The sequence below is a fragment of the Lolium rigidum genome, chromosome 2, assembly GCF_022539505.1.
Source record: "Lolium rigidum isolate FL_2022 chromosome 2, APGP_CSIRO_Lrig_0.1, whole genome shotgun sequence".
Taxonomy (NCBI): domain Eukaryota; kingdom Viridiplantae; phylum Streptophyta; class Magnoliopsida; order Poales; family Poaceae; genus Lolium; species Lolium rigidum.
The window spans coordinates 147,341,428-147,413,516 of record NC_061509.1 but is presented as its reverse complement, the minus strand read 5'-3'; the positions used below and the strand labels follow the sequence as shown (position 1 = coordinate 147,413,516).

Here is a 72,089-nt window from a genome sequence, read left to right as displayed (position 1 = left end):
GGGAACCCCAAGAGGAAGGTGTGATGCGCACATCGTAAGTTTCCCTCGTAAGAAACCAAGGTTATCGAACCAGTAGGAGTCAAGGAACACGTGAAGGTTGTTGGTGGTGGAGTGTAGTGCGGCGCAACACCGGGGATTCCGGCGCCAACGTGGAACCTCGCACAACACAATCAAAGTACTTTGCCCCAACGTAACAGTGAGGTTGTCAATCTCACCGGCTTGCTGTAAACAAAGGATTAGATGTATAGTGTGGATGATGATGTTTGTTTGCGAAGAACAGTAAAGAACAATTGCAGTAGATTGTATCTCAGATGTAAAGAATTGGACCGGGGTCCACAGTTCACTAGTGGTGTCTCTCCCATAAGATAAACAGATGTTGGGTGAACAAATTACAGTTGGGCAATTGACAAATAAAGAAGGCATAACAATGCACATACATATATCATGATGAGTACTATGAGATTTAATCAGGGCATTACGATAAAGTACATAGACCGCTATCCAGCATGCATCTATGCCTAAAAAGTCCACCTTCAGGTTATCATTCGAACCCCCTCCATTATTAAGTTGCAAACAACATACAATTGCATTAAGTATGGTGCGTAATGTAATCAACACAAATATCCTTAGACAAAGCATCGATGTTTTATCCCTAGTGGCAACAGCACATCCACAACCTTAGGACTTTCCGTCATCGTCCCGCATTCAATGGAGGCATGAACCCACTATCGATCATAAATACTCCCTCTTGGAGTCACACGTATCAACTTGGCCAGAGCCTCTACTAGCAACGGAGAGCATGCAAGAACATAAACAACATATATGATAGATTGATAATAAACTTGACATAGTATTCAATATTCATCGGATCCCAACAAACACAACATGTAGCATTACAAATAGATGATCTTGATCATGATAGGCAGCTCACAAGATCTAGCATGATAGCACAATGAGGAGAAGACAACCATCTAGCTACTGCTATGGACCCATAGTCCAGGGGTGAACTACTCACACATCGATCCGGAGGCGATCATGGTGATGAAGAGACCTCCGGGAGATGATTCCCCTCTCCGACAGGGTGCTGGAGGCGATCTCCTGAATCCCCCGAGATGGGATTAGCGGCGGCGGTGTCTCTGGAAGGTTTTCCGTATCGTGGCTCTCGGTACTGGGGTATTCGCGACGAAGGATTTAAGTAGGCGGAAGGGCGGATTCGGAGGAGTCACGGGGCCCCACACGCTAGGGCCGCGCGGGCCCCCCTTAGGCCGCGCAGCCCTAGTGTGGCGGCGCCCCGTGGCCCCACTTCGTATCTCCCTCGATCTTCTGGAAGCTTCGTGGAAAAATAAGACCCTGGGCGTTGATTTCGTCCAATTCCGAGAATATTTCCTTTGTAGGATTTCTGAAACCAAAAACAGCAGAAAACGAAGAATCGGCTCTTCGGCATCTCGTCAATAGGTTAGTGCCGGAAAATGCATAATAATGACATATAATGTGTACAAAACATGTGAGTATCATCATAAAAGTAGCATGGAACATAAGAAATTATAGATACGTTTGAGACGTATCAAGCATCCCCAAGCTTAGTTCATACTCGCCCTCGAGTAGGTAAACGATAACAAAGATAATTTCTGAAGTGACATGCTATCATAATCTTGATCATACTATTAAAAAGCATATGAGATGAATGCAGCGATTCGAAGCAATGGTGAAGATAATGAGTAAACAAATGAATCATATAGCAAAGACTTTTCATGAATAATACTTTCAAGACAAGCATCAATAAGACTTGCATAAGAGTTACTCATAAAGCAATAAATTCAAAGTAGAGGCATTGAAGCAACACAAAGGAAGATATAAGTTTCAGCAGTTGCTTTCAACTTCAACATGTTTATCTCATGGATAATTGCCAAAACAAAGTAATATAACAAGTGCAATAGGTAAACATGTAAGAATCAATGCACACAGTTGATACAAGTGTTTGCTTCTAAGATAGAAAGAAGTAGGTAAACTGACTCAACAATAAAGTAAAAGAATGGCCCTTCGTAGAGGGAAGCATGGATTACTATATTTGTGCTAGAGCCTTTCATTTTGAAAACAAGAAACAATTTTGTCAACGGTAGTAATAAAGCATATGTATTATGTATAAGACATCCTATAAGTTGCAAGCCTCATGCATAGTATACCAATAGTGCTCGCACCTTGTCCTAATTAGCTTGGATTAACATGGATTATCATTGCATAGCATATGTTTCAACCAAGTGTCACAAAGGGGTACCTCTATGCCGCCTGTACAAAGGTCTAAGGAGAATGTTCGCATTGGATTTCTCGCTTTTGATTATTCTCAACTTAGACATCCATACCGGGACAACATAAACAACAGATAATGGACTCCTCTTTAATGCATAAGCATTCAACAACAGTTAATATTCTTATAAGAGATTGAGGATTAGTTGTCCAAACTGAAACTTCCACCATGGATCATGGCTTTAGTTAGCGGCCCAATGTTCTTCTCTAACAATATGCATACTCAAACCATATGATCATGAAAATCGCCCTTACTTCGTGACAAGACGAACATGCATAGCAACTCACATGATATTCAACAAAGGTAGAAGTTGATGGCGTCCCAGAAACATGGTTACCGCTCAACAAGCAACTTATTAAGAAATAAGACACATAAGTACATATTCTTCACCACAATAGTTTTTAAGGCTATTTTCCCATGAGCTATATATTGCAAAGAAAAAGAATAGAATTTTAAAGGTAGCACTCAAGTAATTTACTTTGGAATGGCAGAGAAATACCATGTAGTAGGTAGGTATGGTGGACACAAATGGCATAGTTTTTGGCTCAAGGATTTGGATGCACGAGAAGAATTCCTCTCAATACAAGGCTAGGCTAGCAAGGTTGTTTGAAGCAAACTCAAGTATAAAACGGTGCAGCAAGACTCACATATGAACATATTGTAAGCATTATAAGACTTTATATCGTCTCCTTGTTGTTCAAACACCTTAACCGTAAAATATCTAGACTCTAGAGATCAATCATGCAAACCAAATTTTAACAAGCTCTATGTAGTTCTTCATTAATGGGTGCAAGGTACATGATGCAAGAGCTTAAACAAGATCTATATGAGCACAACAATTGCCAAGTATCAAATTATTCAAGACATTACACCATTTACCACATGCGGTATTTTCCGTTTCCAACCATATAACAATGAATGAAGTAGTTCAACTTTCGCAATGAACATTAAAAGTAAAGCTAAGAACATATGTGTTCATACGAAACAGCGGAGCATGTCTCTCTCCCAAACAAGGAATGCTAGGATCCGAATTTATTCAAACAAAAACAAAAACAAAAACAAACAGATGCTCCAAGTAAAGCACATAAGATGTGACGGAATAAAAATATAGTTTCACTAGAGGTGACCTGATAAGTTGTCGATGAAGAAGGGATGCCTTGGGCATCCCAAGCTTAGATGCTTGAGTCTTCTTAAAATATGCAGGTATGAACCACGGGGGCATCTCCAAGCTTAGAATTTTCACTCTTCTTGATCATATTGTATCATCCTCCTCTCTTGACCCTTGAAAACTTCCTCCACACCAAACTCAAAACAATCTCATTAGAGGGTTAGTGCATAATTGAAAATTCATATATTCAGAGGTGACATAATCATTCTTAACACTTCTGGACATTGCACAAAGCTACCGAAAGTTAATGGAACAAAGAAATCCATCAAACATAGCAAAACAGGCAATGCGAAATAAAAAGCGAATCCGTCAAAATGGAACGGTCCGTAAAGACGAATTTTTTAGAGACACCGGACTTGCTCAGATGAAAATGCCCAAATTGAATGAAAGTTGTGTACATATCCGAGGATCACGCACGTAAATTGGAAGATTTTTATAAATTTTCTACAGCAGGGCGGCTCAATTTCGTGACAACAAGAAATCTGTTCTGCGCAGTAATCCAAATCTAGTATTGACTTTACTATCAAAGACTTTACTTGGCACAACAATGCAATAAAATAAAGATAAGGAGAGGTTGCTACAGTACTAACAACTTCCAAGACTCAAATATAAAATAAAGTGCAGAAGTAAAATAATGGGTTGTCTCCCATAAACGCTTTTCTTCAACGCCTTTCAGCTAGGCGCAGAAAGTGTGTATCAAGTATTGTCAAGAGACAAAGCATCAACAAAGGGGTTTGGAGTTTTCTCAACTATGCATTGTATCTTATCTATGTAAGTTTCAGAGGCTCCTTTTTCATTATTCTTAGGCTTGCTATCCTCATCAAACAAATTTTCAGGAACAAGCCAACCATAGTTATTTTCTAGAGCTTCATGCATTCCTAGGAGCTTACAAGGTATTGATGTCTTAATCTCCCCACCATCATTAACATTATTAGTGTACTTTATTCTATCTTTTTCCATTTTTTCAAGGGTACTAGCAAAGTTGGTATAAGAGCCAAGCATCTTATATTTAATAAAGACCTTTCTAGCCTCTCTTGCTACACCACCAAATTCTTTAAGAAGGGGTTCTAAGACAAAATCTTTCTTTTCTCCTTCCTCCATATCACAGAGTGTAAGAAACATGTGTTGGATTATAGGATTGAGATTAACAAATTTAGTTTCCAACATGTGTACTAAAGAAGCAGCAGCAATTTTATAAGTAGGAGCAAGTTCTACCAAGTGTCTATCTTCAAAATCTTCAGCTGTACTAACATGAGTGAAAAAATCTTCTATATTATCTCTTCCAATTATAGACCCTCGTCCTACCGGTATGTCCTTCAGAGTGAACTTAGGAGGAAACATGATGAAATAAACGAAAGGTAAATAAAGTAAATGCAAGTAACTAATTTTCTTGTGTTTTTAATATGGAGAACAAGACAGTAAATAAAGTAAAACTAGCAACTAATTTTTTGTGTTTTTGATATAGGAGCAAACAAAGCAGTAAACAAAGTAAAGTAAAGCAAGAAAAAACAAAGTAAAGAGATTGGATGTGGGAGACTCCCCTTGCAGCGTGTCTTGATCTCCCCGGCAACGGCGCCAGAAATTTAGCTGTTGACGTGGGAGTTGAAAATCTTTGTGGTGTAACTTTTCTTCGTTCCCCGGCAACGGCGCCAGAAATTTACTTGCTGCGTGTAGTTGACACGTCCGTTGGGAACCCCAAGAGGAAGGTGTGATGCGCACAGCAGTAAGTTTCCCTCAGTAAGAAACCAAGGTTATCGAACCAGTAGGAGTCAAGGAACACGTGAAGGTTGTTGGTGGCGGAGTGTAGTGCGGCGCAACATCAGGGATTACGGCGCCAACGTGGAACCTGCACAACACAATCAAAGTACTTTGCCCCAACGTAACAGTGAGGTTGCCAATCTCACCGGCTTCTGTCAAACAAAGGATTAGATATATAGTGTGGATGATGATGTTTGTTTGCGAAGAACAGTAAAGAACAATTGTAGTAGATTGTATTTCAGATGTAAAGAATTGGACCGGGGTCCACAGTTCACTAGTGGTGTCTCTCCCATAAGATAAACAGATGTCGGGTGAACAAATTACAGTTGGGAAATTGACAAATATAGAAGGCATAACAATGCACATACATATATCATGATGAGTACTATGAGATTTAATCAGGGCATTACGACAAAGTACATAGACCGCTATCCAGCATGCATCTATGCCTAAAAAGTCCACCTTCGGGTTATCATCCGAACCCCTCTAGTATTAAGTTGCAAACAACGGACAATTGCATTAAGTATGGTGCGTAATGTAATCAACACAAATATCCTTAGACAAAGCATCGATGTTTTATCCCTAGTGGCAACAACACATCCACAACCTTAGAACTTTCCGTCACTCGTCCCGCATTCAATGGAGGCATGAACCCACTATCGAGCATAAATACTCCCTCTTGGAGTCACAAGTATCAACTTGGCCGAGCCTCTACTAGCAACGGAGAGCATGCAAGAACATAAACAACATATATGATAGATTGATAATCAACTTGACATAGTATTCAATATTCATCGGATCCCAACAAACACAACATGTAGCATTACAAATAGATGATCTTGATCATGATAGGCAGCTCACAAGATCTAACATGATAGCACAATGAGGAGAAGACAACCATCTAGCTACTGCTATGGACCCATAGTCCAGGGGTGAACTACTCACACATCGATCCGGAGGCGATCATGGTGATGAAGAGACCTCCGAGAGATGATTCCCCTCTCCGGCAGGGTGCCGGAGGAGATCTCCTGAATCCCCCGAGATGGGATTGGAGGCGGCGGCGTCTCTGGAAGGTTTTCCGTATCGTGGCTCTCGCATCGGGGTATTCGCGACGAAGGCTTTAAGTAGGCGGAAGGGCGGAGTCGGAGGAGTCACGGGGGCCCCACACGCTAGGGCCGCGCGGGCCCCCCTTAGGCCGCGCCGCCCTAGTGTGGCGGCGCCCCGTGGCCCCACTTCGTATCTCCCTCGGTCTTCTGGAAGCTTCGTGGAAAAATAAGACCCTGGGCGTTGATTTCGTCCAATTCCGAGAATATTTCCTTTGTAGGATTTCTGAAATCAAAAACAGCGAGAAAACAAAGAATCGGCTCTTCGGCATCTCGTCAATAGGTTAGTGCCGGAAAATGCATAATAATGACATATAATGTGTACAAAACATGTGAGTATCATCATAAAAGTAGCATGGAACATAAGAAATTATAGATACGTTTGAGACGTATCAATCAGCATCGAGAGGAGTGTAGGAAGATATCAATGGAATTGAGTCTTCTTGACTAAAGAGAGTAAGGCGACGGACTTCATCTAGCAGCTCCTTTTCCGACAGTTCAGCAACATTGATCCTGGTCTCATCTTTTGGACCCGTATACAACCACATTGGACGAACTCTTGCCATGACTGGTTGGATCCGACGTTTCAGGAACAGCGCTTCTACCTCTGTACCGATCATGGTTTGACCATCGGCCTCTTTGATTCGAAGGAATTTGGCGAATAATTCGTCGGCTGCTGCCCTTTCGTCGGGAGAAAGAAGGTTCTTCCAGGAATCTTTCGGCTTAGCCTCAAGGACGTCGGCAAAGCAAGGAAGCTGGGACTCGGTTGTCAAAGAATCTTTGACATAAAACCATTTCAGTCTCCATCCTTGCACAGATTCTCTCATTGGAAAGCTGAAATAGTTAACCTCCGAGCGAGCCACAAACCCCACGCCTCCAATGACGAAGGATCCGTTGCTACTGATGTACCTCTTAACATAGAAGATCTTCTTCCACAACCCGAAATGAGGCTCAATGCCCAAAAATTCCTCGCAGAGGGTGATAAACACAGCAACGTGAAGGATCGAGTTGGGAGTGAGTTGCCATAGTTGGATTTCATAAGTCCGTAGAAGGCGAAGAAGGAACTCATGGGCAGGAAGCGAAAGACCCCGATATAGGAATGTTAGGAACACCACGGTAAAACCAGCAGGGGGATTGGGCCGAGAAATCACACCTGGAAGTATCACGTTCCCCTCGTCGGGGGAGACTAATCCAAGGCTTCGGGCCATCTTCTCATCACGTTTTGTGATGGAGGACGCTAGCCAATCTCCTAGCTTGGCTATTGGGCCTGGCGGCGCTGGCGGCGCCGGAGTTGGAGGAGGAGCGTCTGAAGAACTCTTCTTTCGAAGAGTGGAGGAAGATTTGGCGGCGGCGCCACCGGTCGTGGAGCTGCCAGCGGCAGTAAGGCTCTTCTTCTTCACCATTGTGAGATCTGGGGAAAATTGAAGAAGCGGTGGTGGCGGCGCAGTAGTTACGGAAGGAAGAAGAAGAAAGGCAAAAGCAGATGTGGGAGAAGATTAGGGATTTTTCGTCCCTTGAAGATCTTAAGAGGAGAAGAACTGCGTGGGCACGTGTCGTTTATGCCAGTTTGTCAAGTGGACCTTTTTTCGATTGATGGTTGCGGGAATCGAGGAGACGCCTTGGTAACTGTGCGAGAAGGGCGGAAATTGCTTGAAAATAGGACCAGACAGGGCCCGGCGGGTCGCGTCTTGTCAGTCAAAATCAAGACGTCGGTAAAACGTCATCAATGACGTCATGAAGAATGCTTGAAGCACTCGAAGGAATAGAAAGCTATCGGATGGTGAACTTGAGTCTATGCACAGATTGCGAAGCATCTGCGCTTAGACTCGGGGGCTACTCCCATCGGGAGCGCTGACGCGCAACCGACAGATTGAGGACTCGAAGGAAAAAGAGGACGAAGGAAAAGGTGTTTGTTCAGCCCGAGTCTGCACCCGGTTGCAAGTACCAGTGCCCAGACCCGGGGGCTACTCCCATCAGGAGCGCTGGACGCGCACCCGACAGAACTTTTTTGTACTCCAGGATCATGCCCGGGGACTTGATTCTGCGTAGGGTAACGTTGTTTTGCCATTGGTAGTTAACCAACAAAAGTTGGGCACGTTATTCATCATCCCTTGCAAGCAAAAAATATATCGGATGACTTATGAAGACCTGCAGAAAACTTCGGCAGAGAAGAATGTTCGAGTGGTACAACTTGAGTCTACGCACGGATTGCAAGCATCCGTACCTAGACTCAGGGGCTACTCCCATCGGGAGCGCTGACGCGCACCCGACAAAAGAGGACGATGCTGATTCAAGATGAACAAGGACAATCAAGGAGAGGAACATCAAAAGAAGACATGCTTCAGTCTCTACCTGAACAATGTTCGGCTAGACACTCGGGGGCTACTGACGTGGGCATTACCCTTCGGGTAACCGACATAGCCCTATCCTGTATTGACTAATTGGAGGCCCATGAAGACACTTGAAGGCAAGATGGGCCACCTGGACGGCACACTGCGAGGAATCCTTGACGGGCAAGACAAGGAAACAGCCGAACAAGGAAAGATTAGATTCGAAACTGCTTAAACCTAGTCGTACTCGGTTAGACCTCTTGAGACCTGGCCTCTTATATACAGGCCAGGAGAGGGGCTGCCGAGGGACACAATCAATCTTACCAATCTAAGCCACCAAAAGTCTAGAGCTAGGTCAACATAGCACTTAGCCTCTCGACGAGATCTCAGCCGAACTATTCGGCACCCCATTGTAACCCAATATCTTCATAATCAAGAACAGACGAGCAGGACGTAAGGGTTTTACCTCATCGAGGGCCCCGAACCTGGGTAAATCGCTCTCCCCGCTTGTCTGTGAACCGATGTCTCGTGTCAGCTTGCAGGATTCCGTCAACCCTAAGCCCCAATCGGAGGGCATTGCCGAGGAGTACCCTCGACAGCGGCGGCGCCCGCGCCCACGGCCACGACCACCAGCTTGACCGCCAGCACGGCCCTGGTAAAACGAACGGTCTTCTCGGCGTCCATCACGGCGCTCGTCGCGCCGGTTATCACGGCGGTCACCACGATCACCGCGGTCACCGCGGTTGCGCCCATAGTTGCCATCAGGAGCAGAGCGGGGACGCCACTGTCGGGAAGCGGCGTTTGCTGAGGTCTCAAATTCTGGAGCAGCCGGACCTTGGAGCATGAGCTGGCGCTGGTCATAGGAATATATGTGAGAGTACAGCTAGGCAAGGGAGATTGGCGTGGTCACCACGCCGAGAGCGGCCACAAGTGAGTTGTAATCTGCACCGAGGCCGGCCAAAATATAGGAGACCAGCTGTTTGTCGGGCAGAGGGTGGCCAGCAACGATGATCTCATCAGCAAGTCCCAGCATCTTCGACAAGAACTCAGAGGTGGTAAGCTGCAACTTCTTGGTATTGGCCAGGGCGATCAGAAGGTTGGTGACTTTAGCCTCGCTCTGGGCGGCGAACATATGATCTATGGCGCGCCAGACACCGGCGGAGGACTCGAGCCGATGCACATGAGGCAGGATTATCCGGGAGAGGGACTGGAACAGATAACCCAGGACGATCTGGTCGCGCGAGAGCCACATCGCTTAGGCGGGATTGGCCTTCATCGTGGCCGATGTGACCGCGGTCTTGTCAGCCGGGACATCGATGATCTCAGACGGAGGGGCGAGATCGGTTCCATCAAGGAGACCAATCAGTTGAGCACCGCGAATCGCGGGCAGCACCTGCGAGCGCCAGAGCGGGTAGTTGTCGCGCGTGAGGAGCTCACCCGGTGGCAGGCCGAGGTTGATCGCGGAGGAGCAGACGAAGACGACGCCATGGCCGATAGAGGGTCGACGACAGCGACGGAGGTCGACGAGCTAGACTTTATTGGCGGAAGAGCCGGCTTGATACCATGTGAAACGAGATAGATCGATACTTTTGTTGATCAGGTAGATACGGGCTACTCGGATAATCTCCGTGCCCCTTGTTCTATTCTTTATATAGGAGTACAAGGCGGTGTAGTTTACATGGTATGCAACTAGGTTTTCTAATCAAAACCTATTACAATTCTATCTCTAACAGGGACATATTGAGAAACATAAATTATAGAGGCGACACGCCTAGACATCGCAACCCGCAGATTAGAACTAGACTAGATACAATAACTCCGCCTATGATGGCCCATGTACACATATATTCATATAGTGAATTGCTAGCAGGACGTAGCGATCCTCCACCGCGGGGACGTGAACCTTGTTAAACGACAGTTCAGGTCGTGATAGGAGCGCTTCATAGCCGTGACTTGCACGCTAAGTTGTAGAGAAGAGATTCATACGAATCTAGTTCAGGTTGTTGTATCTGTTTATATTTGAACCATCGTGATGTATATCCTGTACGTACTTGAGCAGGCCGATGCATTGAAGCACGGCAAACCAATCTCATCTCGTCTCTTTTTATCAAGGTTTAAAATAGCGCGCTATTTCTCCGTTAATACCACGCAATAGCATATTTGGAGGGTCTACGTTAAATTTTAGTAATTTTACTCGCTATGGCGCTATTTGTGAAATAGCATGATATATCGTGCTAAAACTTCATAGCGTTAGCGCGCTATTTTTTCAGGCAAAGTTACTTTCACTTTTTCGTGATGATGAACTACAATATGTTGGTTCCTCTTCTAGATTAGAACTTAATATCGCTAATGCTGATGATTCTTAATAAATAATTTATACTATGTTGTCGCCTTGTGGAATACTGATGTTAGCCTTCTGAAAAATTCGAGATCTATTTGTTGTATGTGGCTATGTATGTATGATTCAGTCATTTTTTGGACTAAATATCCAAACTTTTTAGCGAAATCCTTTATTTTTAGACTATATTTGATATATTTTTCAAAACTCTATTTGAAATATAGCACGCAATTAGCACGATATAGCGTCCATAGCGTTTGAAGGAGACCGACGCTATTTCATTTAGCACGCTATTTTAAACCTTGCTTTTTATGGTATGAGAGCCTACGCTCCTAATCGACCTAAGCCATGGCTCCCAACATATCTGGAACCCTCACCACCTCCAGCGCTGCCTCATTAAGCTCCACCGCATCTGCTAGCTCCTCATCTCTGCCGCCCTTTGCTAGCTCCATTACCATCAAACTCGATCAGGAAAACTACCTTCTGTGGCGTGTCCAGTTCGTCCCTGCTCTCCACGCCCATGACCTGATGGGCTTCGTCGATGGGACGATCAAGGAACCAGCGAAGATGATCGCTGGTGCAGGAGATGATGCCGCCAAGGTACCTAACCCCGTTTATTCAACCTGGTTTCGTCTTGACCAGCAGGTCCTGAGCGCCATCCTGGCATCGCTCACGCCCGGACTTCTCGGGCATGTCCTCTTCATGGCAACTACGGAGGAGGCATGGAAGGCGCTGGAGCAGATGTTCGCCTCTCGCTCCAGGGCACGCATCGTTCAGCTGCGCGTGCAGCTCGCCACGACACGGAAGGGTGACATGTCGATGGCTGAGTACTACCACCGCATGAAGAATCTGGCTGACAACATGTCGTCGATCGGCCAGCCACTCAGCTCCGCTGAGATCGTCTCCTACATGCTCGCCGGCCTAGGCGACAACTACGACAACCTCATCACGTCGCTCACCTCCCGCACCGAGGACGTCTCCATCGGTAAGCTCTATGCTCATCTCATGAGCTACGAAGCGCGCCACCCGACGCGTGATCAGATCTTCAAGCACTCCGCCAACAACGTCATGCGCGGCGGTGGCCGCGGTGGTGGTTGTGGCTGCGGCGGCGGTGGTGGGCGCAATGGCGGTTTTGGCCGTGGCGGTGGCGGCCGTGCTCCCAGCCACGGCGGCCGCGCCGGAGGAAACAGCGGAGGCCATGGCAATGGCGGTGGCCGTGGAGACTACGGTGGGCGCGGGAATGGCAATGGCGGCCGTCCCAAATCCACGTGCCAGATATGTGGCAAATACGGCCACGATGCTCTTCGCTGCTACTCCCGCTTTGACCACGCATACCAGCCGGAGACGAAGATGGCTGGACACACAAGCACGAGCTCGGATTCCTATGGCGTTGATCCAAATTGGTACATTGATACCGGAGCAACTGACCATCTCACCAATGACGTCGAGAAGATGAACCTCCGGGAGACCTACAAGGGTAACGACCATGTCCAAGTAGCTAACGGTAATAGTCTCTCTATTTCACATGTTGGTAATTCTGTTTTATCCAGCTCGTCCCGATCATTGCATTTTAAGGATGTCTTACACGTTCCAAACATCAGTAAAAATCTTGTAGCTGCTCATAAACTTGTTGGCGATAATGATGCTTTTCTTGAAATTCACCCACATTTTTTCTCTATCAAGGATCGAGCCACGAGGGCGGTGCTGGTGGAAGGTAGATGTCATGGCGGGCTCTATCCTGTTCCACCCATCTCTCGTATTCGCCAAGTTCACTTCGCCAAGCCATCACGGGAGATTTGGCACAGGAGGCTAGGGCACCCCGCGACACCCATCGTTCAAGCCATCCTTTCTTCAAATAAGTTAGAGTCTTCATCGAATAAAATCGTGCATGTCTGTGATGCATGTCAACAGGCCAAAGTGCACCAACTTCCGTATGGTCTTTCTAGTCGTGTGTCAACCAAACCTCTCGAGCTTGTTCACTCCGATGTTTGGGGTCCTGCAATAAAATCAGTAGGAGGCTATAGTTACTATGTTAGTTTCCTAGATGATTATAGTAAGTTCACTTGGGTTTACTTGTTGAAACACAAGTCCGATGTAGAACAAGTCTTTTATCAATTCCAAAGTCGTGTTGAAAGATCTCTTGGCTCTAAAATTTTGGCAATTCAAACGGATTGGGGTGGTGAATACCACAAATTACACCGCTATTTTTCTAATGTTGGTATCACTCATCGTGTTTCTTGCCCTCATACACATCAGCAAAACGGTGCCATTGAACGAAAGCATCGTCACCTCGTAGAAACAGCTCTTGCTCTTCTTGCACAATCACATGTTCCCTTACGTTTTTGGGATGAGGCAATTCTCACTGCATGTTTCTTGATCAATCACATGCCCAGTCGAGTAATAACAAATCAAACACCTGTTACTAAGTTGTTTCACACCCCACCAGATTACAATTTTCTTCGCATTTTTGGTTGCGCATGTTGGCCAAATCTCCGACCATATAACCACCACAAACTCTCCTTTCGGTCTAAACTCTGTGTTTTCCTCGGCTACAGTCCTTTACATCGCGGGTACAAGTGTTTTGATCGAGCCACCAGTCGCATCTACATCTCACGAGATGTAGTATTTGATGAGCAATTTTTTCCGTTCTCTGACCCATCCTCTAAAAATCCTTGCCCACCCACCGAATCTTCTATTCTTCTTCCCGAGCAGGATACAGGATTATCTCATGTTGAAAATGATTTGACTAACCGTGCTACTAATTCTCTTGGTTCAGTTTTCCCTGGTTCAGGTACTGGCGTTTCCATCGAAGCTCCCGTGCAGATTCCTGGACGGTACGTCGATCACACAACGGAGACCGTTGTACATGAGCCATGCACGCCTGGCATGGACTCCAATGCGCAGACCTCCGATGGGCCTCGCTTTCCCGAGGTCAACACTGGTCCAACCGACGTCTCTCCTTCCGCGGACTCTGCTGCGCTTCATGGGCTCGACTCGCCACTTGCGCCCTCGCCCTCGACAGCGTCACCTGATATCGACTCTGCTGCTGCTTCTGGTTCGGTTGCTGCTCCTGTCGTACATCCGATGGCGACACGCCTACGCCATCACAAGGTCCAACCTCGCAAGCTGTATGATGGCATCATTCTCTAAGACCCGAAGAAGAGGGTTTTTGCTGCTACTGTCGAACCCGTGTCTCATGTTCAGGCTCTTACCTCCCCTGCTTGGAAGGAGGCCATGGATGCAGAGTACTCTGCGTTGATGAAGAATAGCACCTGGCGTCTCGTTCCGGCGCCGTCTGGTCACCATGTGGTCAGCTGCAAGTGGGTCTTCAAGCTTAAGTACAAGGCTGACGGCACCATTGATCGCCACAAGGCTCGTTTGGTAGCCCGCGGCTTCACTCAACAGTATGGTGTCGATTACACTGACACTTTCAGTCCGGTGATTAAACCCACTACTGTTCGTCTCATCCTCGCCATCGCAGTCTCCAAGGGGTGGCATCTGCGGCAGATCGACATTCAAAATGCTTTCTTGCACGGCGATATTCAGGAAGAAGTTTACATGGATCAACCTCCCGGCTATGTTGACAAAACTCATCTAACATATGTTTATCGTCTGCAGAAGTCGCTGTATGGGCTGAAACAAGCGCTACGCGTCTGGTACTCCAAGTTGAGCACAAAGCTGCAGGAACTCGGTTTTGTTCCGTCTCGAGCAGACACCTCGCTCTTCAATTTTCCAGTCTGCCATAATCACCATATACATGCTCATTTATGTGGACGACATCATCATTGTTGGCTCTCGCTCAAGTGCAGTTGATCAGCTTCTCGTACAGCTCCATGATGCATTTGCTGTCAAGGACCTTGGTCCTCTCACGTATTTTCTTGGCGTGGAAGTTCAGCCCATCAAGGATGGAATTGCTCTCACACAGCGCAAATATGCCAGCGATCTCCTTCGGCGTATTAACATGCACGGCTGCAAGTCTGTTACTACTCCAATGTCTTCCGCAGAGCGGCTCAGTAAGACGTCTGGTGTTCCCCTGGCTGGTGATGATGTTTTTCTTTATAGGAATACTCTTGGTGCCTTGCAGTATCTCTGTCTAACTCGTCCGGATATTGCCTTTGATGTCAACAAAACCTGCCAGTTTCTTCAGACACCTACTGATGTTCACTGGGCTGCTGTCAAACGGATACTTCGTTATGTTCAGGGCACCCTTGACCTGGGTCTCTCCTTGCATCGGTCATCCTCTTCCAAGCTCAGTATATTCTCCGACGCTGATTGGGCTGGCTCTCTCGACGATCGTCGGTCCACGGGGGGCTACGCTGTGTTTTTCGGTCCCAACCTCGTCTCGTGGAGCTCACGCAAGCAGCCAACAGTGAGTCGCTCTAGTACGGAGGCGGAATACAAAGCGATTGCCAACGCTACTGCTGAAGCTGTTTGGTTGCAATCAGTTCTGAAGGAGTTAGGTATTTTTCAGCATGCGCCACCGATACTCTGGTGTGATAATCTGGGCGTCACGTTCCTATGTGCTAATCCGGTGTTTCATGCACAAACAAAGCATATCGAAATAGATTTCCATTTTGTGAGGGAAAAAGGTGGCAGCAGGAACACTTCGAGTTCAGTTCATTCCTTCACGAGACCAGCTTGCTGATATTTTCACGAAAGCTCTTGGTCGAGAAGCTCTGGATCGTTTGAAGTTCGATCTCAATCTGGTGCACACCAGTTTGGATCGAGGGGGGCTGTTAAACGACAGTTCAGGTCATGATAGGAGCGCTTCATAGCCGTGACTTGCACGCTAAGTTGTAGAGAAGAGATTCATACGAATCTAGTTCAGGTTGTTGTATCTGTTTATATTTGAACCATCGTGATGTATATCCTGTACGTACTTGAGTTGTATATATATATATGACAAAGGCCGATGCATTGAATCACGTCAAACCAATCTCATCTCGTCTCTTTCTAAACCTGGGTACGTCGTGTCTTCTCTCGCTCCCGGAACCTCCATCGTCGCTTTCCGTCAAATCCTAAACCCCTCATGGTGGGCATTGCCGAGGAACCGCCTCGTCAATTGGTGCCGTCTGTGGGAAGCGCGGTAACTGAATTTTATCATTCGGACGAAATCCATTATCATCATCAACAAACTCGTATCTAAAGCCAAGCAGATTCCACGATATCTCCGTTGCCGATCGGTTAGCTGCTCCCTGGAAGCGTGCGGGTACAGAATATCCGCGTGCATTACGAAGTAGCATCGCGTGCAAGAATAGACCAACAGCCATGGTCATGCTTCGATTGATCGTGAGTTGGATTGTTTTCACAATCAACCCATCTCTCTCCTCTTAGTTATATTATTCTATTTTTTATCTACTAACGTGGATCTAATCCTCTGCATATATGATGATTGACATGTACTCATTGTTTGAGGAAAGAAACGTGAACGATCGAGTTAGTGCATCTGTTTGCCTAGTTAGGAGAGGATTCCATCTATTAAGAAAAAATAAAGTGGTTCGGCTGAAGACTACGCGTATGCATCCTGGAAACGCGCCAGGCGAGATCCCAATACGAATGGCTCAAGTACGACTTCACTATTTTCTTTATGAAGGAGACAGCCGGTGACTCGCGTAGAAAATCATCAGGTGCTATTTTTCTAGCTAATTTTTATTCGCAAAATTTACCTGGTCAAATACCTTTTTCGGCTCGTACTATTTGCGCGCAGTTTTTGGGTCGTAATATAAACTGCAGATCGGAACAAACTTCGACTACTCCGTAGCGTCTATTACTCCCAGCCAGACGTCGGACTACTACTTCATCTGCATCTACTTCATCAACTACTACTTCCATATATGGACTAAGAACTCCGCTGCCGCGCCTACATCCGTGTTTAATGCGTCGCGCGACCTCGTCCATCGGATCGGTCATCATCAACTCGTCATCGACATAAAGGATATCAGGTGCTATATTTTCAATTACGCAGAATTTATCATCCAATATTTTTCGGCTCGAGCTATTATTTGCGCCGAGCTTGCGCAATACAAATATAAACTGCAGATCGGAACAAGGTTTCGAGTACTTTGCTCGGACGACCGCGCCCGCTGTCACGCACTTGCCTTACTCAGAGGCTTGCGTGTCACAGACCTGACTTCGCGGACTCGATATATTCGGGTGCTCTCCAGTGGCAGATCGGCCATATCAACTGCGTCCTCTTCATTGGCCACGTCAGCTAGGCGCCGCGTGGCAACATCAACTATTTCTGGTCGCGCAACTATTTTGACTGCGCCCGCCACATGGACTATCTTTTGTGGCGCAACTATTTTGACTGCGCCCGCCGCATGGACTATCTTTGGTGGCGCGACTATTTCAACTACACCCGCCACATGGACTATCTTTGGCCGCGCGACTATTTGAACTGCGCTGGCCACATCAATTATTTCTGATTGCGCAATTACTTTGATTGCGTCTACCATGCGACCTGCCTCCACATTGGCCTCGTCGCAGCCGGATTAATGGCTTCATCATCTATGGTTATCAATGGATTTATCTTCTTCGACTATGGATATATCTTCTCCCGATGCACTCTCGGGTCAATGGATTCATCGTCTGGAATATTCAACGGATATCATCTTATATAATATTGACCCGATGCACTCTCATCGGGAGCGCTGGAATTACTCGGGGCTCCTGGAATATCTTCAAACTATTGCGTTTACTCCCATCAGGAGCACTGGAATTCAAGAAGACATGAAGATCTCTGACTATTTTGACTACTCCCGTCGGGAGCGCTGGTTCAGTGAAATTCAAGAAGACATGAAGATCTCCGACTATTTTGACTACTCCCGTCGGGAGCGCTGGCTCACTGAAATTCAAGAAGACATGAAGATCTCCGACTATTTTGACTACTCCCATCGGGAGCGTTGGTTCGCTGGAATTCAAGCAAACATGAAGACTTTTTATACCTGAAGTTATCATCTAAAGCCTCGGGAAAAATACGAGCGCTGCAATAGATGGTAATCAACGAGACTTACAACAATATACAATTGTGCTTTGCCGAAGCCTCAAGATTACGAGAGTGCTGCAGATAGCAAGAATAAAATAATTATACTTACAAACAAGACACATGCCGGACTTTAAACTACAGAAGTACTAAAGAGCGGCGGAGTCGAGGACATGCACAGTTTCTTCGATTCGTTCGGGGGCTGTCGCCGAAACATACTTCATATGTTGAAGCAAAGTTGCAAATACGACAGGTTCATCAAATCTGCAACGTGATCACTCAAAGAAATTGGTCTAACTTTCATACAAAAGCATCATAATACCGATGCCAAGAAGAAGATCATCAAGGTTTGCTCAACAAATATTTGTCACCGGCACCTGAAGAAAACTATAACATCGGGTTGCTCGACTTGAGTCTACACACGGTTGCAAGCATCCGTGCCTAGACTCGGGGGCTACTCCCATCGGGAGCGCTGGACGCGCACCCAGTAAAAATTATCGACTCCTCTGGGATATCATCTGAATTATCGGCTCCTCCGGGATATCATCCAAATCATCGACTCCTCCGGGACATCATCCAAATTATCGACTCCTCCAGGATATCATCTGAATCATCGACTCCTCCGGAACATCATCAAAATCATCGACTCCTCTGTGACATCAACCAGATCATCAACTCCTCTATCTATGACATCATCAAAGTCATCGACATCATCAAAAACATCCAAATGTTTTCAGAACACGAAGACATCTACGGTATTCGACTCAGCATTTTTTACACCCTATACATAACTATTTCATATTCATCTACAGGCTCAGGGGCTACTCCCATTGGGAGTGCTGGTTGCGCACCCGAGAAAAACATGGCAACCTCGCCAACAAAGAAGAATAAACCCGAAGACATCGGCATCAACATCAAGATCTTCGAGTAGTACAACTTGATTCTATGCACGACTAAAAGCACCCGCCCATAGACTCGGGGGCTACTCCCATCGGGATCGCTTCGCGCACCCGACAGAATGCAACTTCGACTCTACATCAAGCACAAGATTCAACATTCAAAAGATGATCAAGACATTCGGATGATGACAACTTTAGTCCCTGCCCGAAGCTTCACTTCGGCCAGACACTCGGGGGCTACTGATGTGGGCATAACCCTTCGGGTACTCGACATTTCCATACTCGGTGCAGACTATGAAGCTGGACCAGCACAAGGACTCAACAAGCTGGACCCATAAGGAAAATCAACTTGAATTACAAGAAAGAAGACTCCAATACGAATCCTACTAGGACTCTTGTAAACCCTAACTTGGCTGATATATAAAGCCAGCCAGGGGCACCCATTAGGGGACATATTGAGAAACATAAATCATAGAGGCGACACGCCTAGACATCGCAACCCGCATATTAGAACTAGACTAGATAGAACAACTCCGCCTATGGCGGCCCCCTGTACACATATATAGTGCATTGCTAACAGGACGTAGCGATCCTCCACCGCGGGAACATGAACCTGGGTACGTCGTGTCTTATCTCGCTCCCGGAACCTCCATTGTCGCCTTCCGTCAAACCCTAAGTCCCTCATGGTGGGCATTGCCAAGGAACCGCCTCGCCAGATACCGTCTATTTATGTGGGCTCCCCTTTATTCTTCGCCTATGATCTTCCCGCAAAACAAAAATCTTCATCTATGATCTATATTTTTTTATAAGAAATTTTTATCACAGAAAATGTTTACCTTTACATTTGGCCGCTGCATAGATAGGATGAACACATCCATTTCAGTCCACGCGATTCAATAAAGTAAAAGAAAATTGCTCTTTAGGAGTGATCATGTGATAGCCTAATGTGAAGGAGGGTCAATTCGTAGATTAGATTGTCATTCATGTGGAACAAATATTTCTCACCGCATCCTCTAAGCATGTAGACATCTCTACAAATAGGTTGGGATGCTCCATACGTTGTAGAGATGACTATAAGTGGAGCGTAGTTGTGCACCGCTAGATGATCTGCATAAGAGAAACATTTTTTATCATTAAATAATTTATCATTTCTACATAGTCATAGCGATTAAATAATGGCAATCTCTCCCACCCTAACAAGTAGCTTGGACCTAGGATCCGCATCATTCAGCGAATTGTCAAAAATATTCGCAATGATTCATGGTGGGTATAAGGTATAACCTATTTGGATGGTTAACCATATAGATCTAGCAAATTTGCAATGATAAGTGCTTTTATAGTCTCGTCATGGTGACAGAAGACACATGTTTTACTTCCGTGCCAATTACGTTTTACAAGGTTATCTATAGTAAGAATTACACCTCGACGATGATAGCATTCGAAAATTTTAGTTTTAAGTGGGATCCCATCTTCCAAATTTACTTATTATCAACAAATGGCATCTCCGATTGTATTAAACTTTTGTACATAGAATCGGCCGATAATTTTCCACTCTCATTTAGATTCCAACGAAATTCATTGAATTCATGAGTCAATTAGACCAACCAAAGCATTCCAAGATGCTAGCCTAGGACCAAATAGATATCTTCTAAACGACATATATGGTGGTGAAGTTTCCAGCACCTTAGGGTGTGTATCACTTTGTGTGCACAATGTTGTACAAGACTAAATATTATTCTCGGAGCATGTCATTACCTAGCCATTTATCCTCACATAACCTATTTCCGATCCATCTCAAATAGAGAAAGAACCAAATGGAAATAAGTATATCTTCATCTCCACTAGACCAGCCCAAAATTGTTAGTCCCACGGTTTCAAATAAACCTAAGACACATAACAAGAGCCAACATAATTTCTCCTAAGGAGGGTTTGCCCTATCCCATCTTCAGAAAGAAGTTTGAAAAGCCATTTAGAGCATCTCTAGCAGATATCCATGACTATATAGGATGCAGTTAAGTGCAACCGGTTATTTTTGCTGCGAAAAACGACGCCGCAGAACAGATACAACATACCAGTACCGTAAATTGGATTTTTTTTTGTGGCATCCCAGATGTCGTATGTTTTTAGCTGAATACATCCTGTACTCAGTGGCAGACCTAGAAAAACTAATGAGTGGGGGCAAATCAATTGAATGGGGGTCCTTGCCTAAATTTTGCAAAATTTGAAAATTTTGTCTCAAATCTGAACAAATATTATTGAAATTCAGATTTTTGAGTGGGGGCTATGCCCCCACTCGGCTCTACTTGGATCCGCCGGCCGTACTGCTATAGCGATCCGACCCGATAAGAGTTCAATCTCTGTGCTTAATAGTGCTAGTCCGTGGACCAATCGCTAGAACACATAGTTTAAAATGTAATACTAAAATATAAAGATTTTTATTATATCACATGATCCAGAAAGTACAAAATAAAATTACAAATTGACCTCAGTTGGATAGTCTGAAGGGTGTTTCGCCAGCAGCGACCGCTGCTGCTCGCGGAGGTTGGGAGGAACTTGATCATAAACGTCAGTGAACAGCTCCGCGAGCCCACGTTTCGGGATCCTCTCAGCCACCTGAACGGCTTGCAGAATCTGCACAGAAATGAGCTGACAGTTTCAGAAGGCCATCTATGAAAATGCTGATACACAGGTTCACCTTCTTGCAACAGCAACATTACCTCTTGTCTCACACTGTTCCTCAGTTCTGTCTCTTCAGCATCACACCACCAGCCGTTCCCCTGAACCCATTTTCTGTACCTGGAGACGGGATCCCTCGCTGTTCGCCAATGCTCGATCTCATCAGCCGGCCTGTACTTGGTTGAATCATCGGATGTAGAGTGATGCCCGACTCGGTAAGTCATCGCCTGAAAGTTCTTCACCTCAGTACTCTAAGCAAACATATATTCTCAAATTTTGTTGAACTATCGTGCACCTCGATCAAAATAGGCCTTCCTTCAGCTATAGCCATTTCCCGGGCGGTGTGAACTGCACTGTACACAGCAAGAGTATCGTTGCCGTCTAGGCGGATACTGCGGATTCCATAAGCCTGGCCGCGGGTAACAATTCCATCACCTGCGAGGACAGTTGGATTTAACACAACACAGCACCAGTAATTTGTAGGATGTCATGATTGAGCACAGAGGCACACTTCATACTTCTGAATTGTTCAGTAGTTGGGGTGCTGATTGCCCAGCCATTGTTGCGGCAGAAGAAGATCATTGGAGCTTCCGTGACAGCAGCAAAGTTGAGAGCAGCGTGGAAATCTCCCTGTACATTTTTGTCTGTCACAAAGGCCTGGCTACAAGTTTTAAGTAAGTGATCAGTGATTGCTTGTCTACCTCGCTCGTGCCACCATCGCCGAAATACGTGATGGCACATGCATCCTTCTTGTCCATCTTCAGAGAGTAGGCAGCTCCAACAGCTTGAGGAAGCTGCGTGCTGATCAATTTGCCAAGAATGATAAAAATCTCTCCTTCACTTGCATTGTATTTGTGAAGCTGGAGGAAGTATTTCATACTTACGCAATAGGTGATGAGATCGTGAAATAATTCAGACGGTTTGATCCGTAATGTATTGGCATCTGCCTCCCTTTACCGTAATCCATCTTATTCCCAAACAACTGGTTTGCAAATTCTTGCGGCGTGAAGCCACGCCATAGAAGAACACCAGGCTCCCTGTACTTCAATTGGCTCCACGATTTCCAGCCAAGAAAAGCACAGTAAGTAACTCTGTTATAGTATTACACATCGCAACTTTGGTTCAACTGAAATTCACCTGTGGTAGTACAATGTCGTCGGCACTAAGCGCGGCAGCAGAGGCTATGTTGATTGCTTCTTCGCCATTGGAAGTTATATAGAATGAGATTCTTCCCTGCCTCTGAGCTTCATAGAAGATTGTATCCATAATCTGGAGGGTGACCATATTACTGTACATCTTCAGAGCCAACTCCTTGCCAACCTGACAAGAGCATGAGACATGCTTCAGAACAAAATCATTGTTCCCTGATTTGTTTGCACCATCAGTATTCCTCACTACTGGAGCAATGAACGGTACTACACCTCTTGGAATCTACTGCTGTATATAATCCCGCCGTCATCGTCAAGGACGCGATAACACTTGATCCTTTCCCTTTTCGACTCTGGCACGAAATTCATTTCACCAACAAAGGAAAGCTTCCCTCCGGGGAAATCTACTACCTGCAACGGTAACAGTCAAAATTATCAAGTTGGATCAACCCAGACGGTGGCAAAAGAGTAAATAAACATTGTTGGAACTTGGAACTGAAAAGCACAGTTGAATTAGTTTTATTGACCTTGGAGGTACTGGACCGTTTTACCCGTTGACAACTATTGACCATCTTGACAATGTCAATATTTTACCAGGAGACTGCTAATCATTAGTCTCATCAGTTGACACCGACTGACATCACATGAAGTATAAAATTATCAGTCGTAAAGACACGTTTCTAAAGCCGTGTGAGCTTAACCTGGATTAAAGTTCGATTAGTCCATTGACTCAATGCCACGTCCATCCTTATCTGCTTACTTTACTACTTCTTGTCAATTCTATCCATGCACAATTGTCCTGTGCTGCTATTCTTTCCACAGTTTTGTCAGCGCTAAGATCCTGAAGGAATTATTCCAGGAAGAAAAACACAATTGCAGCAATAAAAATTCTCAAATGAAGAACTTTGCTAGTGACAAATACACCAAACAGGAATCCAGAAACAACGTTGTGCCATGTTCTTAAAAAATTGGGGACGTGATTTAGGAGCATGTCTTCTTTTTTAAGGCCCCACTGTAAGAGCAAGATCTATAACCCTTGTTTTGTGTGTTTGATAACAACGCTTGAACAATTCTAACCGTGCACAAAAGATTATCTTTGATGAAGTTGTAGGTGTACGGTGGCCTCGCTGAACATACTATGATCGGAAGACTGAAGCGTAGATCTTAGGTTTTCTGGTTTTGTGTGTGTGTCGTGAGGTAACATGGTAGGAGAGGAAAAGAGGAAAAAAGTTGTTTTAGCCATAGCGGTACTACCGGTACCAGGAGCGGTAGTACCGCTACCCCTACTGGTACCGCCTAATGTACCGCTCTAAGGATTGCACACGACTTTGTCCCACAGTACAAGTGGCGGTACCTTTGCGGTACCATGAGCGGTAGTACCGCTTACTAGCGGTAGTACCGCCCACTGTACCGCTCAAGTACCGTAACTCGTTACGGCAGTACCGCTGTGGTACTGTTATGTGGGGCGTCACATATGGTAGGAGGGCCCAGACCTGGCCGCACCATCTCCTGGTTCAGCCCAAAGTGGCTAGGATTTCCTTATTACACCGGACCAGATTTGGTATACGTAGAGTCCTGTTTAGATTCAGTTTCGGTTTAGGTACAAAGTCCTGCTCAGATTCAGTTTCGAGTCCAAAGTGTATTTCCTTTGAGTCGGCTTGTCAGCCAAGCTATGCCTCCTATATATTGGGCTTCTCCCACGATCAATAAAGCATCAGAATTCAAAGTATTACTTTCTTTTAGGCCTAGGGTAACTAGAGTTTGTTCCATCTGGTATCAGAGCCATCTACGATGGGGGAAGATCTCAAGGACAAAGGCGATGACATCAGCCTCGTGCTTAAGGATCTGGCGACCCAGCTGAAGGAAGTCGCGGCGCAGCGGACCACCGATCAGGCCTTCATGGAGGGCGTCGTCCGGCGCCTCAACGCCCGGAGCAGCTCCCCGGCGCTCCACCACATCCCATGTTCGGCTTCGGCCGACCCGCGCATGGCGTTTCAGCCTGCAGCCGTCGGCCCCTCCGCCACCTCCTCCATGTCGACCAACGTCTCCGCCGCCGCCACCACCATAGATACCGCCGCCGCCACCACCACCATAGATACCGCCGCCGCCGCTGCCGCTGCCACCACCAACCCGGCCGGCGCCGGATCTGGTCCGCGCTTTGTCCAGCCGCCACCACTACCCCACTTTCCGGTTTCCTCGTTTTTTCCCCAACAAACCGGCCCTCCACCACCCCATCACCGTCCCTTTTACCCTTCGTTCAACCCAGCTTTTCCCCACGCATCTTTGCCACCATCACCGTACCAACAGCCACCAAGCAAACCCTTACCAGCAATCGCCTCAACCACTACAGACCCAGCCGACATATGCCGTCTCGCCATACCTCACATCTATTCATCCGCTCCCTTCCGAGCATCAACACCCTGGTTACGGCTCCAGCTCTGGTGTCCCACGCTTCCACAAGTTCGACTTCCCGACCTATGATGGTTCCGTCGATCCGCTTGGCTGGCTTCATCGGTGTGAGCAATTTTTCCGAGGACAACGCACACCGGAGGCCGACAAGGTGTGGACAGCAGCATACCACCTAGTGGACAACGCTCGGCTTTGGTACCTCCGGCTTGAGCGCGATCATGGCATCCCCTCCTGGCAGCACTTCAAGGAGGCGTGTCATCTTCAGTTTGGACCATCCGTACGTGCCAACCCCTTGGGCGAGTTGGCTCGGCTTCCGTTCACCTCCACGGTTGCTGACTACACCAGCAGATTTATGGCGCTCTTGTGCAGGACCAGTGAGCCGTTGAGTTCAGCGCAGCAGCGTTACCTGTACACAGCCGGGCTCCCTGAGGGCCTCAAAGTCGATGTTGAGCTTCAGCAACCAGGGGACCTCCACATGGCAGTCGCGCTCGCTAAGGCCTATGAACAACGACACCCGTTTACACAACCGATGGCCCAAACACGTTCCCGGGTTCTACGGCTTGGGCGCGTGGTCCGACCAATCAACCAGCGGCACGCCCTGCACCACAAGGTGTCCCTGCTGCTCCTACAACGGCCCCTCCTCGCGCTATGCGACGCCTCACCCCGACCGAGATGGCCGAACGGCGCCGCCAAGGCCTCTCGCTACAACCGTGACGAGCAAGTACGTCCCCGGTCATCGGTGTGCCCGCTTGTTCTTCATCGAGCTTGATGATTTTGCGGCTGAGGATGCACCTTTGGAGGAGGAACCAGACACACCTCACATCTCGCTTCATGCTATCACCGGACTCTGGAGTATCCGCGTGACTGATACTGTACAGCTGCGTGTCGACATCGGCACTCGTACCTTCATTGCCTTATTGGACACAGGCTCAACACACAGTTTCATAGACTCCAGTGCCCTCGTCAGCCTCGGCCTAACACCAGAGACTCGTCCCAATTTACGGGTCATGGTGGCTAATGGGGACAAGCTCGCCAGTGCAGGCCTATGCCGCGGCATTCCTCTTTCCATCGACGGTTTCCACTTCCGCGTTGACTGCTTTGCACTTTCACTTGGTGGCTTCGACCTTGTCCTTGGCGTTGACTGGCTCCGTACCCTTGGACCAATTTTGTGGGATTTCGACAACCATAGCGTGACTGTTGTCCTGTCCGGATCCCAAGTCACCTGGACCGGCCTAGCGGCACCTGCCTTGCCTGCTGTTCGCATGATCAAGACTGAGGACTCTGGTCTCATGGGTGACATGCTCGACGAATTCGCTGACCTCTTTGCGACTCCGACCGGACTGCCTCCAGCACGCTCGCGCGATCACCGTATTCGGCTTCTACCCAACACACTGCCTGTTGCAGTTCGACCATACCGCTACGCGCAGCTCCAAAAGGATGAGCTTGAGCGCCAGTGCATCGAGATGTTGGCTCAAGGCATCATTCGCCACAGTGACTCAGCTTTCTCTTCGCCTGTCCTCCTTGTTAAAAAAAGAGATGACGCGTGGCGCTTCTGTGTCGACTTCCGGCAACTAAACGACCATACTGTGAAGGATAAATTCCCAATTCCCATCGTCGATGAGCTACTGGATGAACTCCGAGGCGCCCGGTTCTTCACCAAGCTTGACCTACGCTCGGGGTATCACCAAGTGCGGATGCACCCAGATGACATTGCCAAGACAGCATTTCGCACACATGACGGCCACTACGAGTTCTTGGTTATGCCATTTGGCTTGACCAACGCACCAGCAACTTTCCAGGCCTTGATGAACGACATATTACGGCCCTTCCTGCGCAAATTTGTTCTCGTGTTTTTTGATGATATCTTAATCTACAGCTCCTCCTGGTCGGAGCACCTGCGCCACCTTCGTGTTGTATTTCAGGTTATGCGGCAACAATCCCTCTTCCTCAAGCGCAGCAAGTGCTCCTTTGGTGAGTCCTCGGTGGCCTACCTCGGTCATGTGATCGACGCTGATGGGGTGGCCATGGATAAGGACAAGGTGTGCGCCGTTGCAGATTGGCCAACTCCTCGTTCGGTCCGGGCATTACGCGGCTTCTTGGGGCTGGCTGGCTACTATCGCAAGTTTATTAAGGACTTCGGCATCATCGCTGCTCCTCTAACGCGCCTGCTCAGCAAGGATGGGTTTCGGTGGTGCTCCGAAGCGGAGGATGCGTTCCAGGCACTCAAGTGTGCGCTTGGTCAAGGCCCAGTGCTCCAGATGCCGGACTTTGACAGTCGCTTCATTGTCAAGTGTGATGCCTCCGGGACTGGCTTTGGCGCCGTTCTTCACCAGGGTGCCGGACCTCTGGCCTTCTTCAGTCGGGCCATCGCTCCACGCCATGCCAAGCTTGCTGCTTATGAGCGTGAACTCATTGGATTGGTTCAGGCTGTACGTCACTGGCGGCCGTATCTTTGGGGTCGTGCCTTTACTATACGCACTGACCACTATAGCCTAAAATTCCTACTTGACCAGCGACTTTCAACAATACCTCAACACCAGTGGGTCAGCAAACTATTTGGGTTCGACTTCACTGTCGAGTTCCGCCCGGGCCGCCTCAACATTGTCGCTGACGCCCTCTCTCGTCGAGATGCCGATGCAGCACCAACACTATGCGCTCTCTCATTGCCACTCTTTAGCATCTTCGACGACTTGAGGCACGAGATTGATGCTTCTCCTGAGTTGTCCTCACTTCGTGAAAGCATACGCGCTGGTGATCTCGCCCATCCTCGGAGCTGCGTCGACGACTTGATTCTCCATGGCCGTCGTGTGCATGTATTGGCTACCTCGCCGTCTATATCGGTGATTTTGCAGCACACCCACGCAGCTCATGAGGGGATCCAAAAGACGCCGCATCGACTTCGGGCTGATTTCCATGTCCCCGGTGATCGTCGTTTGGTTCAGGACTTGGTACGTGATTGCTTGGTCCGCCAACGCAACAAGACGGAGACACTTTTGCCTGCAGGATTACTTCAACCTTTACCGGTCCCATCATCCGTATGGAGTGATATCTCCATGGATTTCATCGAGGCCCTGCCAGGTGTACATGGCAAGTCTGTGATCTTGTCTCGTTGTTGATCGCTTCTCCAAGTATGCACACTTCATTCCACTCTCACACCCATACACAGCTGCATCGGTGGCAAAGGCTTTTTTGAGGGCATTGTGCGACTCCATGGACTTCCACAATCAATTGTCGGTGACCGTGACCCGGTCTTCACCAGCAATTTTTGGCGAGAATTATTCAAGTTGTCGGGTGTTCAGCTTCACATGAGCTCAGCCTTTCACCCCCGGTCCGACGGACAGACCGAAGTCGTCAACAAGATCATTGCCATGTACTTGCGCTGCCTCACTGGTGACCGCCCGCGGCGCTGGGTAGAATGTTTGCCTTGGGCTGAGTTCCGCTACAACACATCTTACCATTCTGCCCTTCGCGCCACTCCGTTTGAGGTTGTATATGGCCGACCACCGCCGCGTCTTCGTGACTATGTCCCCGGTGAGGCCAAGGTGGCAGCTGTAGATTCCACTCTCCGGGATCGTGCAACCTTCATTCACGAGGTTGGCGAGCGTCTCCATCAAGCACAACGGAGGGCTAAGCATTATTATGATGACAAGCATCGTGAGCTGGCATTTGACGTCGGAGATTGGGTATGGCTTCGCCTTCATCACGGGGCAGCCGCATCATTACCAGGACGCAAGCATGGCAAGTTGTCTCCTCGCTTCTATGGACCTTTTCGGGTTAACGAAATCATTGGATCCGTCGCGTATAGACTCACGCTGCCTGCTGGTACTCGGCTCCATGATGTGTTCCATGTCGGTCTCCGAAGAAGTTTCATGGTGACCCACCAGCCACTCCTCGCTGTACTTCCCGCCATTGAGGATGGTAGAGTGGTGCCTGCGCCAGCCAAAGTTCTTCGGTCCAGCCTTCGCCACGGAGTGAAGCATGTCCTTGTGCAGTGGGTTGGCGCTTCGAAGATGATGCAACATGGGAGCCATTAGACGAGTTCGGTGCTCGTTTTCCTCGTTTCAGCTCGAGGACGAGCTGTTGGTGGAGGGAGGGAGAGATGTTATGTGGGGCGTCACATATGGTAGGAGGGCCCCGGACCCGGCCGCACCATCTCCTCGGTTCAGCCCAAAGTGGCTAGGATTTCCTTATTACACCGGACCAGATTTGGTATACGTAGAGTCCTGTTTAGATTCAGTTTCGGTTTAGGTACAAAGTCCTCGCTCGGATTCAGTTTCGAGTCCAAAGTGTATTTCCTTTGAGTCGGCTTGTCAGCCAAGCTATGCCTCCTATATATTGGGCTTCTCCCACGATCAATAAAGCATCAGAATTCAAAGTATTACTTTCTTTTAGGCCTAGGGTAACTAGAGTTTGTTCCAGGTACCGCTCCGGTATCGCTTCGAGTCCAGTAAGGTTTGGACCCTATTGCAGTACCTCGAGCGGTACCACGAGCGGTAGTGCCGCTATGTGTCCACGTGGACAGGTTCTGTGGGGATTCGAACTCAGAGCGGTAGTACCGCTTTCCAGAAGCGGTAGTACCGCTTAGGCAAAAACAGCACATAACGGTTGGATTTGGAGGGACCTATAAAAAGGCCCCTTCTTCTCCAGCCCGTTTCAGCTCTTCTCTCTCTCTCCTCCATTGCTGCTGAGCTCAAACTGAGGGGATCTCCTCCCTACCCAATCAATCTTGCTCATACTTTGAGGAGTGGTGGAGGAGACCCCGATCTATCGTTCTACCGAGAGAAATTTCACCAATTCGTGGTAGTCCTTAGTGGATCTTGGTGGTAGGGTTCCTATTGTGGGACATTGGAGAAAGTGCATCCATGAAGGCTAGCTTGGTATTGTACTAGCTCCATGGGTTGTTGGGAGCCTCCTTGTGGTGTGGAGCTCGCCCCAACCTTGTGAAGGAATCACCGCCTCGACCGGAGCCTTAGTGGAGAAGGGGGAGCACCTTCGTGGAGCTCTCTCGAGGAAGAAGGTGAGGCCTTCCTTCGTGGTGTGGCCGTCTAGTCTCTTGTGTGAGACTAGCACCTCCTCAACGCAGACGTACTTCCTATTGTGGAAGGAACTGCGGGAAACAAACCTCGCCTCGTCTCCGCGCCCTCCAGTTGTCCCGCTCCTTACTCTTACTATCTTGTGTGATTCCTTTGCTTGTTGTACTTGTCTAGGATCATTGTAGGAACACCACCATCGCTAAAGCTATCACATTTACCTTCCGTTGCACTAAAAAATTGAAAAAGACTAAAACTTGCCGTAGCGCCATTCACCCCCCCCCCCTCTTGATCGCTACGATCCATTCAAGTGGTATCAGAGCAAGGTTTTCTTGCTCGGGCTTTACCGCCTAAGAAATGGCCGATCAAGAGGTGAATGTGAATGGAGTCCTTCCCCGTGAGCAATCATCTCCATCATCAATTGCCGATAATACTCAGGCTACTTTGGATGACCTCAAGAAATTGGAGTCATCCATTGTGTCTCAATTGAAGGCTATGATGATGGAGTTGATTACTCCAAAACCAAATCCCATCATAGATAGAGGTGTCAATGTTCTCCCACCACAAGTTAACAATTTTCCTCTCGTTGGATTTGTTGAGCAATCGACAAAGCCACCTCGGGAAAAGGATCTTGAGGATGTTGACACCTCATCAAAAGGGAAGGATGAATCTCCGGTTGCGGGACAATTAAGAGGTAATCATGCGGTGCCACCACCAAGTGATTACACCGTAATTGTCCCAATACCCATGCCTCGCATTTTGACTCATGGTTCACCACCGCTTCTTGAATCTAATAGCTATGAAAATTGGCAATTCTTAATGCGTTCCCATGTGCGCAGCGCTTCTACCGAGCTTTGGCGTATCATAGAGGAGGGATATTCTCCACGAGACCCAATGAACTTGACAAGAAGGGAAGTGGTAGATGACCAACTCAACGCAACCGCCATCAACATGATTCACATGGCCGTCACGCCCAAGGATCGCGCTCATATTCGCTCGCTCAAGACCGCCAAGGAAGCTTGGGATAAACTTGACAAGCTCTTCCTCGGAAATGCAAGCATCCAAAGCTCTCGTTTCGATGAAGTGAACAATTTGGCCGACAACTTCGTTATGAATGAAGGAGTCCCCCGAAGAAATGTACCGGCGCCTCATCGCTCTTGCCGTACAAATGCAAGATCTTGGGGCAACGTTTGTGGATGACCATCGGATCAAGCGCAAGTTCTACAACGCTCTCCTCCCCTATGAAGAAGTGAAGTTGACGGCCATCCGCCAAAATGCCTCCTTCCGTGCTATGACATCTGATGAGGTCCTTAGTGAAGTCATCGCCTTGGACATATCTAAGAAGAATGCGGAAGATCTTGTTGCTCGTGCTCTTAACACCCGCAAGCCTAACTTTGCATTGAAGATGAAGGAGTATGGAGCTAGTGAGACCGATGAGGATCCCATTGAGTGGGGTCCGGATGATCTCAAGGTCAACTATAATGAACACATGGCTCTCGCCGCCAAGAGTTTTTGGAGTGGAAACAAAACACGAAGCTCAAGGCCAAGAAGATACTCATCTCATGACTCTACTAAACTCTCCTTCAAGAGCCCAAGAGAAGAACAAAAGGGAAGTTCTTGCTACAATTGCGGTAACAAGAGTCACTTTGTTGGGGATTGTATCTATGAGAGAAGGGAAGACAATGGTGGAAAACTTATTCGTAAGAGCAAGCTTAGATCTCTCTCCAAAAGCTCCTCCAAGTTCTCCTCTAACTACGACGACACCAAGATCTTCTCCACCAAGAAGCCTAGAGCCTTCATTATACGTGAGGAGTATTCCTCCGATGAAGGTGATGAGCATGAAGACAAAGGGAAAGAGGGAGAAGTGGCCGCCATTGCCATCTCCACTCTCTCTCCCCTCGACTCCCAAAATGAGAACCTCATCACCAACTCCTCTCGTTATTTAGTGGCAAAGGTTTTGTTGGAGTTAGGAGATCAAGACTATATGATGGAAAAGGAGAAGCATGAGAAAAAGGAGGAATTAGAGCTTATCTATCTCACTCAAGCTTATGAGGAAGAAGTGTGCATGCGTATGTCTCTTGAAGCTAGTGCTCTTGTTCTTGAGGACTCCAACAATTCTCTCATCTCCCAACTTATCAAGGACCGAGATTATGCTCTTGTTTGGGTGGATGCTCTCAAGGCTAAGAAGCTTTATCTTGAAGAAAGCCATGAGTGGTCACTAAAGGATGTTGCAACCTTTAGGAAAGAAGATGAAGGTCCCAATCCATGTTGTGACAAGCTCCTTGACGAAGTTTGCTTCTTGAGAAGACACAATGCCAAATTCTTGAAAGTCATTTCAACTCAAGAGTAGGCTTTGGAAGAATACTATCGTTTGAGCAAACAGAAGGTGCAATGTTGTGATCATGAAGAAGAGATTGCCACTTTGAAGAGACACAAGGCCAAGCTAGTTGAAGTGAATGATAGACAAAATGAGTCCTTGATGGAGTACTTTCGCTTGAGTAAAGGAAAGGAAACTTGTTGTGACCATGAGGACGAAATTGCAACTCTAAAGAGGAGAAATGACAAGCTTATGGTGATCAAGACCATGTACGAGGAAGCCTTGATGGAATATAAACGGGCTAGAAAGGACTATATTTGTCGCAATCATGAAGACGATATTTCCACCTTGGAAAGACAAAAGCGCTCACTTTTGACAATGAATTCTCTTCAAGAAGAAGCTTTGTTGGAACATTTCCGGGTGAACAAGGAGAAAGAGGCTCAAGAATTCGACAACACTCATTCCCATCCGGATCATGTTCATGAAGTCAACCGTTTGAAGTCCAAAATTGAAAGACTCCAAATTCAAGCGCAATACTTGGAAGGAGTCATTGAGAATAGAGATAAGGCCAATGACATCTCTTGCAATGAAGAAGGAGCGGCTATAAAGCCAAAGGGGAAGAGAAGAAGGAGGATCAAGATAAAGAGGAGCATCAAGATAGGGCCCATTGTAAAATGGGCTCCTATTTCCAAGTCTTGATCCATGAAGTACCTTGCTCTCGGTGGTGCTTATGGTGTGGTTGTTTTGGAGCCACAAGTCTCATGACCGGGAGCAAGGAATTCGTTGTCGTCATCAAGCTACTTATCTCTACCATTCTCATGACGACAATACAAGCAAGCTTAAAGGTATCGGAGCCTTGACAAGGTGGTGATCATGTCCTACCTTGTCAAGACTCCTTTGTATGGTTTTCTTTGTTCATTTCTTTACACTCTTGGGTCCTTGTACCTACTATAATGAACATGTAGTGGTTCTCTTGTGGAGCTAGTCTCTTCAAGAGACCACGGTCTAGGACTAATGGAATTTGCTTCCTTGTGTAGAGATCGTGTTTTGTAGGAATTGCGTTGAAGAAAATGAACTATGGAGTTTGTCAAACAAGCTTAATGCAAGTTCTATAACATGATCCTTGCAAGAAGGAGCAACAATGGATTGGAGTTCAAGCTCAATTTTTTTTGGATATCTTCATTGGCAAAGAAGGAATCCATCTTTTACTCCTAACCACATTCTTACCCCAACTTTATGGGGTTGCCGGAAGTGAGAGACAAACCTTAGTTGGAAACACTCAAACATGATGATGGAGTTTGAGGCTATTGTGTGGTTGTGTTTTTGTGTGATGAGACTCATTCGATGAATATGGAAGCTCTTTGGAGGAAGCGAAGTGCTTCTTGTGAGAGAGGAGATGCAATTCCCCTGCTACCATAGGAAGGATGGGTGTTGGCACTCGCCGATCTCAAAAGCTACCTTCTATGAGTACCGGGGAAGGACGAAGTTCCACCCATGTGGAGCCATCTACACCACAAGGCCAAGACTCTTCCATTGGACAACCAAGTACTAGATCACCTCTTCCACAACCTCAAGTTCGGCATCAACAACAATGAGGTCAAGGCGAGGACCTAAACCATGATGAAGATCAAGGGACCTTACAAGAATCTATCCTTTGGTCCATTCTCGCCGGGGTGCTAATGCGTCAAGACTCTTTCATAATTCAAGCAAAGTACAAGACATACTCAAGAGCAAGTTATGAGGGGGTCCAACGGTATAGCAACCCCAAGTCTCAATTCTTCCCAAATGAGTCCAACAAGACAATGGTCTCACTTTCTACCGATAGTCGTCAAGGTTTGCTTCTCTACCTTTGTGCTTCTCATCCGGACATTGTGTCAAAAGTGGGTACTTATACCACTCTTGTGCCATATGTCTAGATGTAAAGCACGCATGAACATAGGGGGAGTGCGGTTTAAATTTATTGAGCTATCCCCCCCCCCCCCATAATGCATAAAGAAACCCAAAGCATATGCTGTTTGTCAATTAAGTGACTTTTGAGCTTCATGTTGAGTTGTAGTCGTGAGTCCTAGGTCTCTACGCGACCTCACACTACCAAACTCTTACACGGTGGCTTCGGCCACCAACCTCCTCCTTGTTCTTTTTGTTTTCTTTTCTCTTTTTGTTGTTGTTTTTCTTTTCTTCTTTTCTCTTTGTTTCTTCATGGGAGATTCACCCAAGCTTGGTTTTTCTTGTTTTGATTCTTGAAAGCTTGGTTGGGTAGTACCTTAACAGTTCCGTCATCTAATCCTAAGCCATCATCTATCACTCAAGCCAACTCAGTCTAAAAGCACAAGTCTACACCAAAATCTGAGTGTCTTTGAGTTTGGAGGCCGGTACTACCGCTTCCCAGGACGGTACTACCGCTTTGGGGCAGTTGTCCGACGAAACTGAACATTATCCCCAGAACGGTACTACCGCCCTAGGTACCGGGTAAGTACCGGTAAGCGGTACTACCGCTTTTACGAGCGGTACTACCGCTTGCGATTTTGACTAGATGTACCGGTTGGGGTCGGGATTCGTCCCAAACCACCACAAACCCCCTTCCACCTCGAGCCAACAGCGCCTCCAAGGTCAAGAACTCGAGGAGATCGGCCCCGATCTCCTCTTCCAGCCGCCGCCGGCTAAATCTCCTTCGTGGAGAAGCTTCCCCACCCTCTTCTCCGCCATGTCCTCCGGTATGAACCCTAATTTCTCTCTCTAGGGTGTGTTGAACTCCCTAGATGCATAGGCTAGGGTTTGATGGAGGTTTGCGGTGGAGAAGCCCTCTTGGAAGCTCTACATGTACGGGGATACTAGCTAGCAACAATGTGTGACACTATGAACTACTTTGCCATGTTCTCAACCTCGATTTCGATGTGCAGAGCTTGAGCGGTAGTACCGCTCATTCACGGGCGGTACTACCGTTCCAAGCGGTACTACCGGTTCGAGATTGCGGTACTACCGCTCTGACTAGGTTCACCAATGTTGCTTGTTAGTGTCTGATACGTCTCCAACGTATCGATAATTTCTTGTGTTCCATGCCACATTATTGATGTTATCTACATGTTTTATGCACACTTTATATCATATTCGTGCATTTTCTGGAACTAACCTATTAATAAGATGCCGAAGTGCCGCTTGCTCGTTTTCCGCTGTTTTTGGTTTCGTAAATCCTAGTAAAGAAATATTCTCGGAATTGGACGAAATAAAAGCCCAGAGGCCTATTTTCTCACGAAGCTTCCGTAAGTCCGAAGGAGAGACGAAGAGGGGCCACGGGGAGCCAAACCCTAGGGCGGCGCGGCCCCCTTGGCCGCGCCGGCCCGTGGTGTGGGCCCCCGTGCCGCCTCTTGACTTGCCCTTCCGCCTACAAATAGCCTCCGTGACGAAACCCCCAGCACCGAGAGCCACGATACGGAAAACATTACCGAGACGCCGTCGCCGCCGATCCCATCTCGGGGATCCTGGAGATCGCCTCCGGCACCCTCGCCGGAGAGGGGATTCATCTCCCGGAGGACTCTACACCGCCATGGTCGCCTCCGGAGTGATGAGTGAGTAGTCTACCCCTGGACTATGGGTCCATAGCAGTAGCTAGATGGTTGTCTTCTCCCCATTGTGCTATCATTGTCGGATCTTGTGAGCTGCCTATCATGATCAAGATCATCTATCCGTAATTCTATATGTTGCGTTTGTTGGGATCCGATGAATAGAGAATACTTGTTATGTTGATTATCAAAGTTATGCTTATGTGTTGTTTATGATCTTGCATGCTCTCCGTTACTAGTAGATGCTCTGGCCAAGTAGATGCTTTTAACTCCAAGAGGGAGTACTTATGCTCGATAGTGGGTTCATGCCCGCATTGACACTGGGGAGTGACGAAACCCCTAAGGTTGTGCTGTGCTCGTTGCCACTAGGGATAAAACATTGATGCTATGTCTAAGGATGTAGTTGTTGATTACATTACGCACCATACTTAATGCAATTGTCCGTTGCTTTGCAACTTAATACCGGAGGGGTTCGGATGATAACCCGAAGGTGGACTTTTTAGGCATAGATGCAGTTGGATGGCGGTCTATGTACTTTGTCGTAATGCCCAATTAAATCTCACTATACTCATCATGATATGTATGTGCATTGTCATGCTCTCTTTATTTGTCAATTGCCCAACCGTAATTTGTTCACCCAACATGCTGTTCGTCTTATGGGAGAGACACCTCTAGTGAACCGTGGACCTCGGTCCAATTCTCTTTACCGAAATACAATCTACTCGCAATACTTGTTCTACTCGTTTTCTCTGCAAACAATCATCTTCCACACAATACGGTTAATCCTTTGTTACAAGCAAGCCGGTGAGATTGACAACCTCACCGTTTCGTTGGGGCAAAGTAGTTTGGTTGTGTTGTGCGGGTTCCACGTTGGCGCCGGAATCTCCGGTGTTGCGCCGCACTACATCCCGCCGCCATCAACCTTCAACGTGCTTCTTGGCTCCTCCTGGTTCGATAAACCTTGGTTTCTTTCTCGAGGGAAAACTTGCTCGCTGTGCGCATCATACCTTCCTCTTGGGGTTGCCCAACGAACGTGTGAAATACACGCCATCAAGCTCTTTTCCGGCGCCGTTGTCGGGAGATCAAGACACGCTGCAAGGGGAGTCTCCACTTCTCAATCTCTTTACTTTGTTTTTGTCTTGCTTTATTTTATTTACTACTTTGTTTGCTGCACTAAATCAAAATACAAAAAAAATTAGTTGCTAGTTTTACTTTATTTGCTATCTTGTTTGCTATATCGAAAACACAAAAAAATTAGTTTACTTGCATTTACTTTATCTAGTTTGCTTTATTTACTATTGCTAAAATGGCCAACGCTGAAAATACTAAGTTGTGTGACTTCACAACCACAAATAATAATGATTTCTTATGCACACCTATTGCTCCACCTGCTACTACAGCAGAATTCTTTGAAATTAAACCTGCTTTACTGAATCTTGTCATGAACAATCAATTTTCTGGAATTAGTTCTGATGATGCTGCTGCCCATCTTAATAATTTTGTTGAACTATGTGAAATGCAAAAATATAAAGATGTAGATGGTGATATTATTAAACTAAAATTGTTCCCTTTCTCATTAAGAGGAAGGGCTAAAGATTGGTTGCTATCTCTGCCTAAGAATAGTATTGATTCATGGACTAAATGCAAGGATGCTTTTATTGGTAGATATTATCCCCCTGCTAAAATTATATCTTTGAGGAGTAGCATAATGAATTTTAAACAATTAGATACTGAACATGTTGCTCAAGCTTGGGAAAGAATGAAATCTCTGGTTAAAAATTGCCCAACCCATGGACTGACTACTTGGATGATCATCCAAACCTTCTATGCAGGACTAAATTTTTCTTCGCGGAATTTATTGGATTCAGCTGCTGGAGGTACCTTATGATTCTATCATTAGAACAAATTATGATGTTGATGCTTCATCTCTCGATGTTACTTGATACACACTTTCTGCGCCTAGCTGAAAGGCGTTAAAGAAAAGCGCTTATGGGAGACAACCCATGTTTTTACCTACAGTACTTTGTTTTTATTTTGTGTCTTGGAAGTTGTTTACTACTGTAGCAACCTCTCCTTATCTTAGTTTTGAGTTTTGTTGTGCCAAGTTAAGCCGTTGATAGAAAAGTAAGTACTAGATTTGGATTACTGCGCAGTTCCAGATTTCTTTGCTGTCACGAATCTGAGCCCACTGCCCTGCAGGAAGCTCAGAAAATTATGCCAATTTACGTGCATGATCCTCAGATATGTACGCAACTTTCATTCAATTTGAGCATTTTCATTTGAGCAAGTCTGGTGCCATTTTAAAATTCGTCAATACGAACTGTTCTGTTTTGACAGATTCTGCCTTTTATTTCGCATTGCCTCTTTCGCTATGTTGGATGAATTTCTTTGATCCACTAATGTCCAGTAGCATTATGCAATGTCCAGAAGTGTTAAGAATGAGTGTGTCACCTCTGAATATGTCAATTTATATTGTGCACTAACCCTCTAATGAGTTGTTTCGAGTTTGGTGTGGAGGAAGTTTTCAAGGATCAAGAGAGGAGTATGATGCAACATGATCAAGGAGAGTGAAAGCTCTAAGCTTGGGGATGCACCCGGTGGTTCACCCCTGCATATATCAAGAAGACTCAAGCGTCTAAGCTTGGGGATGCCCAAGGCATCCTCTTCTTCATCAACAAATTATCAGGTTCCTCCCCTGAAACTACATTTTTATTCGGCCACATCTTATGTGCTTTTTCTTGGAGCGTCGGTTTGTTTTTGTTTTTGTTTTGTTTGAATAAAATGGATCCTAGCATTCACTTTATGGGAGAGATACACACTCCGCTGTAGCATATGGACAAATATGTCCTTGGTTTCTACTCATAGTATTCATGGCGAAGTTTCTCCTTCGTTAAATTGTTATATGGTTGGAGTTGGAAAATGATACATGTAGTAATTGCTATAAATGTTTTGGGTAATGTGATACTTGGCAATTGTTGTGCTCATGTTTAAGCTCTTGCATCATATGCTTTGCACCCATTAATGAAGAAATACATAGAGCATGCTAAAATTTGGTTTGCATATTTGGTTTCTCTAAGGTCTAGATAATTTCTAGTTTTGAGTTTGAACAACAAGGAAGACGGTATAGAGTATTATAATGCTTTCAATATGTCTTTTATGTGAGTTTTGCTGTACTAGTTCATCCTTGTGTTTGCCTCAAACAACCTTGCTAGCCTAAACCTTGTATCGAGAGGGAATACTTCTCATGCATCCAAAATACTTGAGCCAACCACTATGCCATTTGTGTCCACCATACCTACCTACTACATGGTATTTTCCCGCCATTCCAAAGTAAATTGCTTGAGTGCTACCTTTAAAATTCCATCATTCACCTTTGCAATATATAGCTCATGGGACAAATAGCTTAAAAACTATTGTGGTATTGAATATGTAATTATGCACTTTATCTCTTATTAAGTTGCTTGTTGTGCGATAACCATGTTTATCGGGGAACGCCATCAACTCATTGTTGAATTTCATGTGAGTTGCTATGCATGTTCGTCTTGTCCGAAGTAAGGGCGATCTACACTCGAGTTGAATGGTTTGAGCATGCATATTGTGAGAGAAGAACATTGGGCCGCTAACTAAAGCCATGTTCCATGGTGGAAGTTTCAGTTTTGGACAAACATCCTCAAATCTCTAATGAGAAAAGAATTAATTGTTGTTGAATGCTTAAAGCATTAAAAGAGGAGTCCATTATCTCGTTGTCTATGTTGTCCCGGTATGGATGTCTAAGTTGAGAATAATCAAAAGCGAGAAATCCAAATGCGAGCTTTCTCCTTAGACCTTTGTACAGGCGGCATAGAGGTACCCCTTTGTGATACTTGGTTAAAGCATATGTATTGCGGTGATAATCCAGGTAGTCCAAGCTAATTAGGACAAGGTGCGAGCACTATTAGTACACTATGCATGAGGCTTGCAACTTATAAGATATGATTTACATGATGCATATGCTTTATTACTACCGTTGACAAAATTGTTTCATGTTTTCAAAATCAAAGCTCTAGCACAAATATAGCAATCGATGCTTTTCCTCTATGAGGACCATTCTTTTACTTTCAATGTTGAGTCAGTTCACCTATTTCTCTCCACCTCAAGAAGCAAACACTTGTGTGAACTGTGCATTGATTCTTACATACTTGCTTATTGCACTTATTATATTACTCTATGTTGACAATATCCATGAGATATACATGTTACAAGTTGAAAGCAACTCGCTGAAACTTAATCTTCTTTTGTGTTGCTTCAATACCTTTACTTTGAATTATTGCTTTATGAGTTAACTCTTATGCAAGACTTATTGATGCTTGTCTTGAAGTACTATTCATGAAAAGTCTTTGCTTTATGATTCACTTGTTTACTCATGTCATACACATTGTTTTGATCGCTGCATTCTCTACATATGCTTTACAAATAGTATGATCAAGTTTATGATGGCATGTCACTCCGAAATTATCTTTGTTATCGTTTTACTCTGCTCGGGACGAGCAGAACTAAGCTTGGGGATGCTGATACGTCTCCAACGTATCGATAATTTCTTGTGTTCCATGCCACATTATTGATGTTATCTACATGTTTTATGCACACTTTATATCATATTCGTGCATTTTCTGGAACTAACCTATTAATAAGATGCCGAAGTGCCGATTCTTTGTTCTTGCTGTTTTTGGTTTCAGAAATCCTAGTAAAGAAATATTCTCGGAATTGGACGAAATAAAAGCCCGGAGGCCTATTTTCTCACGAAGCTTCCGGAAGTCCGAAGGAGAGACGAAGAGGGGCCACGGGGAGCCAAACCCTAGGGCGGCGCGGCCCCCCCTTGGCCGCGCCGGCCCGTGGTGTGGGCCCCCGTGCCGCCTCTTGACTTGCCCTTCCGCCTACAAATAGCCTCCGTGACGAAACCCCCAGCACCGAGAGCCACGATACGGAAAACATTACCGAGACGCCGTCGCCGCCGATCCCATCTCGGGGGATCCTCGGAGATCGCCTCCGGCACCTCGTCGGAGAGGGGATTCATCTCCCGGAGGACTCTACACCGCCATGGTCGCCTCCGGAGTGATGAGTGAGTAGTCTACCCCTGGACTATGGGTCCATAGCAGTAGCTAGATGGTTGTCTTCTCCCCATTGTGCTATCATTGTCGGATCTTGTGAGCTGCCTATCATGATCAAGATCATCTATCTCGTAATTCTATATGTTGCGTTTGTTGGGATCCGATGAATAGAGAATACTTGTTATGTTGATTATCAAAGTTATGCTTATGTGTTGTTTATGATCTTGCATGCTCTCCGTTACTAGTAGATGCTCCGGCCAAGTAGATGCTTTTAACTCCAAGAGGGAGTACTTATGCTCGATAGTGGGTTCATGCCCGCATTGACACTGGGGAGTGACGAAACCCCTAAGGTTGTGCTGTGTCTGTTGCCACTAGGGATAAAACATTGATGCTATGTCTAAGGATGTAGTTGTTGATTACATTACGCACCATACTTAATGCAATTGTCTCGTTGCTTTGCAACTTAATACTGGAGGGGGTTCGGATGATAACCTCGAAGGTGGACTTTTTAGGCATAGATGCGGTTGGATGGCGGTCTATGTACTTTGTCGTAATGCCCAATTAAATCTCACTATACTCATCATGATATGTATGTGCATTGTCATGCTCTCTTTATTTGTCAATTGCCCAACTGTAATTTGTTCACCCAACATGCTCGTTCGTCTTATGGGAGAGACACCTCTAGTGAACTGTGGACCCCGGTCCAATTCTCTTTACTCGAAATACAATCTACCGCAATACTTGTTCTACTCGTTTTCTCTCGCAAACAATCATCTTCCACACAATACGGTTAATCCTTTGTTACAGCAAGCCGGTGAGATTGACAACCTCACCTGTTTCGTTGGGGCAAAGTAGTTTGGTTGTGTTGTGCAGGTTCCACGTTGGCGCCGGAATCTCCGGTGTTGCGCCGCACTACATCCCGCCGCCATCAACCTTCAACGTGCTTCTTGGCTCCTCCTGGTTCGATAAACCTTGGTTTCTTTCTGAGGGAAAACTTGCTGCTGTGCGCATCATACCTTCCTCTTGGGGTTGCCCAACGAACGTGTGAAATACACGCCATCAGTGTCCTCTGTGATCCTTAAATTCGTGACTTGTTTACTTATCCCCTATTCCCTCCCAAACCTTTGCTATTCACAGGAGCACCTAAGACCCGTGGTGGCAAGGTCAAGCCATCCTCTCGTCGTCATCGAGATGAAGACGAGCAAGAGGAGATTGTACCGGCAAGAACCACCAAGCGACAGAGGGAAGCAGCAGCGGGCGCAAGGGGCCCTCAAAAATCAATGATTGACATCAAGAAAGGCCAATTCATGGAAGTTCGAGGTGCCAATCCTTATTTGCTACCAAGAAATGCTCGTCAATGCCCCAATCCCTATTTCCATCATGTCAACCAAGAGAGGATCTACAATGAGGTCTATGGGGCCAAAGAGTTCAAGTGCTGCCCCCAATATTCCATCAGCATGGACAAGCTCAACTCCAACCTCGAGTACTTTGGAGAAGCGCTAGAGATATGTGATGAACAAGGACTTACACCTCTAATGACCTTCTCTCACAATTTCTCCAAGGAAGTGATATGCCAGTTCTATGCCACAGTGGTGTTTCTTGAGGATGAAGGAGGCTTCCGCTCCTTGAAGTGGATGACGAGGGAACATGTGATGGAGGCCACGTGGGAGGAGTTTGCTAGGAGCATTGGTTATGAGCTCCCCGATGATGACTCAAACACCTTTCGGATTCATCTCCAAGCCAAGCCAATGGCCAAGGAGAAAATGGCCGATCTCTACATTCGAGGGAGGATGTTGTGTGGGAGCACGAAAGGCCTCCTACCTGTCTACGACATCATGAACCGCATCTACCGCAGCACCATCAACCCCAAGCACACCAACCATGATGAAGTGCATGGGTTCCTTGTGAACCTCCTTGTGCGCACTCATGAGATGAGGGGCAGCGGCAGGCAATTGGACGTCATGGACTACATTTGGCATGAGATGCGTGATTGTGCGTTTCTTCGCAAGCTTCCTCGGTATGCTCCTTACCTCATGAGGCTCATTTGTCTCAAGTGGGATCGAGAGGGCCGTGGAGATCTTCTTCAACAATGCCGCCCCAACATCACTATCCACAAGGAAAAGAGTCCTCTTGTTAAGGACCATGATCTTCCAAGGTACGGCAAGGGGGCTCCCAAGGACAAGGATGAAGAATCCGACAGTGATGACTCCGACTATGTGCCCAACTCTGTCAAGACTAAGGGCCTCTTCGCCAGACTCACCGCTCGCCTCAAGAAGTCCTTTTGCTTCAAGAGGGACCTTGAAGATAGGATGTATCAAGCTCACCATGACAACAAGAAGATCTGCCAACGCCGAAAAGCGATGATGAGGCATATGCAGCTTCCAGTCTCCGAGGGCTCCGAAGACAACATCACACCTCCCGGAGAGTGGAAGTCCAAGCTTACTTGGTCGAGTTCCGAGGACTCCATCCCCGAGCACATTGTTCGTCCCTCTCCACCACCTCACGGCAAGGGCCTTGCTCAAGATGAAGACGACGATGATGAAGACGATGAGGAGGAGGAAGATGTTGAGGATGAGGGCAATGAGGATGAAGATGACGACGACGAGGAAGATGATGATGATGACGAGTGATCCCCTTGGGGCGTTAGTATGCTCCTTCTCCCTTTTTGGTGTCTCGATGCCAAAGGGGGAGAAGTTGATCTAGTAGGACGGGAATTTGCATGGGGATGCCAAGGGCTTGGTGCTTCGTTTTGGTTCTTTTGGCCTTGGCATCAAACCTTCCCCAAGTTATTTGGAACTTTATTCGTATGTGTGCTTGCTACTCTATTTGTGGATCTCCCGACCCCCCGGTTTGTATTAAGACTTAATCGTTCGTAGCTTAATGGCCTTCACTATTTATCCTTTGATTGGCTACATCAATTCTATGGAGGCTCTCATTATTATGAGTTTGGGTTTTCTCAAGGCGAAGGTATGAAAGGTTTCACCCAAACTCTCCTATATTCATTTATACTTGCCTCCATAGTGTGCTTGTGCTATATGATCTTGTCATATGTTCTTCTTAGCACTTATGCTTTATTTGTAGAATCTAGGGGGAGTTTCTCTCTAGGATTTGTGCATTTGTATACAAATGCATATTCTAAATATGCACACATCTAGGGGGAGCTTCGTCTACTCTTGCAAACCAAATACCTTATCATAATATCCTATGAATTATTGCAAATTCGTGTGTTGTCATCAAACACCAAAAAGGGGGAGATTGTAAGAGCAAGATCTATAATCCTTGTTTTGTGTGTTTGATAACAACACTCGAACAATTCTAACCGTGCACAAAAGATTGTCTTTGATGAAGTTGTAGGTGTACGGTGGCCTCGCTGAACATACTAGGATCGGAAGACTGAAGCGTAGATCTTAGGTTTTCTGGTTTTGTGTGTGTGTCTTGAGGTAACATGGTCTGAGAGGAAAAGAGGAAAAAAGCTGTTTTAGCCATAGCGGTACTACCGGTACCAGGAGCGGTAGTACCGCTACCCCTACTGGTACCGCCTGATGTACCGCTCTGAGGATTGCACACGACTTTGTCCCACAGTACAAGTGGCGGTACCTTTGCGGTACCATGAGCGGTAGTACCGCTTACTAGCGGTAGTACCGCCCACGGTACCGCTCAAGTACCGTAACTCGTTACGGCAGTACCGCTGTGGTACCGCTCTGGTACCGCTTCGAGTCCAGTAAGGTTTGGACCCTATTGCGGTACCTCAAGCGGTACCACGAGCGGTAGTGCCGCTATGTGTCCACGTGGACAAGTTCTGTGGGGATTCGAACTCAGAGCGGTAGTACCGCTTTCCAGAAGCGGTAGTACCGCTTAGGCAAAAACAGCACATAACGGTTGGATTTGGAGGGACCTATAAAAAGGCCCCTTCTTCTCCAGCCCGTTTCAGCTCTTCTCTCTCTCTCCTCCATTGCTGCTGAGCTCAAACTGAGGGGATCTTCCTCCCTACCCAATCAATCTTGCTCATACTTTGAGGAGTGGTGGAGGAGACCCCGATCTATCGTTCTACCGAGAGAAATTTCACCAATTCGTGGTAGTCCTTAGTGGATCTTGGTGGTAGGGTTCCTATTGTGGGACATTGGAGAAAGTGCATCCATGGAGGCTAGCTTGGTGTTGTACTAGCTCCATGGGTTGTTGGGAGCCTCCTTGTTGTGTGGAGCTCGCCCCAACCTTGTGAAGGAATCACCGCCTCGACCGGTGCCTTAGTGGAGAAGGGGAGCACCTTCGTGGAGCTCTCTCGAGGAAGAAGGTGAGGCCTTCCTTCGTGGTGTGGCCGTCTAGTCTCTTGTGTGAGACTAGCACCTCCTCAACGCAGACGTACTTCCTATTGTGGAAGGAACTGCGGGAAACAAATCTCGCCTCGTCTCCGCGCCCTCCGGTTGTCCCGCTCCTTACTCTTACTATCTTGTGTGATTCCTTTGCTTGTTGTACTTGTCTAGGATCATTGTAGGAACACCACCATCGCTAAAGCTATCACCTTTACCTTCCGTTGCACTAAAAAATTGAAAAAGACTAAAACTTGCCGTAGCGCCATTCACCCCCCCCCCCCTCTTGATCGCTACGATCCATTCACCCACATTTAGATGCATATCTAATTTTGGAATCACGATGTCTGCACTAAAGTTTGTTTAATCATGGAGGAAGATGCACAAGTAGAAAAACGGGTTTCCGTCCGGAGTTTAGTTCCGGTTCCAACGACTAGGACGCTGCACGGGACAACCAGCTCTAGTCCCGGGTCAAACGAGACCTTTAGTACCCCGCTCAACGTGTTTACCGATAAGGACCCAACAGAACAGAAATCACCGTTACTCAATTGATAGGCATGCACTACTAGGAAATAGGCTACCGACGACGCACCTAAATAGGCTACCGCCGGCGCACCACCGTGCGTAGGTGGGAATAGGCCGGTGGTAACGCGCATTACCGCCGATGCACCTCCTGGTCCACCGGCAGTAACTTGACTAGTGCGTCGGCGGTATATTTTTCAAAATTCAATAAAGTCGAATCTGGATCTAGATCTAAATCTCATCGTGATGTGTTCTTCACGTTCTTCACAGTGGCCAACGATGGTTGAGGAGGTGATTCACCGGACGGGAGGTCGCCGGCGAGCTTGAGGAGGTGGTTGCCGTTGAGTTTGAGGAGGTGGTCGCCGGATGGAGGTCCCAGCGAGGTTGAGGAAGTGGTCACTAGAGGAAGGTCCCGACTTGGGGGGGGGGTGGGGGTACTCGCCGGATGGAGGTCACCGGGTTGAGGAGATGCGGGTTGAGGAGGAGGAGGAGGAGGAGGAGAGAAAGAGGAGGAGGAAAAGAGGAGGAGGAGGAGGAGAAGGAGGAGAAGGGAAAGAAGAGGAGGAGGAGGAGAGAAAGTGAGAAAAAAGAAGAGGCCGGCGAGCTGGTTTTGCATATATGGCAAAGGTTACCTATTGGTGTGCCAGGGGTAATTTTTATTGTTTACATCAAAATCCAAAAGCTGAAAAACATCATGTTTCTGTTTTGAATTTGACGAATCCAAAAATTGTCTAAACAACCATAGGTGGTTGAAATCGGTTTGATAATTTTGCGTAGATATATTTTGATATAAAATAGTTTTTCATCGGAGATCGTATGCAACCAGAAATCCCGGTTTACCAAAACATGACGGCATTTTGCATAATATATCAAAATGCATGTTTTTAAATTTTCACAAAACTAGATAACATAACACATGTGCATCTCGAAGGATTTTATTTTTTGATATTTCTATCATTTCCTTTTATAGGGTGGTGCACCGGCGGTAATTAAATTACCCCGGCGCACCAATATGGTGGCGCGGGCCACTTTTTCCTGGCCGGAACCTGGCCGACCCTTATCCCTGATGCACAATTTCTTTGGTGCGCCGACGGTATTTTGGCACCACCGACAGTCCGCAAAGTAGGTGCACCGGCGCAAATACCACCGACGTGTACATTTTTTGTGTGTGCCGGTGGTAACATTGGGCCTATAGCCTATTTCCTAGTAGTATGGAAGATATCCACAAGGCTGATCTAGTATGGAAATTTTCCCTCGGAGAGCCTCTAGTCAGACCTAAGCATGTCCGGCATCTACCAATACAAATGCGAAGATTGCATGACTGATACATAGAATCCTCAAAGGAAAGGCGAACCATGCTCATGGTGGCCGTTCAAAAGGAGCTTTACTTCCGTGACAACCAGATATGTATTATCCTTGAAGAACTTTTTCAGTTATATAATCAAGACGTCCTCGACAAAGCTCTCGTCAGTTTCTATTGTCTATAAGTGATTTATTTCTGTAATTAAGTTCTAGCTCACCTCGTTCATTGCCTTAATTAATCTCACTATATTTTTTGTACACTATTATGCAGAATGAAGATTCTCGAATGACAAAGACAGAGCTGTGACATTGGATTTATTGACCCATATACTGTTCATTTTCGTACGGTACGAAACCACGCCAAGGACACAGAGGCTAACTTATTAAAGTTTTTAATTAAACAAAATGAAAGAGCGAAAATACTATTTTCTTACAACTTCAAGTGAATATTTTTGTCGTGTACACATTCTATTTTTTCTTACTCGATGTTTAGTGCAATTGATGAGTTATGCATGTGGGCAACTTCCACTGAATTCTGCTAAGCATTCATGTTGACGCTAGAAAAGTTAATTTCATGGAACCATTAGAGACAGATCCTCAGGAGTACGAGAACATCGATTTTATGCTCCAGAGGTAATTTCAATAATTATCGCACTATATCGGTATGTTTCATTCATTTCTTGATATCAAGTAATTAATAACTCCTTTACTCAGTTTCATGCATTTTTTTTATGATGGTGTGATATTTATACACACAACTCATATATTCATATTGATCTCCTTTTTTAACGAATGAAAAGATCCAGGACCAGCTCCGACCAAAGGACCGCATATACACGCAATTCAAAACGAGAATGCCAAACACTGGTATCATCACTAACATTGCCACAAATATGGTTCACAGACTTATTACTGAAATCAGAAAGCGAAAAGCGGAACAAGCCTCCGCACTCATAGCCTTTACCAATAAATTGTCCAAACTTGGAAACAACTACTTTATTCGACCCTAAAACAACCTTAAACCCATCTCTCGCATAGAAGGGAGCCGCTAACGAGATTCTTGTTCATAGTAGGGACATGCTGCACGTTCCTCGCTCGCACGATCTTCCCCGAAGTGAACTTCGGATCTACCGTGCCAACACCACGAACGAAGCATGTGACCCATTCCCCATCAAGACGGAAGAATCCCGGCGACCCGGTAAGAAGTGAACATGGATATGTCAGCACACACATGAACATTAGCACCTGTATCAATCCACCAACATGGAGATTGAAATACCGAAAGAACAAGTAAAGAGATTACCGTACCCATCAACATTGCTAGCGGTCACCGTGTTGACTTGCCTCGCCTTTTCTTGCGGTCTGCCCTCTCTGGACAGTCCTTAGAAAAGTGGCCAGTCTCTCCACACGTAAAGCAGCTCAGATCTGCTTTGTTTATCATCTTCTTCTTCTTGAAGGTTGTAGTCTTCATAGGCTTATTGAAAGAGGGCTTGTTATTCCCTTTGTTCTTGCTGTAGGGTTTCTGCACCATGTTGGCGCTAGACTGACCCTCTCCTTTCTCAGTATTATCCTTAGCCCGAGCTTTCTCCTCAACATCAAGAGAAGCTATCAGATTTTCAACTGATATCTCCTGTCTCTTGTGTTGAGAGTTGTGGCAAAGTTCTTCCTCCATGAAGGGGGCAACTTAGCGATGATGCATCCAGACACAAACTTGTCAGGTAAGGCACACTTAAGGAGTTCAAGCTCTTTCGCAATGCACTGTATCTCATGAGCTTGTTCGACTACAGAACGGTTGTTAACCATCCCGATGTCATGGAAGCTCTCCATGATGTACAGCTTCACTCACGCATCGGTTGCACCAAACTTAGCATTCAGTGCATCCCAGAGCTCTTTACCATCTGTTAAGTGCATGTACACATCACACAGACGATCAGCAAGAATACTTAGAACGCATCCGACGAAGAGAGTATTGTTTTCCTTGAACTTGTTCTGATCTTGGTCGGATATAGTTCCTTCAGGTAAACCATCGATAACTTCGAACACTTTCGGATGAGTAAGCCGGAGCATGGCCTTATACTGCCACCTCTTAAAGTGCACACCGGTAAACTTATCCGGCCTCAGTGCATCGGAAAAACCAGCCATTGTTAACTCAGGAAATTGCCTAAAATTAGGTTTTTGGAATGTTGGATAATTAGGCACAATTTCCATGATTAATTCCAGAATATAAAACATGATGACAACAACTACTAACATGTGAAACTCGAACATACGATCTGGTGGAGGTGGCGGTGGAGGTGTAGCCGATGATGTCGCAGCAGTAACGTTGTTGATGACAACGTTGTTGACGACGGGGACGACGGGTCGAAGTAGACGGCGTTGAAGACGACGGTAGGCAGCACCGCCCGACTTGGACGGAAGGCGACCCGTGATGAAGAGCTTGAGCAGTCGCGCAGAGCGCTTCCCAAAAACCTAATTCGCCCTCTCCCGTACAGGATCGCAAGGACGAACGGTTCCGGAGACCTGCTCTCCCGTTCGCCGATGCACGTCGGCGCGCGGGATGGAGTAGGCTACGGTGGCGGCGCAAGCAGAGAGAGGTGGAAACCCTAACTCGTGTATTGGATATATTTCTGCGGTAGCCAGGCAGGAGATTATATAGGCTCGGGAAACCCTAGGCAATGTGGGCCACGCCCACGTCGCACGAACGTTTTGAGTCGGTTACAGATAGCCCACGATCCGGGAGCGACCCGAACCGACTAACTGTGACGCGTCCGTCTAGGACTCTGTTCGTTTTCCTGAGCTGCAAAAAGTAAGGAAAGTCTCGGCTCGAGGCTCAATCCACTCACCACGAGCGCGGCGCGCGCGTCGTGACGTGTCGAGTCGAGACGAGCGAGCGAGGAGGAGGAGGAGCGCGCGCGTGTAGCACTCCTTTTCTCACTCACTTACTAGTGGTGGAACAACCCACCTTATAAGGTGGTCTAACTTCCTCCCAACTTTCCATGTGGGACTAAACTTCCCACCTCTTGCCACTCCCTAGTGAGCTGCCACCAACTTGGGCTCAAACTCACAAGGTCTGCCACTATGTGGGCTTTGAGATTTATAGGAAAAACTGAAATCTAATTTGAGCCACTAAAAGTGGGCCCAATATTTCAACAATCCCCCACCAGATCTCAAATCCCCATTTAGAGATTTACCAATACTCGCTGCTTGTTTATATACCGAGTGTTTCAGCGAGAGACCGTTAAGTTGAACTTCCGCCTAGAACCTTAAGCTACATCCATTCACACTTGAACAATGGACTAAGCCTTGAATTGCAAGTTTTGCGTGAACGGGGTTTCACTCAAAGTCATGACCAGTACATGGCTGCCAGTAGCCTACCCCGCGGGTGAAGCATATGCGTCATACTTCGTGGTCTCTTCATGAGTTTACTAGAGATCACCCAAATCTCATAGATTGCGACGTTTAACAATCGGATTCATATAAGTGTGTTATTTCAAGAATGCTCTGTAGGACAGCACCTTTGCTAAAATAGCCAACATAAACACATTAAGGCTTGTTGCCAACCTGCCTTACAGCAATTGAGAGTTGTGCATCTTCACATAGAGAGGGTTACGAATACTCTCCTCAATTAAACCACTAGTTTGTTCTTCCCGAGTCCTAATTCACGGGATCTCCGATCACAAAGGTTGGGTTACCACTATGGTGTAACATCAACGGGTCTCAAACCCATCTCCTCGATGCACTTTCTATCACATTACGTGATAGTCCCTTTGTAAAGGGATCTGCCGGGTTTTTGTCTCGTTTGAATATATGTAACAGCTTATTACTCCGGAGTTTCGCAATTTCCCGACGGACTTCAAACGTCTCTTGACGTGTCTTGATGACTTCGCGTTATCCTTAGAATTGTTCACTTTGACAATTACAGCTTGATTGTCACAATTCAAAAGGATTGCCGGAACAGGTTTTTCAACCACAGGCAAGTCCATCAAGAGCTCACGCAACCATTCCGATTCAACAAGTGGTTGTGTCTAAAGCGAGTAAGTTCCGCTTCCATAGTTGACCTCGTCAATATGGTTTGCTTGCAAGATCTCCATGATACTCGCGCCACCTCCAAAGGTAAATACATACCCACTTGTGGCGTACGGATCAGCTACATCCGAGATCCAATTCGAATCACTATATCCTTCAAGCACGACTGGATGCCCCGAATAGTGAATCCCATAACTCATTGTACCACATAGGTAGCGCATGACCCTATCAAGTGCATGCCAATGATCGCACCGGGTTTGACATGAACCTACTCAACTTGCTAACAGACAAAAGAGATGTCCGGTCTAGTCGCGCTCGCTAAGTACATGAGTGAGCCAACAATCTGAGAATATCTCAGTTGATCTACGGCAATCCTCCGGTTCTTGCGTAATGTCACACTGGGATCATAAGGTGTTGGAGAAGACTTGCTATCAATATAGCCGAACCGGCTCAAGATTTTCTCAACATAATGGGATTGCGTTAGAGTAATCCCACTCTCATTCTTAATAAGCTTGATGTTCGGAATTACATCGAGCTTCTCCCGGATCTTTCATATCAAAGCACTTTGACAAGAAAGACTTGACCTCGTGTATTACTTTCATGTTTGTACCAAATATCAGAATATCATCCACATACAAACACAAGTATAACATCTTCGCCCCCACCATGGCGATAGTAAACACACTTGTCAGCCTCATTGACAACAAAGCCTACGAAGTCAAAGTTCTGTCAAACTTCTCATGCCATTGCTTAGGTGCTTGTTTCGAGGCCATATAAAGATTTCAGCAACTTGCACACCTTTCTTTCTTCACCTTTTACTACGAACCCATCGAGCTGATCCATATAGATTTCCTCTTCCAACTCTCCATTAAGAAAAGCTGTCTTTACGTCCATTTGATGAACGATAAGACCATAGGAGGCAGCCATGGACGGTAGTACTCGAATGGTGGTAAGTCTAGCGACAGGTGAATAGGTGTCGAAGTAATCTTCGCCTTCTCTACGTGTGTAGCCTTTAGCTACAAGCCGCGCCTTGTACTTCTCAATAGTACCATCAGGTCTTAGCTTCTTCTTAAACACCCATTTGCAGCCCACGAGGCTTGCATCCATGGGGTCGTTCGATAGCTCCCAAGTTCCATTAGAAAGAATCGAGTCCATCTCATTATGGACAGACTTCTTTCCAGATCATCCGCATCTGGAGATGCATATGCCTCTGCAATGGACGTGGGAGTATCATCCACAAGGTACACAATGAAATCATCACCAAAAGATTTTTCAATCCTTCGTCTCTTGCTCCGTTTAGGAACTTCATTGTCATCCTTCTCAGTAACATTCTCATGTGATTGTTCAAAATACTCATTAGATGTACTAGACTCAGGAATTATCTCGAGTAGAAATTCTAGCAATGCTATGCATATCTTTCATAGGAAACATATTCTCAAAAAATGTTGCATCACGAGATTCCATAATAGTATCAACATGCATATCGAGTACCTCGGATTGAACTACTAAAAATCTATATCCTACACTCCGAGGAGCATAACCTAGAAAAATACAATCCACTGTCTTTGGTCCAAGTTTGCGCTTCTTAGTAATTGGAATATTGACTTTCGCCAAACATCCCCATGTGCGCAAATACGAAAGTGATGGTTTTCTTCCAGCCCACTCCTCGTAAGGGGTTTTATCTTTATTCTTGTTAGGAACTCTATTCGAGTACATGACATGAAGTCAATAAAGCCTCCCCCACCATGCCTTAGATAAACCAGCAGTGGCTAACATGGAATTCACCAAGTCGGTCGGCGTGCGGTTTTTCCTCTCGGCAACCCCGTTTGATTGGGGTGAATAGGGAGGCGTCCTCTCATGAATAATGCCATGTTCCTCACAGAATTCATCAAAGATTTTAGGAAAATATTCGCCACCATGATCCGACCTAAGACGCTTGATCTTTCTCTCTAGTTGATTTTCAACTTCGGCCTTATAAATTTTAAAGTAGTCTAAAGCTTCATCTTTAGTTCGCAACAAATAAACATAGCAAAATCTAGTCGCGTCATCAATCAATATCATGAAATATCTCTTTCCACCTTTTGTCAACACACCATTCATCTCGCATAGATCAGAATGTATGAGTTCTAGAGGTGCCAAGTTTCTCTCCTCGGCCGCCTTGTGAGGCTTCCGAGGTTGCTTTGATTGCACACAACTATGGCACTTAGAACCTTTGGCAATGGTGAAATTCGGAATTAAACTTAAACTGGATAGCCGAGACATTAAACCAAAATTAATGTGACATAAACGAGAATGCCAAACACCGGTATCATCACTAACATTGCCACAAATATGGTTCACGGACTTATTATCGAAATCGAAAGCGAAAAGCGGAACAAGCCTCCGCACTCATAGCCTTTACCAATAAATTGTCCAAACTTGGAAACAACTACTTTATTCGACTCTAAAACAACCTTAAACCCATCTCTGCATAGAAGGGAGCCGCTAACGAGATTCTTGTTCATAGTAGGGACATGCTGCACGTTCCTCAGCTGCACGATCTTCCCCGAAGTGAACTTCGGATCTACCGTGCCAACACCACGAACGAAGCATGTGACCCATTCCCCATCAAGACGGAAGAATCCCGGGCGACCTGGTAAGAAGTGAACATGGATATGTCAGCACACACATGAACATTAGCACCTGTATCAATCCACCAACATGGAGATTGAAATACCGAAAGAACGAGTAAAGAGATTACCGTACCCATCAACATTGCTAGCGGTCACCGTGTTGACTTGCCTCGCCTTTTTCTTGCGGTCTCGCCCTCTCTCGGACAGTCCTTAGAAAAGTGGCCGGTCTCTCCACACGTAAAGCGGCTCGGATCCGCTTTGTTTATCATCTTCTTCTTCTTGAAGGTTGTAGTCTTCATAGGCTTATTGAAAGAGGGCTTGTTATTCCCTTTGTTCTTCGCTGTAGGGTTTCTTCCGCACCATGTTGGCGCTAGGCTCGACCCTCTCCTTTCTCGGTATTATCCTTAGCCCGAGCTTTCTCCTCAACATCAAGAGATGCTATCGGATTTTCAACCGATATCTCCTGTCTCTTGTGTTTGAGAGTTGTGGCAAAGTTCCCCCATGAAGGGGGCAACTTAGCGATGATGCATCCAGCCACAAACTTGTCAGGTAAGGCACACTTAAGGAGTTCAAGCTCTTTCGCAATGCACTGTATCTCATGAGCTTGTTCGACTACGTAACGGTTGTTAACCATCCCGATGTCATGGAAGCTCTCCATGATGTACAGTTCATCGCTCGCATCGGTTGCACCGAACTTAGCATTCGGTGCATCCCGGAGCTCTTTACCATCCGTTAAGTGCATGTACACATCACACGGACGATCGGCAAGAATACTTAGAACGCATCCGACGAAGAGAGTATTGTTTTCCTTGAACTTGTTCTGATCTTGGTCAGATATAGTTCCTTCAGGTAAACCATCAGTAACTTCGAACACTTTCAGATGAGTAAGCCAGAGCATGGCCTTATACTGCCACCTCTTAAAGTGCACACCGGTAAACTTATCCGATCTGGTGGAGGTGGCGGTGGAGGTGTAGCCGATGATGTTGCAGCAGTAACGTTGTTGATGACAACGTTGTTGACGACGGGGACGACGGGTCGAAGTAGACGGCGTTGAAGACGACGGTAGGCAGCACCGCCCGACTTGGACGGAAGGCGACCCGTGATGAAGAGCTTGAGCAGTCGCGCGAGCGCTTCCCAAAAACCTAATTCACCCTCTCCCGTACAGGATCGCAAGGACGAGCGGTTCCGGAGACCTGCTCTCCCGTTCGCCGATGCACGTCGGCGCGCGGGATGGAGTAGGCTACGGTGGCGGCGCAAGCAGAGAGAGGTGGAAACCCTAACTCGTGGGTTAACTGTGAGTAAGGAAAGTCTCGGCTCGAGGCTCAATCCACTCACCACGAGCGCGGCGCGCGCGTCGTGACGTGTCGAGTCGAGCGAGCGAGGAGGAGGAGGAGCGCGCGCGTGTAGCACTCCTTTTCTCACTCACTTACTAGTGGTGGAACAACCCACCTTATAAGGTGGTCTAACTTCCTCCCAACTTTCCATGTGGGACTAAACTTCCCACCTCTTGCCACTCCCTAGTGAGCTGCCACCAACTTGGGCTCAAACTCACAAGGCTGCCACTATGTGGGCTTTGAGATTTATAGGAAAAACTGAAATCTAATTTGAGCCACTAAAAGTGGGCCCAATATTTCAACAGATCGTAAGAGAAATTATATTTTATACGTGTACAATATGTAGTAGCGCAGAATATGTGCATAAAAACTTGTTTGGAATGAAAAAGAATTGAAACGCAAAATAAAAAAGAATTGAATGAAAAACACAAAATGAAAATGGAAAACACAAATAAAGGTGATAAACCCTAAACCCAACACATCTTTTAGTCCTAGTTGGTGTTAAAGATCCTCTAGCCCTAGCGTGCGATCGCAGCCACCTGAAAAATCTTTAGTTCTAATTTGTGGGACTAAAGAGGGAAGCCTTTAGACTTTAGTTCCGATTTCGTATTACCCGAAGTCCTTTTTCTACTAGTGATGACACGATCCCGGTCCTAGGCGCACCATCCTGATTCCTGAACATTCGTTGTGCTAGACAATTTTATAGAATACATACGTCAATTAGCAGCCGTCCTACTACTAGTATGCACAAATACCTGCTGCAGATCGCCGCCGGCGAATTCATTCTCCGACTCCTCGGCGGCGGTAGCGGCGGTGCTGTCTCCGGCGAAGCGCCCGACGGAGCAGAACCCCCTGAGGTCCCCTGCCAGCTGCCCACGAGCCGGCACCGTCGACGAGCTGAGTAACCACGGATCGGGACCGCGGCGGCGTAGGTCGCCGGCGAGCCTCCTGGCGGCAGAGCGCGCCAGCTTGGACGACGACCCAGCAAGCCACGCAACCATATGTAAGTACACGCATCAAACAGGCTAATCTCATACGACGTTATATGCGATGCGAGCTTCCGACGCGCTCCCTGCTGCGATCAATGGTGGTGGGTGGATTTTATACGTGGCGGAGGTGGAGACTGGAGTTGGATAGAGACGAGAGAAGGAAGATAAGAGAAGAAACGAGCGAAGCAAAGTTGGAAGTGCGTTAGAAAGATAAGTGTGTGTAGGGAGGAGTCTGGAGGTAGGAGAAGACGGGCACGGCTGACGGATGTCAGGAGAGCGACGAGTGAGAAACGCGGTGGCAGGGAGAGGGAGTGATGGGAAGCTGGCCCGGTGCCGGGGTGGGTGTGTAGATTGGGGATGAGCATGAGCTCAGACCGGTGACGCCGTGCCAGGGCATTGCTCAGCTCGTCTCATGGACCGTCGTACTAGGATGCGGACGATGGGCAGTGAAGCTTGGGAAAGCGACAGAGCAAAACCGCCAGGGAAGAGAACTCTCCAAAAATCATGTGACTTTTGGACGGTTGGGTACTTGAAATGAACACACCGCCCCCTAGTCTACATTTTAGATCATCTGATGATCCCGTCGACATTTTAGACCAACTGTACCATTAACCAGTTTAGTAGAGTTTTTAGAGCATCTCTAGCAGAAGTACAAAACGGGTTTACAGGAGGAAATATATTGCGCTAATAGCTGGAACCGACTCTAGCCGATCCTCTAAAGGCTTTAGAGACGCATAATTTTTCTCATCGGCCTCCGTGGCCCTAAAATATTGACGCCCGCAGCCGCTCTCCTATAATTTTACTTATCCAACTTTGCCCCTAGCACCGCATCATCGCCGCCGACTGATCCTCGACCAGTTCATCGCATACAACTGGTCGCCGCCGCCTCCGCGTAGGTTACCCCGACATTCCTACCCACTCCGCGTAGCCACCGGTATCCTATATCGTCCGAATCGAGCGCCGCAGCCTCGAGCAAATCTACCGGCGCCGTCGGGATTTGTCGAGGAACGGCCGGATTCACGTGGCCACGTACCTCCGGTATGGCTTGCTCTTCCTCGCGCCGCAGCCAATCGCTGGATTTAGGGTTGAAGCACCTCGTGTGGGAACCTTGATGTGGGCATTACCCTTCGAATACCCGACATAACCCTACCTCCTTTGGCCCAACAAGAGGCCCATCTGAAGCACCGCAACCCAAGGTGGACCAATATGTCGGTTGCACGGTGGAAAGATGGAAGGAGATGGATTCTAGCCATTGGAAATTGATAACCTCTTTGTATTGTAGTCGAATCCGTACATGACTCTCAGGACCTAGCCTCATATATGTAAAAGCCAGGAGAGGGCATGCCGGACCCTCACCTCATAATTGCATACAACCGCGCACACCCAAAACTCTAGAAACCTTGCCTCTCGGCAGGATCACCACCACACAGTCCCTCGGCTGCCCCATTATAATCGATTTCATCTATAATCAAGAGCAGACATGCAGGAGTAAGGGTATTACCTCATCGAAGATCCCGAATTGGGTAAATCTCGCTCTTTGCTTGCCTGGTATCCGATGTCTCGTGCTAACCTGCAGGATTCCGTCAACCCTAAGCCCATCATGGTGGGCATTGCCGAGGAGCCACCTCATCGAACCTCTATCCCCTCTGGCTCACGTTGCACCGGCGCCGGCATCGGTACCGGCTACCGCACCGCCATCACCTCCAGCGCACGCTACGGCCGTTGCCCCTACCCCAGCTTCGCCGTTGGACGAAGAAGACGATCCTTGGATACACCAAGGTATGTTTTTTTTTACCTTTTTTTAGTTTGTAAAGAACTTGGTGAAGTGCGGTGGATGAACAAGATGTTTGTTCACTCAAATTTATAGCAAAAAGAAGAAGAGAAGGAAAATGAACTGAAGATGAGGACAACGGTTTATAGTTCGCATGGCATGATCAAACAATCGTTGGAGATACTTCGCATAGGTAGCCATGGAAGCAATTTTGGGAAGGGTTTCATGCAAACTTTAACCAAAAAACAAGTGAAGATGGTCTATCCTTGCCATCGATAACGAATAGGTGGTCGACTCTTGTCATGCGCTACAATAGGAAGAGGTATCAAGAGAAAGATGACTAGTGGAGGAGGTTTAAGGAAGAAGATGACTAGTGCTATGAATTTGTATTTCAAAACTTCCAATTTATTAGCTTTAGATGATGTTATCAATTTTTGTGACTTTATATGCATTATGAATCATCTTAGGTTAATGTTGTTATGTATGAATATGCTCAAATCTGCAAATTATGTTGAAAAAACGTTTGCTCCTCTAAGTTATTGGCCTTCAGTTCTAGCGCACAAATTTTAGAGGAGCAAATACGAGAAGTTAATTTTTAGCGAGACATTTCCTCCTCTAAATTATTGGGGATTTACTAGAGATGCTCTTAAAACACCATTCCTTAAAACCCTTACAAAAAAAGGTCTATAAAACAATTTCGAGCTGACAAGGAAAAAATGACTAAAGATGGCTACATTCCTTCTCTTTAGAGGTAAAAGAGCGGTCCTACCAATGTCAACCACTAAAATTATCCATTTTAATTCGTTTGGGTTGAGCTGACATAAAATCTACCGTCTCACCTTCCTTGTGCATTCGGATCTCACTCGTGTCGTTATCGCCCTTCCCGTGACACGGGTGGCAAGACACCCTATGCGAGTGCAGGAGCCAGCCTGCGGGCAGGTTGACCTCGGGCCACGACACGGTAGTCCCCCTCTCCCACATGTGCCAAGCCTCGTCCATGGGGACGTAGCGCCGATTCCGCTCGGTTTGGCAGCCGCCTTCGAGCAAGGACCCCCCCCTCCTAGTCGTTCTAGCCTTTCTTCCATTGCGAGGACTTGCCCATCGAATGTGTTTCCTCGGTTAGGGAAGTAGTCTCAATATGGTGCGGCAATGGCACGTGACGTTTCTGGCAAGAGCAACCACACACCTTAAAAAAGGAAGGGCACCATCATGCCATCTAGTCGTGGCATTGATGATGACGCAGAAGCCCAACGCCGCCCGCTAGCACTGACGCCTAGAAGGCGAAACAAGCGGCACTGATCACGAGGTAGGCCATAGGGTCGCCGCCCGCCAGTATTGGCACGTAGAAAGCGAAGTTGGCATAGACACTGCCAACTGGGCCCGGGCGGCAAAAGGAGGACACATGCGCCGATGCATTTCTAGCCTAAGTTTAGGGTTGGAATGGGCGGACACATCGATTCGTTGGCATCGGGCCACTATGCTGGAGATGCTCTCAGTACATCGAATTAGCACACCTTACGCGGTGACCAAGAAAGACTCGACATACACATCCAAATTAAGTGGCACTCTACAATCATCTACTAACCTCTTCTTCTAAAGCATTAAAAGATGGGTAAAGCGCAAGAACATTGCATCAAATACACTCTTAATTCCCTTAATAGACATGAAAATTCCAAGCATCGTCAACTACAGTGAAATAACAGAGATCCTAAAGAGATTGACACATCTATCAGCCAATACTGGAGAAGATAATTTCATAGACAGCGTGGCTCAAAGTCTCAAGCCAGACCAATAAAGTACAATCTCTGTGAGAAAATACCTCAATATAGGATTCACAGGTCAGACACTGACATAGTTTGCATTCAAAGTATCGCATCAGACATGCTTTGATAATTCTGTGAACATGCAGCAGCTGTAAATCGTGCACCATGTGCCTACACAGTAAAGACCCCATTGAGGATATACTAGGCGTTCAAAGTGTTTCAAACACATCAGTGTCATGTCCAATCAACTAAACAAAGCACAATACCGGTTACAAAGCATGCTAACTTTCTCTACCAGTGACATGGCAGCTCACGAGTATCAATTAGGCTGTTGTGGAAGTGTTGGCCTCTCCTGGTTTGGATCTGATATAGCCTAAAGTTCTCAGCTTCTCTACAAGTTTCCTCTCCGCAGCAGCCTGAAAAACGTCATCCTATTAGATATAAAACTTGGCAATTCCTAACAAAAAGATGAGTCAGTTAGTACCTCAAGCATGGGGCTGTCTTTCGGAATGTTACACGCTAGAACTATATTTAGACCTGTCTTCAGCACTGAAACATGAGGTGACATAAGCTTACTGTTTTTCATGCTAATATGCTGAAGGTGGGTCAACTGAAGCAGATATTGCAGTACCTAAGCGGCGGGCCATGCTTAAACCAGTATTATCAGATGTTCCTCCAAGTACAGATGTGACACTCACTCCGTTACCCTGCAACGAACATGAAACACACATGGTGCACTGATCAGTCTCAACAGAAATAAATATACACCAGTTCTTATGGATATAATGATTGCTTGTTACCGGGCGAGTGCTTGCAGCAGCATATAAATGGCCAAACTTTGCAGAGTTGCATCCTACCCATGCATAGATCTGCATGAGAAAATAGAGGCTCAAAGCATATAACACTTTTTTTTTTTGACAAAGAGTAGAATGGAGATTATATAATATTGTGAATAAATATGGATTATTCAAAACAAAATAGGGAACACCATCATATTCCATATTTTTGTGTAGAAACTAAAGAGGCGCCATAAGCCTTTCTTACATTTATCGAAAGTCAAAACTATCTGAAGCTTAACTCACGCGGCGATAATGACTAACGCTTACACTACCATGCTTCATTTAATAATGTTATGACAAACAAATAAGACTCCAGGTCAAAAAAAAAAGATAAGTTCAGAGCTTCTTATTCCAAATTACTTGCTTTACTAACTGAAACTGAACATGGACACCTTGTAGAACATCTTCCTCTGGCAGCTTTATGACATGTTTTTCCCCCCTGACCTCAACTTGACTTGAGTGTACATCTAGTGGAACATCATCCTTTCACCGTGTTGTGACATGTTTTTTCTTCTCGCCTCAGCATACAGAGTCATTCTTAATGGCTCAAATTGGTGTACCAACATGTGCAGATTTGCACCAGAATTACTCCCCTTAGGTTTCTATGCTGTCCTCTTAAAGCTACAAGATTACTATTCCATATGTCTTGCACAAATCTTGCTCCAGATGTCTTTGCTTTTGAGTGAGATTTCGATGCAAATTTAATTTCAAGGCCAAAGTCCGGAAGTAAGGAATTGGGGACCACAAACTGAACAATGTCTGACTTAGCAAATGTTTATGAGTTTGATACAGACATGGCAATGCTTTTAATCGCACACTCACATTTCAGAATTTACGCAACTCCAGTTTGCTAGGGAGTCAAATTGGGTTGGCAAACAGTTACCAATGGGGGAGACCTGGTGCATACCTGTTTAGAGAAACTTATGATCTGAAAATGGAGCGTGACGTCGTGCAGGTCCTCCGTGAAGCAAGTGACCTGCGTGCCCCCGTCGGACGACGGGCCACCCGAAGGACCGACCTGGCCGGCCGTCGGAGCTCGCGAGCCCAGAGCCAAATCTGACAGGCTCGCCCCCAGCTCCTCTGAAGCCATGATGCGGCGGCGGATCTAGATGCGCACGCAAATATAATTTGAGGGGTCGATTAGTACGGGTTTAAGAAATCGCTGGATGAGTTTCGTAAAACTGTAGAAGCTCATGAAGTACCTCGAGAGCCTGTTCAAGATTGCGGGGCGGACGGGGAGGGGGAGGTAGCAGAAGGGGAGCGTCGGCGCGGGTGAGAGATGCGATGAGGCGTCGGAGGAGATGCTGAGCTACGGCGGCGGCTGATAGGAGCTAGGGTAGGTCGGAGCAAGAGATCGGTCGGGTGAGGAAGAGAGGGCCCGGGACGCGTCCGGGTGGACCTTCGCTCCGGTGGCAGCCCGGTAGAGCGGGGGAAGAAGAAGAAGCGCCGGAGCGAGGTGGAAGGAGGAAGGGACGGCGTCGGGTGCCGCCGGGGTTGGGGGTGCCGCGAGCGTGACCTGTGTGGGTTTGGGTTTGGGGGCGAAAGTAGACGCAATTCAGGCATCGGGTGCTCCCAAATCCAAAGAGCTTCCAACTAAAAAAAGTTAAAACACTGTAATAAAAAAAAGACTGAATCTTACGACGCGATAACCTCAATTTTTTCTAGATTAACTATACATTTTTGTGTTTTAAATTCTTCATTAACCATTTTAAGTTTCAGATTTTCCAATGTTTTTTGCTTTTACCATTTGCCGTCGTGTCAAGTGCCAACATGTAATTTTTTCGATAAAGAGATTATATTAATATCGAGGGATACCAACTACACCCGGTATCTGCAAAAATACAATAACCTAATAGTAGTAGTACGGATACACATAATCAAAAAAGAATAAAAACAAACTAAGAAAACAAAAGACTTACGTATTCCGGTCTACCAGCAACAAAACATTCACCACCAAAACAACACCTGAACTTCACGCTCTTAAAAAATGATGGCTCAAAGAAAGGAACCATGCACAAGCGTTGTTGTCGCTCAATCAAAGATTTTAGGTTTTCATCCTGAAGATAGTCTCCGCTCTCAAAACAATGATTTCAACAAGGTCATTGCCTCTGCTAAAAAAAAGGTCATTGCCAGACACAACCAATTAAGATAAGACCTTAAATTTTCACCCTAAAAGTAAGACTATGAACTTCACTTGTGATGTCACCCCAACTTGCATACTGCTGTCGCGAAACCACGAACACCAAGTAAGTCTCTCAACAACGCAGCCAGGGACGACGCGCCGCATAACCATCGCCCCGAGGCCGCCACCCGGATCCCACCCTGAACCCCACCACACCGACACCCGACCAGCCCCGCTACCAGTTGAAGATCGCCGCTGCCGATCCAGTGCCTCCTCCGCGTGCACGACGCGAGATGAGAGCCTGCCACAGCCCACAGCTGAAAGTGCATGGAGCCCCCATGTGTGGTTCTGGTAATTAATGACAATCCCTATAGACTAATGTTTGCATTGAGTTATATTTGTAGGAGTTGTCCATAGGCAATTCTTGAACCATATGTTGGCTTCAAGGTTGCAATAAGAAGAAATTGATGAAGGATATCAAGTGTCAAGTATGTCTTGAAGATGAAGATGAAGTGAGCCCTCAAGTTACTTCAAGACATCAACATGATGAAGAATGAAGAAATGAAGTGCAAGTTCAAGATGAGCCAACTCGAAGAGTTCATAAGCTTGAAGCTTGCCATGGAGAAATGATGTGCAAGTTCAAGATGAGCCATCTCGAAGAGATCCTTTGCTTGAGTCTTGCCATCCATATGGTGATCATGGATATGTGAAGATGCGCCGAAGAAGAAGCTCTCCCATGGTGGATTATGGGGGAGCAATCCACATGGTGGTCATGGTTATGCGAAGATGCGCGAAGAAGAAGCTCTCCCATGGTGGTTTATGGGGGAGCAATCTACAAGACTTCGTCAAGCAAGCACAAGCAAGAAAGGCGTTCCATCTTGTTGAGGTCAAGATCGTCGTCATCAAGCTCAAGTGGAATGCGCAAGTATAAGGTTTGCTCTTGATAGGGTTTCTTTCTCACCGGTCTCATAGTGTAGTTGGAGACCGGTTTTTAGTTTAGTTGACGTACTATCAAGAGGGCTCTCGAGTGAGTAACTCGATCGTATCGTTCGGAGAGAGCTCAAACCTTTGCATCCTTGCATCATCTTTCTTGGTTGTTATTTGGACCTTATCCATGTGATGTTTTAGAGCTTGTGCTTATTCTCATGACAAGCTCTAGTTCATCGAAAACGGATTTTGCATAGATCACTTGTTGCGTTTTCGAGTTTGGTTCATCATCTTTCTTGGTTATTATTTGGATCTTATCCATGTGATGATTTAGAGCTTGTGCTTATTCTCATGACAAGCTCTAGTTCATCAAGAATGGTTTTTGCACGGGCAACTTGTTGCATTTTCAAGATTAGAGGTTTTACCGGTATGTCTTTTTTAGATAGGTCAAACCTTTCATCATTTGTTTCTATCCTCCCTTGTTGGACTATGATGGTTTCCTGCATGATCTTGTAGAGCTTGTTCCTAGCTTTAAAACAAGCCCAAGATCATCAAAATCGGAGTCCGGATGCTAAAGTTATGCCGTTTCGAGTTTGATGTTTACGCCGGTTTTCGGGGGCGGATATTCCGGCCCAAGTTTGGGGCGGATAATCCGGCCCCCGGAAAAATCCGGTTTTTGGACAAATCCGGGCAAATATCCGGCCAAATGTCCGGCCCCCATCCCGAGAGCAGTTTTCTCATGTTCTTAGCCGTTTTTGGGGCCGGATATTTTGCAAATATCCGGCCCGGAAAATCCGGCACTGAGCACACCCAAACGGTCATATTTCGATGGGAGGGGTATTTAAGCCCCCTTCTTCCTCCTTGGGCAGCTACCTCTTCCCCTTTGTGCTCTCCACCATTGTTGACCTTGAGAGCTTCCCTTTCCCTCTACTCCTCCTATGCTTCTTGAATCTTTTTGAGGGAAAAGGAAGAGGAGATCTAGATCTACATTCCTACCAATCAAATCCCTCTCTTTGTGAGGAATCCACTAGATCTAGATCTTGGAGAAATTTGGTGTTCCTCCTCTTATTTGTTCTTCCTCTCTTATTCCCCCAATAGCTTTTGTAGCTTTGTTGGAATTTGAGAGAGAAGGACTTGAGCATCTTTGTGGTGTTCTTGCCATTGCATTTGGTGCATCGGTTTGAGTTCTCCACGGTGATTCGTGGTGGTGAAAGCAAGAAGGTTGTTACTCTTGGGTTCTTGGAACCCTAGACGGATTCCTAGGCCTTTGTGGCGGTTTGTTGGGAGCCTCCAATTAAGTTGTGGATGTGTGCCCCAATCTTTGTGTAAGGCCCGGTTTCCGCCTCGAAGGAAATCCCTTAGTGGAACCGTGACCTAGGCCTTTGTGGCGAGGGTCACCGGAGATTTAGGTGAGGCGCCTTCGTGGCGTTCGGTGTGTGGTGTGAGTACCGCATCTTGGGGTGAGGCCTTTGTGGCGTTGGTGTGCATCGAGCAACCACACCTCAAGGTGAGCCTCTTGTGGCGTTCGGGAGCACTAAGCAACCGCACCTCTCCACGGAGATTAGCACTCGCAAGAGTGTGAACTCCGGGATAAATCATCGTCTCCCGCGTGCCTCGGTTATCTCTATACCCGAGCTCTTTACTTATGCACTTTACCTTGTGATAGCCATCGTGCTTGAAGTTATATATATCTTGCTATCACATACTTGCTTGTATTGCTTAGCATAAGTTGTTGGTGCACATAGGTGAACTCATTGCTTAGAATAAGTTGTTGGTGCACATAGGTGAACAATAGTATATAGGCTTTGGGCTTGACAAAGTAAACGCTAGTTTTATTCCGCATTTGTTAAGCCCATCTCGTAAAAGTTTTAAATCTCCTATTCACACCCCCCCCCCCTCTGGCGACATCCGTGTCCTTTCAATTGGTATCAGAGCAAGGTCTCTCATTCTTAGGCTTCACCGCCTTGAGATTAAAGATGTCGGTTAGGGGATTAGCGCACAATAACTTGTTTATATTTGATGGCACAAATTATGATCTATGAAAAAATTATGTGCTTACTATTTTGCGGCGTATGTCCCCGGACATGGAGCGATTTCTTGACATGTGTTTTTCTTCTCCTAAGGATCCTCAAAATTTATCTCTTGAGGAGGAGAAAAACTCTTGCCTCGATGCTCTTGCTTCTCATGTGTTTTCCATTGTTGTGAGCAATGTAGTTACTTCTTCAATCATGCCTTTTGGGAGCGCTCATGAATTATGGACAAAGCTTCAAGATAAATATGATGTGTCCAATATCATTGAGGATGATTGTTTTGCTTCCACTTCCGGCCGTGATGAGTTCTCATCTTCATCCACTTCACCAAAGTGTGGTAAGACACAAGGTAATGATATGATGAGTGGTGATGAAAATTGCAATGTTGATATTGAGCTTACTATTGATGATTCTTCATCTCTATCTCATTGCAATGCTTCATCTTTGGACTTAAACACATCTAGCACTAGAAATGATTTACATGCTTGTGTTGATAGTCCTTGCATATCATGTGTAAGTTGCTTGAATAAATCTCATGATGATATGCTTGCATTTGTCTTGTGGCCATGATAAAAATGCTTCTATTTCCTCTAGTTGTTGTGTGGCTAACAATGTAGAGGAAACCAAAGATTCTATTGGTCAAGACAAGATCTTGAAAGGAGCCTCAAGTAACTCCTCATCTTTATCTCACGGTCCTCATATATGCCTTATGGCCAAGGGTTCCACGGTACCTCCTACCATGGAACCTAATATTTCTCGTGGTGATAAGGATGAGGATGAATATGAAGAAGAGGATTGGGTTGTCTCTCTACGCGCTAAAGGTGAGAGTGTATTCAAGGTTCTTTACAAAGATAAAATTGCTAGCTCTCACTTCTTTGAAATCTTGACTACCGCTATTGAGAGCCAAAAACTTATTTGGATGCATGAGAACACCATTGATAAAAGGGTGCTCTTGAACGAGAGTATGCCGATGATGTAGCATCATTGAAGAATGACCTTGAAGAAGAACAAGAGACCAGTAGCCTCTCTTGAGGAGCAACTTGAAACCCTTGAGGTGTCTCAAAATGAAATATTTGCTAAACTCACTAAAGAAAGAGACCATGCTAAAGCTAAATTAAAATTGCTTAAAAATGAAAAGTCCAAAGTTGGTGTTGGTCATGATAAACTTGTTAAGGATCTAGATGATCTAGACAAGGCCCACAAGGCCTTGGAGAGCGAACACTCTATCCTCACCAAGTCATATGAGCAACTACAAGCTTCATATTTAAAAGAGCATGCTATGTTACCCTCTCTTCTTAATATGTCTTGTGATGATGCTTGTGCTACTAACTCTACTTCTTGTGAAGCATCTATCTTGAAGGAGAATGTTGAGCTAAGGGCTCAACTTGAGTTGCTAACTAGAAATTATGAGAAATTGGAAGAAAATCATGGAAAGCTTTCTAGCTCCCATGAGGATCTTCTAGCTTCTCATGATAGGCTAAAGTTAGCTCATGAGGCTATCATATCAAAGGAAACACCTTGTGAGCCTCATGTGGATACTAGCACTACTACCCAAAATGCTATATTGCCATGTGCTAGTCCTAGTAATTCATCCACTCATAGTATTGCTAAATCTTGTGATGAATTATCTTCCTTGCCTTGTTGCTCTAACAATGAAGGTTCTACTTCCTCTAGTACTTGTGTTGTTACTAACCATGTAGAGGAAATCAAAGAGCTCAAGGCCCAAGTCACTTCTTTGAAGACCGACTTGGTAAAGAGTCATGAAGGGAAATGCAAACTTGACACGATGTTAAGTGTGCAACAATCCCCCAATGACAAGAGTGGACTTGGATTCAAATCCAACAACAAGAACAAGTCCAACAACAACAACAACAACAAGAAGAAGGGCCAAGTACAAGTCAAAGACCCGGCCAAGATTGTTTGCTTCAAGTGCAAAATTGAAGGGCACCATGTTAGATCTTGCCCTTTGAAGAAGAAGCAAAAAGGGAAGCGGCCTCACGCTCAAACTCATATTCAACCTCAAGTTGAAGAAATGCCACTTCCCAAGAAGAATCAAGCCAATGCTCCCATTGTGGAGAAATCTAGTGAGAAGAAGGAGAAGAAAAGAACTTGCTACATATGCCGTGAGAAGGGCCACATCTCCTCCTTTTGCACTATTGGTACCTCATCCAACTCTATCACCATTGATGATGTTTATTCTCTTCGTAAGGATGAGGGTGGCAATGTGTTTGCCAAATTTGTTGGTGCTCAAAGTGGTGTCAAGAAAAGAACCATTTGGGTTGCCAAGCCTATTGTGACTAACCTCTTAGGACCCAACTTAGTTGGGGACCAACAATCCAAAACTTGATAAATAGGTGCTTGTTGGAGGGCATTGGAGACTTGGCTACATCATGAAGAATTAAGGGATCTTCATCATTTATATTATATCAAGCCAAGTCTTTTGATTATCTTGCTACTATCATATATCCAATGTTCCTCCTTGCGGTAACATGTTCTCAACTCATTTATATTGAAAGTTACTCGCCCCTTTGCATGTGTTAGTTTTGTTCCTAACATGTGTTTGTATATGTTGTGCTTCCTAATAGTTTTGCTTGAGAAATCAAGTCTATGCATGTTGGGTTGCACACCATGTATTTGTGTTTGTGTTGGAGCCTCTTTGCATCTTGTTGTATCTTATATGGCTCTTATGAGCAATTAATGGACAATCCCATTTTGGGGGAGTGATATTCCTTTGGGAATTTCATGATCCTAAACAATGTGTGTACATGGGGAATATCACTTAGAATTGATATTGCGAGATTATCTAGTCGCTATGTGGTATGTCATCTTCATGAGAAATTCAAATTCTAATGTCCATTAATATCTCTACTTGGATCTTATTTGCCTCTTGTGAAAATAAATTCCTTATCACATTATGGGGGAGTAATAAGCTTTGTGCATATTACAAGCCTAGAAAATGTGAACATTTGAGGTTGTGTCACATAGAATTGATACCATAAATTATCTCTCTCCTATGTGGCATGTTTGCTCAAACAAGCTCCAATTTGCTTAAATGGCTTCATTGCTAATATCTTTGTGGATCTTATTTGTGGAAGTTTTTCTTGGCATGGTTTTTCACAACGTGTCCCTCAATACATTTTTGGAAAACCATGTGCTTCAAGTCATACTATTAATTGCTTTGCATGTTGGTATGAATACTATTAATTGCTTTGCATGTTGGTATGAATACTATTAATTGCCTTGCATGTTGGTATGACTAAATGAAGCTATCAAGAAACTATCTTTGCATGATGGTTAACTCTTATCTTTTACCATATGCTTTGTTCGTTGTAAATATGATCTTACTTATACTTACAAACTACCACAGGAAAATATTACCTAATACCTCTTGTCCTAGGACAATTGGTAATCAATTATGAGGTAGATATTATTGATCATATCTACATTGGCACTTGTATTTATATTGCCTTATTTATTGCCATGAATTTGTTGTGCTTTGACTCCCATGTGTCTTCCTTGCATCTTATGGATCTAAGTTGTCTATTCAAACTTTCTTAGCATTGTTAGAAGATATAGGTAGTGTGATGATCCTAGTTTTGTGCATTTTATATTCATATAAAAATCCTAGATAATGCACCAAACTTGGGGAGCTCTTCTATATTATTAGAATGCTTAACATCTCTTGATCTTTATCAAAAATTTGGTTTTGGGAGACATAAATTTTTTCTTTTTGGTACTTTGTGCCATCATAAAAAGTTTCGAGGGTTTGGTTTATTTGTTGGAACCTTGCTCTCTTGGGAGTTGGTTATCTCATTCCTTTGTGTTTAGGTTTAATTAGCTTCTTATAATGAGATAAGTCTTTGGAGTCAATCTTATGTTGATTTGATTCTTTGATATAATTTGGACAACCATTGTCTCTTGGTTTATTTGGTGTTTTGTCCAAATTGTATCTTCCTTTGGTTCTTGAAAGTATTGTGCATGCATATTTAATATATGTATATCTTATGGCATGTGTCACTTTCTTTGATCCAATATATAGGGTAAACTCCATCAAATCCTAATTTGGCTAAGATGTGCATGAAATTCAATTTCATATCTATATGCACATAGAATTGTGGAGTTTGTCCTATATGTTGTAGTGTGTCTAACTACTTCGGACCCAATTAGTTTGGGGACCATTTTGTACTTACCTTTGTGTTAGGTACAATGGATATGCATTGAATGCTTGTCTCACTCTTGGAAAGAAGTGGTGACTCAATGGTAACGTGAGGCAAGCTAGGATGATCAACGAACACATATCTACTACATCCACACCAATGCTATCTTGGTAACAAGTATCTTCTCATGCATACTTTTCTTGTATCCAACCTTATGGTTGCATCTTGGCATGAATCTATTGATTTGCAAATGTTGTGCTTCTTGCAAAAGTCTTAATGAAACCTCTTTATTGTGAATGTGAGTAATTTGAGATGAGTGCATTTGTTGGGAAGTATTTTAAATCATGCTCATGATTCATCCATCCCAACTATGCCTATCTAGAAATTTTGTTGCATATCAATTCCTCAAGGCTCTCACATGTGCAATATAGATGAAAGTGCAAATTTAGTTACTTCTTTTGGTATCCCCGTTTGTGATACTTGTTGCCTTTCTCAAATGCATCCCAACTATCTTCTATCCCTTGTTGATATTTGTGATGTATTTTAGTTGTTTGTGGTTGAAGTTCATGAATGTACAATAAGATAAAATTGAGCCTTTGGCCATGCTATTAAGCAAAAATTCTTATTGGTATATTGCATGACTTCGTCTTGGATATCATACTATTTTTCTTGCGTATCTATTTTATGTGTGCATGTTTCTTTGTGGATAAATATCTTTGTGATATTGCCCACTTAGAGAAACTTATACACATAAGAGATGATACATCTCCTTTTGATATCTTATTTATTATTGCGTGTTGATTGGTCATGCTAAGAAATATAATTCTTTGAAGACTATGATGATGCTTTTTGCTCATCCTTGTAATAGTCTTATAATATGCTTTATCATGCCTTTCACATATCCTCTTGGTTGAGCCTTTTTATTATGGTGCCTCTTATTTGTTGCTCAACTATTTGTTTGTTGCAAGTGTTTAGCTTACTTTTCTATCTATGATCTATTACAAATGTTTGTGTTTTAAATGAGGGAGTGAGGATTCCATGTTATGCATATTGTATTCAAATACAACATTTTAATTTATGCATGTACCTTGGGGAGCTTCCTCATTTGATTTAGAGCACTATCTTGTGGTGATCATTAGAGTTTGATTCACTTGGTATCTTTTGTTTTTGAATGATATTATGGGAGTGATGATTCCATGTTTGTGCACTTTATACTCCAATGCAAATTGTCTAGTTTTGTGCACAAACCTTGGGAGCTTCCTCATATTATTTAGAGCAATCTTCTTGATCTTATCATAATATCTATCTTTCTTTTGGTATCCTCTTTGTGGTTCATTTGGTTGCTTGCTTCATTTGTTGAAGCTTCTTGACTTTGTTATCTTTTTGCAATCTTTGATCCTATCTATAGTGTGATTCCTTCCGAATATTCGTCATTGGATATGTGCATTTGATTCCACTCAAATTATGAGAAATGCACACGCTATGGAGGAACTCTCACTATATTGGCCTTCTAAATTTTTCACCCATTTCGGCAATTGGTGCCAATGGGGGAGAAGTTTGGAGGGTTTAAGGAATTTGGTTATGTCTTTGCTTTGTGCTTAAGCATGTGCCTTTATTGCATTGCATCTTGTTGCTTTGCATAGTTGAATATTTAGAGGAAACTCCACTAGGCTTTGAATGCCAATATATGCAATGAAAGTAAAGATCATTCACACATGCATATATTATGGGGGAGTTTGCTCTATATATTCAACTTATTTGTTACTTAAATTCCTTATATAAACCCTCTCAAAGAGATTGTCATCAATTACCAAAATGGGGGAGATTGAAAGTGCATGGAGCCCCCATGTGTGGTTCTGGTAATTAATGACAATCCCTATAGACTAATGTTTGCATTGAGTTATATTTGTAGGAGTTGTCCATAGGCAATTCTTGAACCATATGTTGGCTTCAAGGTTGCAATAAGAAGAAATTGATGAAGGATATCAAGTGTCAAGTATGTCTTGAAGATGAAGATGAAGTGAGCCCTCAAGTTACTTCAAGACATCAACATGATGAAGAATGAAGAAATGAAGTGCAAGTTCAAGATGAGCCAACTCGAAGAGTTCATAAGCTTGAAGCTTGCCATGGAGAAATGATGTGCAAGTTCAAGATGAGCCATCTCGAAGAGATCCTTTGCTTGAGTCTTGCCATCCATATGGTGATCATGGATATGTGAAGATGCGCCGAAGAAGAAGCTCTCCCATGGTGGATTATGGGGGAGCAATCCACATGGTGG

General features: G+C 45.6%; 2 protein-coding genes across 2 annotated transcripts; both read right to left on the bottom strand.

The window, feature by feature from the left end:
- Positions 1–21,355: 21,355 nt before the first annotated feature.
- On the bottom strand, positions 21,356–56,214 carry LOC124687417 (2-oxoisovalerate dehydrogenase subunit alpha 2, mitochondrial-like). The gene is made up of 9 exons (XM_047221200.1): positions 55,969–56,214; positions 22,981–23,118; positions 22,697–22,879; positions 22,444–22,601; positions 22,261–22,360; positions 22,078–22,189; positions 21,855–21,994; positions 21,601–21,786; positions 21,356–21,514 (listed from the first exon to the last, which is right to left on the bottom strand). Exons 1-9 carry the CDS (start codon positions 56,212–56,214, stop codon positions 21,356–21,358), a joined length of 1,422 nt encoding a protein of 473 aa, XP_047077156.1.
- Positions 56,215–59,799: 3,585 nt separating this feature from the next.
- LOC124687416 (proteasome assembly chaperone 4-like) lies at positions 59,800–61,674 on the bottom strand. The gene is made up of 5 exons (XM_047221199.1): positions 61,483–61,674; positions 60,537–60,605; positions 60,368–60,443; positions 60,221–60,285; positions 59,800–60,152 (listed from the first exon to the last, which is right to left on the bottom strand). Exons 1-5 carry the CDS (start codon positions 61,663–61,665, stop codon positions 60,060–60,062), a joined length of 486 nt encoding a protein of 161 aa, XP_047077155.1. The 5' UTR covers positions 61,666–61,674; the 3' UTR covers positions 59,800–60,059.
- Positions 61,675–72,089: the final 10,415 nt, after the last annotated feature.

What these genes read in the sequence shown, in the direction of transcription:
- LOC124687417 (XM_047221200.1), bottom strand. Translation starts at nt 56,214, where the DNA reads ATGGTTGCGTGGCTTGCTGGGTCGTCGTCCAAGCTGGCGCGCTCTGCC. An exon ending in ACAGCAGTAGATTCCAAGAG is followed by an intron (nt 22,880 to 22,980) that starts GTGTAGTACCGT and finishes TGCTCTTGTCAG; the next exon opens with GTTGGCAAGGAGTTGGCTCT. An exon ending in GGAACAGTGTGAGACAAGAG is followed by an intron (nt 21,515 to 21,600) that starts GTAATGTTGCTG and finishes ATTTCTGTGCAG; the next exon opens with ATTCTGCAAGCCGTTCAGGT.
- LOC124687416 (XM_047221199.1), bottom strand. Translation starts at nt 61,665, where the DNA reads ATGGCTTCAGAGGAGCTGGGGGCGAGCCTGTCAGATTTGGCTCTGGGC. An exon ending in CTGCTGCAAGCACTCGCCCG is followed by an intron (nt 60,444 to 60,536) that starts GTAACAAGCAAT and finishes TGTTCGTTGCAG; the next exon opens with GGTAACGGAGTGAGTGTCAC. An exon ending in AAGCATGGCCCGCCGCTTAG is followed by an intron (nt 60,286 to 60,367) that starts GTACTGCAATAT and finishes CTCATGTTTCAG; the next exon opens with TGCTGAAGACAGGTCTAAAT.